The following is a 71,643-nucleotide window of genomic DNA, read 5'->3' as shown; positions in this document are numbered from 1 at the left end:
GGAAGAAACAGACTTTTTCACAAAGCCAGATTCTCCCCTGCTACAGTTAAGTCCCCCTGATAAAGGCAATTAGTAATGGGATAGAACACCAAATGGTCATCTTACCAATAAGCAGACTGCCAGAGCCAGCATGTAACTATACCATGAGGTGCCGTCAGTAAGAATGGCCTGTGAAGAGCTGGTGTTTCTGGACACCGGAAGCCTGCTGCTCTTGCAGTCATATTATCACCCAGCTTGAGGATTTTAAAACCTTTCTGTCTGTTTTGTTTATTTTGTGTGATTTTGTTTTGTTTTCAGATCCTTACCACTGTACCTCCAAATATTCCTGTTATTCTATGATACCCCATTCTTCTTGGCAGACATCCTTGGGGATTTCCTAAAGGAGTCAATTACATCTATTCTCCCCAGTAAAAGCGGTAACATAACTAATGATGGGGATTTTTACTAACACCTGCACCTACTTTATCAGAGCATGGTACATTAAGATTATTCTGCAGAAAGAAAGAAGTATTGACAGGTTTTTCAAAATCCAAAGCTCATTAATGTCCACTAAATTACATTTCATTGTGATACTGAGTTATTTGCTCTAATTGTAAAATAATGTTTTGGAAGAACTTCTGTTTCTCTAGAGTGAAATCAGTGAAAACTAAGAAAATCTGCTGAAAGTAATGTTTTCCTTTGTGGTAAGCAGCTTTTGAGTAATACTGAGCTGATTACACATTATGAGTACTAACAATTATCTTCCTGAATCTCTCAACATTTCTCTTTCTTCCTTTTGACTGTAGAAATCAGTAACATTGCGGTGCTTGCAAGGTCTACCTACTGGCTGAGAGGGTTTATTAATTTGGCATTTTGTCAATGACCATATCCATGTTTAATATGCCTGCAGCACACATTTTTTAATACAATTACAAAAGGCATGATGCTGCCCTAAATTATTAAGTTTATGATTGTACAACTCACCCTTCCATGATTAACTTTGAAACTGGAAGAAGTCACTTTCAGCCACCATCACTGGACAGTGAAAATGTCCTTCCGCCAGAAACTGCATATGCAGGGCAAAAGGAAAACACTGCCTGAGATTTCAGCTCTAAAACAAGCAGTTTTCAACTAAAAACCTTATTTTCTCCAATGGGTGCATTTTCAGTTCATGGACAGGAGAAAAAACAATGAATTTGCAAAACCAGCCTTTTTGAGGACAGCCTTCTTTTCTCTTCTTTATCTCCTCACAATGTGGGGTTTATGAGCTGCAGGAAGGACTCCTTGCCTTGTCAGTCATGTGTTTGACAGTGTTACATCTTGAGGTTTGTAAGAAATGCCAGCCTCTTCTGAAAGCAATGTGAAGGAATATTTTGGTGTTTGGTTATCTTTTTTACCTCACAGCCCAGTAGTAATAAGTAATAAGAGAATTAAACAAGTTAGTAGAAAGTGTGTTTTCCTTTAGACATGATTTTCATGTTTTTTGTGTGTTAAAATAACACACCCTCCTTAGACTTTCACACAATTCCAGTAGACATGAACTGTTTGTTTGTTTGTTTTTACTTTATGGATGTATCATTAGCACCAAAGCCCTGTCAGAATTCTTTTTCTACCACTAATGTATGGCTGTCCTGTAGTTGATAATAAGGCTCAACCTAGTATCTATACTGAACTGATTCTGCAATATCATTATTTACTCCAACTGCTGTCAAAATTATCTTGCAGTCCTTTTAAGGCTTAAGTATAGCATCCATTGCTTGGGTATTTCTGCTGTATAATGCACATACCAGCATATATAGATTTAACTCTTCCTTTTGTTTATTTTTTAATTATAGAGGTCTGAAGTATCTTTATTTTCTCATTTTTATAGCACTCAGTTCTTGAATAACAAATGTATTAATAAAGAGAAAACAAATAAAATAAAATAAAAAATCCCAGAACTCTAGGAAATTACCTCACTGTATATAAATGCTCAATTATTTAACCATAATAATGGTTAAATCAAGGAGCTCTTCGCCATGACTGAAAGTGCACTCGTGTCTATTTATCTGAGCATAGAAATAGTAGCCAGTGTGAGTGAAAAAGAATAATTTGGCAGTAGGGTGGCTGATTCAATTACAGGAATATGCCATGTGTTGCAAATAAAACCACAAGCTTAACCTTTTCATAGACAACCTTCCCTGGCCAAGCCAGTTGGCCTTCTTCTGTTTGCTGCTGGTGGAAATTGCCTGCACTGTTTGGTACTGAAAACAGAGAGCTTTCTTGGTAGTATGGCTGAGTCGTTCTGAAGTGTTAGACCAATAAAGTAATTTCATTGTTTTGATAATATGTGCTAATTGTTTCAGATGAGATGCGGGTAAACAAGTGGGCAGCATGATTGTCAAAGAATTGGAAAGTAGACAATGGCAATATGGCGTGGAATTATGGTTACAAACTTCCCAAGAGACTGATCTTAGAGATCGCGTGTATCTGGCCAAGGTACTTACGCTACGATGAGGAAATAGGTCGCTTTTGTGATACTTCACAGTGGAAGACTCAAGGGCACTTGCAAAGCTCAGTGAGAAACATGGTGAAACGCATCTGAATGAAGTGAGGAGCTCTTACTTCCCCTGAGTCTTTGCACAAGACCGTGCACACTAGCACCTGGGGAAGTTTTTGTACCTCCCATCGCAACAGAAGCAGTCAGTTTATTGATAGTAAACAGTGAGATTCGCAAAGAAATGGGTATTTTTTGGTCAGCCCGAGGCAGGCTGTGCTGCTCGGGAGCTGTCCGTGGTGCTGCCACCGCCCCCCGCACACCGCCTAGCCCCGCCCCGCCGCATTCTGACCCTCCTCGCTCCATCCTGCTTCGCCGCTCGCCGCCGCATCCCGCTGCTTCTAGCCCCGCCGAAGAAGCGTTTACCCGTCCCCTGTGGCGTTTGTTTGGAGGCAGGGTTCAAAGTCTCGACCTGTTGTATTTCATTGTAATAATTATAATAGTAATAGTAATAATAATAGTAATAATACTAATAATAATCGTCATAAAATTTAAACAGCTGGAGGATGGAGACGTCGCAGTTGTGGCTTGTATCCCCTTGCTGACTCTCTGCGCTGCTGCCCGTTACTAGTATCTGTACCAACTAAGAATCCCCAGAAGAGTCCGTAGGTCACCCTCGGAGACGGGGGAAGGAGGGTCACGGCCGCCCCTTGCCCTTCGGTACTGGCAGGTGTCCGGAGAGGGCGGGAGGGGGAAACAGCCCCAGGGCGAGCGCTCCCGCGTGCCGCTCCCGGCCTTAAACTCCACTCTCCTTAAGTAAAGCTTTTTGCTTCCTTGCTTCTTTTTCTCCTACCCTTTCCCCCGGCCTCTTTCCCTCTAGGGGCAGCCTGGCACGGAATCAGACGCTGCTGCCCTCAAGAGAAGGACGGGGGAAATTAAAAATAAATAAACAAAAAACTAAAAAAATAAAGAGAACAAAGAAAATGGAGAGGCCGCCGCGCCACCGGAGCCCGGCCCTCAGAGGGCAGCGCGGGGTGCTCCGCCCCGCAGGGGCGAGGCTGTGGCCAGCGACTGCGTTGCTCTCCGCCGTGGCGACGGTGACATCGGCGCTCGGGAGAGGAGGGCCGGACCGGGGAGGAGCGGAGCGGAGCGGCACCAGCTGCGCGCAGAAAACAAGCTGCGGGGGGCTTCGCCGAGTCCTCGCAGGTGGAGGCTACTCCGGCGGCGGCACTGAGTAGACATCTCCGGGCAGGGGCCTGGCCGTGCTACCCGGGCTGCCGCGGGCCGCCGGAGGGGCGGAGCGGGGGGGTGGGTCCGGGCCTTCTCATGGGCAGGGCGCCCTCCGCGGGCCGGGACCACCTTCGGACAGCAGGGAGCTGCCAGAGCTGAGCGGCCGGAGCATGGAGCGGCGAATGGACAGCACGACGGCGGACGAGGTGGCCAACGCTGCCGCCCGCGGAGACCTGCAGCGCCTACGGGAGCTGCTGGACGGCGCGGCAGACCCCAACGCCGTCAACTCCTACGGCCGGACCCCCATCCAGGTAGGGAGGCCGGAGGACACGGGGCTTGCGGGAGGCGGGCCGGGGACAGCGGTCCCTACGTGCCCGAGGAACGGCGGACCTGAGTAGCCTCCGGATTTGGCAGCCCCCCGACACCTGTGTTTGGCTGCTGTCGAAGCGTCGCAGCTGTTCCCCTCGCCTTTGTGGAAAGGCGAAAGTCTGTGACGGCCGCAACAGAGAGGTTTTAATCTTAGCAATCCTCGACTTTATTTTAACCAACTGAGATAGGATGACTCAAACCCGAGAACTTCAATGCTCATCTCGCAATACAAGTGCAATAAGAAGTAACTAGTCAGCTTTTCAGAAAGAGTTACCCTTTCGTCATACCTAGTCTTCTGCTTTAAACATCTATTAGTATTTTATTTCATCTCTCATGAATAGAAGGTATATTAACTAACTCTCACTAGATGTTCACTGACCCTTACAAGCAGAATTATCCGGGTGCGATAGTCTTGCCCCGCAGACACCACAGGTAAACAACCAGCACTCCCTCCTTGTAGGGGACTGCCCGCATTCTACAGTCAAGTCAACATGTAGATAGATGTAGTGCTCGGAGGCGAAGTACACACTAGATTCATGAAGCTGAGCTGATTTCCGAGCTAGTTCTTCTATCCAGCTTCTTCTTAAATTTTCAAAATATAACGAAACTGGTATAACCTGCGCAGCTATATTTAAGTTTTACTGCCAGGGCTTGCGAAACTCTCTGCTACAAAATGTCGGTGCAGCATATCACTCGAAACACGTTCCTGATGCCGTCCTCTGGCATGTTTTTTTTCTACGCCTTAGCGCAGCAGGGATTTAGCTCCTGCGCTGGACTCTCTGCCAAGTGCCCTGCGAGAGACTCAGTTTTAGAGAACGGCGAGCCCGGGGGACAGGGCTCCGGAACATTTTGATGCAGCACTGGGCAGGCGGCTCAGGCTAAGGGTACGGTCTGGGGCAGACCCTCAAAGGGGGCAGGTTCCCCCACACGCTTGTCCCCTGACGGAACACCTCCTGGAAGAGCTTCCAGGGCGAGGGTGGGACTGCGGCAACCCCTGGGAGCCGCTCCACCAGGACGGTTCCGCGGCTGCCCTTGCAGAGCAGCTCGGGACTCGCCTTCGGTTCCCGCAGTGGCCGCCGGCAGAAGGACTGTCCCTCTGCCCCGCGCCTGCCACTCCCCCCGCAGGCTCTTGTCGCAGAGCAGCCGGGGTACAGGTCCGCACGCCCCGGCCTCGATGGGGCTTCCGCGTAGCTATGCCTCACCTATCCCCCTGCTAGGGAAGGAGTGTTTCCCCCGACTCCGCAACGCTCCCTCCCGGTCCGTGCTCACCGACATTCACGTCTCCTCCGGAGCTGATCTGTAGGCCTCATCTGCGGGTTTCCCGCTCCTGTCCGTGGGCGATCCCGGCTCTTGGGAGGCTGAAGGAGAGAGAGTGAGCAGGGCTGACGGGGACGCTAACTCTGTCTCTCCCCGCAGGTGATGATGCTGGGCAGCCCGCGGGTGGCGGAGCTGCTGCTGCAGCGCGGCGCCGACCCCAACCGCCCGGACCCGCGCACCGGCTGCTTCCCGGCGCACGACGCGGCCCGCGCCGGCTTCCTGGAGACGCTGGCGGCGCTACACAGAGCCGGGGCGCGCCTCGACCTGCCCGATGGCAGCGGCCGCCTCCCCCTCGACGTGGCGGCGGGGGGACCGCACGGACCGGTGGCCAGGTTCCTCCGCCACCCGCCGCCGCACGCCTAACCGCCTCCTTTGCCGCCCCCTGCCCTAATTTATTGCTCGTGTCCGCCTCGGGAGATACAGAGTCTTGTAGCACCCACTTGCTGTAAATAACCCCCACATTGCACTTCCCCACGCATGAAGGACCGGCGGGACATGTCTTGTTTTGTACACTACATTTTGCACGTGTCTGTAATGTTATCCTGCACGAGAAATTCCACTGCCCTCCACGCCCTTCTTTCCTCACTCTGGAGTCCCAACACTGTGAAGAGAAGTAAATATGAAGGAACCCCACCGCACAAAGGTGTCACAATAAACCCTTCAACTCTTCCTGTTTTGACAGGGCCGCGTCTGGTCTTTCTGTTTACCCTCCTTCCCCGGGGTTTCCCGCTTCCACAGCCCAGCCCTCCTTTTGAAGGGGGCAGGAGAGGCTCCGGGCCCAAGCCAACAGCTCCCCGTTTGATTTCAGTCTTCAGTTATATCGGACTCAAGGGGCGCTGAAGCCAATCCCTGCCTCTCCCTAGCAAAACCGGCCGGGACAGTGGGGAATTAAAACTTCCTGGCGTGATTGAGGCTTTGGCAAATACCTTCTTAAAACCACGTAAGATGCTCTGCATGTCTGTACATGGGCCCGTGGTGCATCCATGGCTTTTCCCATGAAGGTTGTAAACATCTGACATGGAAGGAGAAAATAGAATTGTGTCGCTGCAAGCTCGATGACGCCCTCGCTCGAATAAATAGGTGTTTTACCAGCTTGCAGGTGATTTTCCCAGAGATACTATAAGTTTCACAGTATTTTGAAGAAATCATAAAGGTTGCAAAACGAATGCAGTGTGGAACAAAAACCTAAAACTCGTACGTCCAAGTTCCACCTCAGGGTTTCCCAAGTTTCTCGAAGGTGGCGCGTTTGGTAACGAAACAAAAACCCCGTTGTAACAACAAGTGGTCGCGCTGGAGGAAGAAGGGGTGCGGCGGTAAGAATTGACCCGTATGTTACAGACTGTCCCGGCAAGAGGAAGTTGGAATTGGGCACCCCACGGCACAGCAGCTGCGCAGCCCAGCCACGGCCATACGGACACCCGCTTCTCTGACGCAGGTCCCACCCCCGCTGCTGTGCTGCAGTAAGAACCCCGGCAGCAGCGAGCACGGTTGGGAGACCCTGCCAGCCTGACCGGGCGTTCCCGGGGCTGCGCTTACCTGTCCTGCGCCTCAGGGGCTGAGTGCCGGAGGAAGCAATGCGGGGCAGCGGGACAGCTCCGGTCTCGTTCTCCAGAGCAAATCCCGGGCACTTTGCAGAGCTATCTGCAGAAAGTTGACTGGAGTTAAACGTAATATATACACTTTTTATAATGTATTAGAACGTGTTATTTATTACAGCAATTTCACACTTGTTTTATGTTTAGTTTATATAGTGCTTTAGAATTGTTTTATAATTACTTCGTAGAAATTAACGCACTATTTATACCTATGCCATTTATCTATGTAATACGTCTATGTAATACCTATATAAAAATACACATAATATGCGCATATACAACACACTTTATTATTATGTATCGAGCCTAAGTATTTGCCTATAAATTTTTCTTCTATGTAATACTTTGATGTTTAATTATATGCATGTAAAATATCGAAAAATCACATTATGTTTAGTCCCTATTAATTTCTTTTTATTGTAAGTATGCTTAGGATATGTATTTCATAAATATATTTAAATAGAATATATATAAAATTACACTCTGAGACGATAACACCTTATTAAATTGTACCGTATTCTTAGTACATGGCATAGCTATAATTGAGACAAGGACAACACTAGGAATGCAGCAGTCAAGCTCCTTCATTCCATGCCTGAGGGAACCGCGATGGAGCTGGGACCAGACATGGAGATGGGGCAAAGCTAGCATCTGATCACCTTTTTTACAGAACAGGTAAGGGTCTAATGAACTGTGTTTCCATCTTCAATTAGACCAGTATTCTTGTTTTAAAGGCTCGCTTTCTCGAAGAACCAGAATTTATTTAGAATTTTTACTATTTCCATTACAATTATGAAACAATAGTCATACTAAGAATGCATAATATTTTTAAGGGAAATAACAGACTTCCCTAGGATAACTGTACCAAATGAGCAAAATATGCCCTCAAAACCCAGCAGGAGTAAATGACTAATTGCTATAAATCCGGTTCACGCCATAGTACCAGAGGCCCTGCCAGGGCCAGGACCTCACTGGGGGCTACTCACCCCATGGGAGGACAGGGGTCCCCGACGCTGTCCTGTTTCTATGAGCAGCTTTTCTGCTGGCAGCAGCATCTGCTTCAGGGCTTGGAGTCCTCCCTGAAAAGTGCAACAGTAATTGTTAGTAATTGTTAAACAGCAGCAACATACATTTCAGAAAAGCCCTAAAAGAGCTACTTTTAAAGTGGCAGATAACTGACGCTTTTGATTTTAAATCGCAAGTGTAATTGAGCATATATATGCGCGCAAACACGCAACACACAACCCTCTGCAGCAGCGTGTCGACCTATGATCGACGAGATGTTCCTCGGGCCCGGCTCGGCCATGCATTCAGCTTTGGTGGGTATTTTGGCTTCTATTACCAAATCTGTCAGTTCTTCCTCCCACAGCCACTCCAGCACCTGCATCATGCGGCCAAGCAGGTATTAATTCATCTCCATTTGCCTCCCTCTGTCGGGGAGGAGTCGCTACGGGAAGGGAAAAGGGGAAAAAAAAACAAACTTCTCGTAGATCAGCTTTAATTTCGAAACGCCTGTTTAGACTGACACATCTCCGAGGCTGGAAACAGGACTACTCGGTCCAGGAGCAACTATTACAGGCTCTTCTTTTATTAGCATTGTTGTTAGGGTTACTGCGCGCCCAGGCCAGAAGAAGGCAATTTCTGTTGACATCTGTGCTGTTGCCGTTTGTCCAGCCAGGAGTAGGTGCTTGCTGGGCCGGGGGGGGGGGGGGGGGGCGGGGGGACGGAGGCTGTGCTGCATATCCCTATACCCTCCAGCCCTCCCGGGGACCGCCGCCGTGCCTGCCCTCACGGCAGCCTTCCCCGCCGGTCCCTCGCAGTCCCTCCGCACCCCCGGCTTCGAGCCAAGACGCATCCAGTTGTGCCAGGCCATGCCGGGCCGCACAAGGCCCTTCCTCACTCGCGGAGAGGGAAGATGCCCCGCAGGACAGATCCCCGCCCGCCGATCACCCTTACCTTCTCCTCGCATGGAAGTATCCGCACCCTGGGAGGTGGATGCGCAGGCAGGCGGCTTCCCGGGAGGAGGGCGAGACTGGGGTAGCGGGCCTCGCTCAGCTCCTGGGCTGCGGCGAGGGTCAGCATCGGCTGCGGGGTGAGGAGGGCTCAGCACCCCTTCTGCGGCAGCGCCTGGAGCGGGCCAGGAAGGGAGCGCCTGCAGGTTGCTCGGATCTTTTGAGCTCTTCTCCTCTGCTTCCCCTGGCCCGCTCTAAACTCTCCAAATCGAAAACAAAGCGGTGCGGCAGCGCGGGTCAGGGCCGGGGAGAAGGTGAGGGGGGAGGAAACAGTTAATACCCGTTTCGGTTACCGGCCGGGGGGCAGACGAGATCCGCTTTTTTTTTTTCTTTTTTTGCTTTCCTTTTTTTTTTTTTTTTTTTTTTCTCTACGCAACGGCCCCGCGTAGCGTTCAAATGACCATGTGACAAGGAAATAGCTGCTCTCCCGGGCCAATACTGGCCTGCGCTTTTAAAGCGGCAGGAATCCGCTAGCCGCCCCTCCGGGTCTCTAGCGCTGCCCCCGGGGTGGAACGGGCGAGGGTCGGGGTGAGCGGGGCAGCCGCAGTGCCCGGCAGCGGAGTCCAAACACAACCAAACAACACGAAAAAAAACCCAAAATATTTCCTCCCCCTCTCCCCACCCCTTCCCTCAGCGGAGCGGGAGGCGGCCTGTTTGGAGGGGACTGACGGGGGGGGGGAGGGCAAGGACATGTAGTCAAGGCTTTATTTGAAAGCGGGGGAGCGCCCTGCGATTGGCCGTCCCCCACGAGTGTTCGGTGCTGATGCTCCTCGGGGAGGGAAGAGGAGCCAGCAGCCTCCCCCCTCCCCATCCCCTGCCGCCGGTCCTCCTTCGCCCGCTTTCGAGGGAGCCATCATCGTGGAAGGCGTTGAAGCTCATAGGAGGAGGAGCTGGGGGGGGGGGGGGGGAAGGGGGAGGTAAGGCGATATTGCTAGTCGGAATTAGTCAAACAGAAAAGAGGGGGGGAAAGAAAAAAAAAAGAAAAGAAAGAAAATCTTCTCCAATGAATCTCCGATTCACCGGCGGGGCCCCGCCGCCGAGGTATTTAGAGCGCAGCCCGCCGGGGGCTCCCCGGCTACCATGACCCGCCGGATAAGGTGCACTGTCCGCTTTCGGCTCGCCCGCAGCCCCTGCCGGGCCCAGGCTCTGTGCTGCCGCATCCTCCGTGGTGGCGGAGGGGCTGCGGCGCGGCGCTGGCTGGCCCGGCGGCTGGCCCGGTTGCTGGCCCGGTTGCTGGCCCGGTTGCTGGCCCAGTGGAGACGGTGCCGCGGGAGCCTCAGACAAGGTAGGGCCCCGACGAGCGGAGCTAAGCAGAGAGCGGGGGGGGGGGGGGGGGGCCCCGATAGTCGCGGGCGGCTCGAAGGGGCGGCGGGAGCTGGAGGCCGTGGAGGCCGCCCCGGGCTGATCGGTGCCTGCCCGGAGTCCCCTGCGCCCCACATGCCCACGCTGCGCAGGGAACAATTGAGGTGCTCCATAGGCATGGGGATTATTCTTTCTTTTCCTCCTTTATTTTTCCTGTCTCTATTTTTTTTTTTTTAACGCAATAGAAACCGGAAGGTTCTTGAAAAGTTTCTGCAACTTATTTCTGCCCCTACCCCCCCCCCCCGAGAAGTTCTTTTTTTTTCTTTTTGTTTTCTCTGTGGCTAACTCAGAAAAAATAAACCCACCACCCCTTACCAACATTTGCAAGAGGTTCCTTCTGACCAAGGAACATAATTATTTCTTTGAAGACAGAAAATGGCCACGGTGTTCTGAGTACATAACCCTATACACTGTTGTAAATAACAGTGAAATACAGTGGCCTCTTTGCCGTCGCCTGCTGTTACATAAATATGCACAGTAAGGTCAGAGTCAGAAAAAGTAATTTAAATACCCACGTATAAAGGACAGTCATAAGCACCCGTTTTTAAAACGCCTCCGAATTTTTTTAGAGACTTTTTTCCTAACTGCAGAATGCAAAATGGGGTGGTTGAGGATCTGCACGGTGCAGTTTAGGCCTCATTCATTACACATAATTTGATGCATAATGAAAATATAAATATAATATTAATTTTTATGAGTATTTGAGGATTGTTCTGCAAAATCCTCTGAGGGGGTCTTTAGAGGAGCCCTCTCGTAATCCAGAGCACAGACTGGAGAGGAACACACAAAGAAGAGAAGGAATGTAGAAATATTTGCCTAAAAATAACTACAAAACTAGAATATATGATTTTGTATCTGTAAAACTGAAACCTTTCAAGCCATAGGACTTGGGGTCTGGAGATTAAGCAATTCACAGTTTGCCTGCTTCAGTTTCTGGTTAGATCACTTTCAGCACTTCTTGAATATCAAGTGTGGGGAGATATACTTGCACACACACATGTCTGTGTCTGTCTATGTATATATAAAAACAGAAATAATATCGAGTTTTCCTTGTTGCCTTCAATCCCTCGTTTCTTGCACTTTTTTTTTTTAGTAGGCCTAATTTCTTCATGTTACACTAAATGGGGGGAAAAGAAACCATAAGCTCCGCCTGACCTGAAATGCGTGAATCTCGAAAATGAAACATAAATATGAAGGTGCTGAGTATTTCCAAGTAAATTCGCTGTAGCAAGGAGAAAACCCTCTCATGGATCAGGCATTTTGGCAATTTTTTTCTGCTCTCTGTTTCCACACTTGCCACTTGCTGTAAATACTGCCTTTTTTTTTTCCTTTTTCTTTTTCCACACTTTTGTTTTTCCTTTTTTCCCCAAACTTTTCATCGGGTGTACCTATTTCTTCTAAATGCCAATTAGGTCTAAAATAGTCACTGAAATGTGCTGAAAATCTGACTCTGAAGAGGCTGGGGGGGGGGGAGGGGGGGGGTGTAAAACAAAAGTGTGTGTTTAATCTAAACAAATATGAGGTTTTTCCCTTTTGCTTAACTACTCCTTCCTACTAGTAGACTGTAACAGCAATTAGGGTCACAAAAGTGATTCATAAATGTTTTCGCAGCTCGGAGACTGTGAACCCCGAATTTACAGTATTTAGGGCCACAGTTTACAGGAAGAGGAAGGCTTCTTATTCGGATTAGGTGTAAATCTATTCCGAGGGGAGAAAAATACTTTTGAAAATAAAGAGAAAACTGGTCTTTTTTTCCTTATTGTCTGTTGAGGGAGACGGGTCCTATTCTCAAGCTTTCTCTGAAATTAAATTCTTTAATTAAATAGATGGAACAAATAACATTTTAACACTCCTCAAGCTGTGTGTGAGAGAAAAATTCTTTAATTCAGGGTCCACGAAGCTGCTTCTGAACCACGAGCGGGTCCGAGGCAGGCACCGACAGTCAAAAACTGGTTTATAGAGGCAATCCTACAACCGCTCACCCTGGCAGAGCACTGGCCACGTCGTGACATTGTTTTCTTGCTCTTGCAACCTCTAAAACTGTTTAGTTCTTAGGGTGATGTGAGAACGCTTATTTGTTTTGCCTTTTGTGTGTTTATTACTTGTCTTCGCTTTGCTATTTGGTTTAGGTTTGTTGTTTGTTCTGCTGTTTTTCTTTTTCAAGAAGGGAATATTTTGCCTGGCGAATGCCTACCTTTTGCAAACTTTTATGTGATTATCCAGAGCTATTATGTCGTTTTACTTCCCGATAACTCCACAGTTCAAAACGAGGGACCGGAATAATACACATCTGAAATTTTCTAGAGGGTTTGTACCAAAAATAGAAAAATATCGAGGGCTATATTCACAGATGTTTTTAGGGCAGCATATTACATTCAGGAAAGCACTCTGCTAAAGTTTGTATCACACGACTCGGGAAACAGAAACCGATGTAATTTTTCTTCACTGTTGTAAGTCGTTGATTATTTTTTTTCGATGGGGGTGTGTTTATTTTTTCTTTTACTTTCTTGTCTTTTTCTTTTTTGTATATATATTTTTTTCCTTTTCTCTCTCTCCCCTCCCTTCTCCCTCCATTTTTATGTTCAAAAGAAACATTTATGACACAATTTTCAAAGGTCTAAAATTAGGGTGCTAGATTTTTCTGTGCTTACCCAATATGTGGAAGCAGGATAATTATTTTTGCAACACATACTGATATTTTAAACTGAAGAGTAGAAGGATACCGTTGAACTAGTTCTACTAATCTTTTTTACTTCATTTTTAGAGTAACTCCTATCAACTGTCCCTCTCCTTAACTGTAAATCAGGTTACTTGCATCGAACCTCTCCATCGCACCCCCCACCCATGCCACTCGTGAGCCTTTTTTGTTTATTTACAGGCGAGAGAATGCCAATCTTATGTTCTCTATAGTTTGTCTCTTTGTAGTACTTAATGAACCCCTAAACTTCTTACCAAAATACTTGTTAGGTGATAAAATAACTCAGATAAATGTATATTTTTAAAACACCTTTTTCTGTTTTGTTTTGTCGTCGTCCCGTCCCGCCCCCCCCCCCCCCCCCCCCCCATTTTAAGGCTGGTACTTGCTAAATCTTAAACAGGACATAAAATGGACGCTTCTGGTAGCTGAAAATTACCTTTCCCGTCCTGTATACTATTATCAAAGCATCTCAGAACATTTGCAAGATTAAAATGTATCTGTCAAAGTGACTTTAAAAGTAAGTAAGAGAAGAAATTTGGGATAGGGACTGCTTAACTAGGGTCGAGATTTTTTATTTTCTTTTTTCTTTTTTTTTTTTTTTTGGTTGTTTTGGTGGGGTGGGGAGGGGGAGAAATATTTGTTGTGGAGAGAAGGTGGGTTTTATTCCTTACCCCTAAGATATAAGTGTAATACAAGGGTCATTTTCAGAATGCATTTGCACAGGCTGTGTTATTATTTACCTAACTTCAGATATGACCGTGTGTTTTTTGTGTTTCGATTAATTTGAGGACATTTGTTGGTACTAGAATTCTGCAAAACAGGACTTGCTTTCCTTTTTTTTTGGGGGGCGGGAGGGAGGAAAATTGGTATGGCTTCAATAATATAAGTTAAAATCGTGTCTTTTTAATGGCTCAGGAGCTTGACGAGTGATTTGGGGAGTCAGTAAACGTTAGCACAGGACTGTATTTGGTTTTAAATGCCATTCTACAATTTCGTAGCTTTTAATAGACTTTAGCAGGGCCGGAGATATAGACAGGCCTTCTGGCACCTCGTTAGAAACATCTTCACTTACAAATATATTGACCTATGAGTGTATACTTTTTTTTATATCAATATACTCACAGAAAAATACAAATGCATATCTTTATACACACACGCACAGAAGAATAAAATACACTATCAATACCATTTAACAGAAAGCAGGATCAGCCAGCAATAATATGCAACCCTGCTGCACCACACTATCGATCTGAAATTTTAAGACACCTGACAGACATAACCGAGGAGGCTTTCTCCTTGGTTTTATCTCCACATGGCTATCATTAATAGCAGAGAGCATATGACAAACAGAAGGACATTTCGCCTCCTGAAGGGAGGATCCTCTCAGTTTCTCAGACTTTATGGGCTTTTTCAAAATCCACTTTTAAACATTATTTATGGAATTATATATATATATATATAAAATCGTATATACATATATATAGTGTGTATATATACTATAAATATATACAAATAGCCCACCAGCACTGGGGTGAGCACTGCACCAAGTGCTGCATCAGAACCACTACCCACTGGAGTCCACCGCAGGTCCCTGCAGAGGCCCCAGCCCCTTTCAAGTGTCTCGCTCTGCTCTTGCAACGCTCCTCTGCCCAGAAACTTCGCAAAGGAGGCTGAGAAAACCCCAAAACAAGGAAGTTTCAGTGGAGCTCTGACTTGCCTGCACGGGGATAAATCTGCTCCTCATGCCTCTGCCTCTTGACCGCTGCTACATATAGATGCTACATATAGGTACAAAATAGACGGTTTACCTTTTTTCTGTAGGCAGGGGTGTTCTTGAGCCCGAGGCTAACCCCGAAGGGAACAAATTTGCGTTTGACCGGCAGGTACTGCATCTGTGGCAATGACACCGGTTCCTGCAATTAAAAAGGGAGATTAGGGAAGTGACATTGGGAAGAAAAAAAAAAGGGGGGGGGGGGGGGGAACAGGAAAAAAAAGAAAAGAGAGAGAAAACAAATCCGAAACCTGAAAAACTTCCTTCATGTATTTTCTGCATTTGCCCACCCCACCGCTCCGAGGCGGTGGGGAGGGAGGATGTCCCCGCTACCTTCGACGGGGTGGGAAGGCTGTGGAGGGGGCGGAGGGGCGTCCCTGGGGCTCGCAGAGCAGAGCCTCTTTGTCCAGCAGGTATGAGTGGAAGGGCGGAAAGCAGGGGGAGGAGTAAGGTGCTTTTTCTCGGCGGGGGGACGGGGACCTTTCCAGCGGCAAGGGGAGGCTCTGCCCAGCCTCTGGCTGCCGGGCTGGAGCTGTACCTTACCCCTGCTGGGTCTCGCAGCGGTTTTCTGCCCGCGAGAGGGTCCCGCAGGGCCGGGACGAGGCTATCCTCTTCTGCCGGGTGCCGTTAGGTGGATAGCAGACTTCCTGCGGGCACGGCTCTCTTCCTTATCCGGGCCGCCGGCTCCCGGCCGGCGGTGGAACCGAGGGACGGACCTCAAGCCCACCGCTCGGAGGGGCTCGGGGCAGGTCAGGGGGAGGAAGAAGCCATAACGCAAGTGTGGCTCTTTGCCCCAAAGAAAGCTCTGATCCCGTGTCACCCCCTCTCGTCCGTCCTACGCAAGACAACCGAGAGGCGAGTCCCACCTGGCCGGGCCGGGGCAGCTGCGGCCAGCCCGGAGAAGCAGTTTGCCGGTGGGGCTGCGCCCCCCGCCCCTGCCCTCACCGGATCCCCCAAAGAGGGGGAGGTTGGCGCGCAGCCCCCATCCCCCGCCTCCTTCCCCACTGAAGGCAGCTCCTGGGGCGGGCAGCCCCCGAGAGAACCGCTGCACGCTGTCGGGTGGGGGGGGAGGGGGGTGACACCGCAGTTCCCCGAAGAGGTCCCGAGCTGCTGTCGGCTCGCAGCTTACGGAGCAGGCGTCGTGGGGGCCGAGGGGCCTCCTCTGGGGGCGGCTGCTGGGGAGGAGCATCTTGCCGGGAGGGCGAGGACCCGGCCGGAGGAGACGGGCAGGCAGAAGCGGCTGTGCGAGTCGGGCCGACGGGTAGATGGAGGCGTCCCGCCGGGGCGACTGCTCCGGCGACCGGCTGTGCACTGCCGCCGCCCGCGGGGACAGCGAGGAGGTGCGGAAGCTCCTGGACGCGGGCGCGGATCCCAACGCTACCAACTCTTTTGGAAGGACCCCGCTCCAGGTACGGAGCACCCCTGGCTGGGGGCTGTTCTCTGCCGCGTTGGGGGAGGGGAGATGGTACTGTTTGTGTGTGTCAGTTTCGGGTTTTGGATAAATTCTTATTGTTATTATCGAATCGGACTCAGCGGCAGCTGACTGAATAATGGGGACGCTTGCCTGAATCCTCGCCCTCCTGCAAGTACCGGATAGAGCTCAGAGTGGCCCCTCTGTCAGCAAACGAATTATGCTAGTGGGTACTCAAAATGATTAGCGGGGCTGCAAAATCTGTTTCCAGATGGGTTCGGGGATCTGACTGTGCTTCTATCGACTTTGTTTGTTGTAAATATGGCCTTAATAGATCTTTCCCTCCCGAGAAAATCGAAGTGGTTCTCTTTACTAGTATATTCATGTGAAAGAATGGCACAGAAGATGGCATAGAAATTGTCACTTAGTAATTTGAAAATAAAAAAGGTATATATTACTAGTCACTATTATTAGTAGTATTTTTTATATTCACTATTCATCAGTAGTGGTTGTATTCACTGATAGATAGATATTCTAAGTACCAGTGTGTAGAGGAGTTGCTTTCCAGGCATTTTGAGAGCTAGAAGTGTGTTGTATTAATCGACATGTTTAAGATTAAACTTTTCAAATGCTAATTGAACGATTAGTGTACTTTAATTTAAACTGAAGTTGTGCATTTCATTAAAAGGCTTTCTCGAGTTGTCATTTGAAGTGATGTATTTAATGATTCACCAGCTACACTAACAGCCATTTTGTTCCTTGCACTTTACATGGGAAATGAACTGTTTTTCTAAAGTGAGTTACTGAGAAAGGTACTGAGAAAGCTACTCGTTTTGTTTCTATTGTTCCAGATGAAAAGGAATTGTTATTTCCAAACTCTTCTTTTTGCAGATTTTTAATTTCCTCCCCTCATTTCAGAATGAGATTAAGTTCTGTTTTTCTTAGCAACACGTCACAAAATGGCTGCCACTATGACTTGTGGGCTCTTTTTTTCTGAAAAAAAAACAACCTTAACTTCCACAGGAATTTATAAATTATGAAATTTATAAGCATTTTTGTTATTCTATTATATTAAAAAAAAAGGAACAAATATTTGTAGTCCATAATCAAATTCTCTCGACGAAAAAAAAAGAGAAAACCTATTATCTCAAGATAATTTCTACACTATTAAGATCCAATTTATGGGGGTTAAAATTCCGTTAAAAATGAATAGGAGAATGCGGGAAGTAAAACTCCAACTGTCTTTGTTGGTGATGGTGTTGTTGTCGTTGCTGTTATTTGCTTGCTTGCCCTTTTTGCCTATGTTCAATTTTGCATGATCAGACCTTGCTTTTGGTTCAGCTGCAGAGTCGCATCAGGGTTCAGCAGGAAAGTTCTGTGTTACTCATGGCCTCTCAAAAGCTTTCCTCCCTCCTCCGAGCCACAACAAAGTTTAGCCAGAGCTGAGCGAAGGACAAACGGCTCAAGCCAGAACTCAGGAGGCAGCAAATCTACACCGAGCACTGAAAAGAGCCAAGGGCCAGTACAGCCAGTGCTTTGCCCGGCCAGTCTGGCTGAGCAGTTCAGTGGTAAAATCAGGGACACATCCCAAGTAGCAGGAGGTTTAACACAAGGCGTCTCAGGACTGCCACAGGATACATAGTGTGCATACATATATATGTATAGTGTGTGTACACATATATAAAAACATGTACACACTCACTATTTATGGTATAATAAACAGTACTTTGTATAAATGGCGTATATATTGTGTAAATATATATGTATACACACAATATACCTATTGTGTACTAGTATGTACACAACTATTCCTGTGTGTATATGTGCGTACATACATATATGTGTGTACATATACATACACGCCACAAACACCATGCCATAATAAACGTATAAGAGCATATACCATGGCATAATAAATGGTCTAAAGCGTGGCACAGAACATACACATATGCAGTACCTAGTCTGGAAACCACAGCCATTGCAGCTAATTTTAATCATCAGTAACACAATAACACAGTATCTCACGTTATTGTTATCAATAACACAGTATCTCACGTTGAAAGGAGCCCACAGGGATCACCGAGTACAGCCGTGTGAATTTATGCAGGTCGCAGCTACCGGTAGCACACACAGGAGTTTCTCGCACAGAAGCCCCCTCCCGCAGCCGCCCCGCTCTCTGCGGCTCTCCGCGGGGCTGAGGGGGACGCTAACTCTGTCTCTCCCCGCAGGTGATGATGCTGGGCAGCCCGCGGGTGGCGGAGCTGCTGCTGCAGCGCGGCGCCGACCCCAACCGCCCGGACCCGCGCACCGGCTGCTTCCCGGCGCACGACGCGGCCCGCGCCGGCTTCCTGGAGACGCTGGCGGCGCTACACAGAGCCGGGGCGCGCCTCGACCTGCCCGATGGCAGCGGCCGCCTCCCCCTCGACGTGGCGGCGGGGGGACCGCACGGACCGGTGGCCAGGTTCCTCCGCCACCCGCCACCCCTTCCCGCAGCCGCCCAGGTAGCCGAGCTGGCCGCGGAAGGGGCTAAGGGCTGACCCGAGCCCCGCGTCCCACCCCGCAGCGGCTGGCAGCGTTCCCTGCCTCTCTCCCTTCGATCGCCGAGACCCTCTCCGCTTCCCAGTCTCCGCGGCAGGTCCCTTCGTCCCGCCGTCCTGGCCCGCAGCGAGCGCCCACGGCTGGCGGTGCTCCCTGGACCCCGGCCACTGGGGAAGGTGTTTCACTGTCCCTCTGCCCCAGAGCTCTCCCCGCTGATCCCCGGGCACTCCGTGTCCCTTTTCTGCGAGCTACGCATACTGATGCATTTTCTAAGAAAAAGCTTAAAGAATCAAAGCTCTTCTGCGGGGAGCGCGCGTTGTCTTCTCCGTCCCCTCCTGCTCTCTGGCGGGAGGAGGACAGATAGAGAGCTGTTCCCCCGTGCTCCAAGGGTAAAAAAGTTACGTCCCCTCCTTCCTCATTTAATGATTGCTCATAATGATGATTCCTCAAAACTGATGCGGTTTAGAGAAGTGAGAACGCTCCATTTTCCTCAGCGACTCGCTAAGCGCCCTTCAAGCCCCTGGTTTGATTTCCGTTAGATGCTTGTCTTATTCATGTCGGTACTGACCTTATTCAGTGCCTCACGATCCTTCCTCATGAGGATTTTTCCCCATAGCGTTCCGAAAAAGTGAACACCGTAGCCATCCCGTTTATAAACGTAATTAATGTTCGAATCTTCTCCCCCCGTCACCCCGCTTAACTTAAAAGTCTTAAAACATCTAACAATGACCGAAATTACAATTTGGGAACTACTACAAATATTTGTTATAGATGTATTCAGGGAAGGCTACCCATGTAAGAAAACCAATTGTTTATCCTTCAGCTACTGTGTAGTTCTAACATTTGGAGATACCCCATTGATTCAGAAGATATGCGCAACGAGCTCGGTATTTTTAAGGAGGCTTTCCGGGTCTCTAAACCAGATATTTGGAAACAAATGGCCGAGCTTAGTTATAAGTTTGACTCTCTTCACACCCATTGCTTCTGTTTTTCCTAAGCGATTTCAATCGTCTACTCAATGTTTGTACCACTTCTGGCGTGATAAAACGCCTGTTACTCTTCAACAGAAAATAGGAAAGGGCTTGCTTTAAAAATCCCGAATCTTTGCGTTTAACTATTAAACGGTTCTGTACGCAGCGCTACTCAGTGTGGGACGGTGTTACTTATTTCGACTTTGTACGTCTCCAGAATTCTTTGTGTCTGTGCATAAGCACATACACATACAACAGCTTTGCGGAGGACGAATACACAGGGCTTGTAAGCAGGTGTGTACTATTTACACACATACACAATCAAGTTAAAACCATCTATGAAACTCGTCAATTTCCTTATTTAAAACAGCTCTATGGATCAGCAGGAAAGCTCAACCGCACTTGGCGCCTTTGCATGACTTTACCGTATGTTTTAAAAGCGAAATGTATTTTTCCCGCTTATAAAAACGATGGCAAACCCACGTTGTAGAACGAGGCATGACGGGTGCATATTGGGCCTCCCCTGCGGGTATTTTTTTCCCCCTATTCCAGCAGATACACTGGTATTTTTGTTGTGCGTTCTCAGGAGCCTGCGCTTTGCTCAGGGCACACATTCGAAAAACGGAAGAAGCGATGAGCCGTCGTTTCGCCTCTAGTTTACCAAGGATCGGCTTTATGCTACTCTTTTACTTAAAGGGGGGGGGGAATATCACTCTCTTCCCCCCCCCCAAAAAAAAAAAAAATGGTTATTTCCTAGCTCTCTGGGGGCAAAGTCGAGAACGATCCTGCACCAGACGGCGGGAAAGGGGTCAGCAAATCGGTTTGGGGAGGGGGGCAAAGGTGATTCTTCCCCTCTCCTCCCTCGGCCGAGGAGCCCCGCTTAGCCTGGCAATACTTGAGCCCGAGGGCAGGGGTGGACGGTCCCATTAGCCCAAGCTGCCGGCACGGCTCCCTGCTCCTCCCGCCCCGCCGGCTGCCCGCCGAAGGAGCTCGTTCCTAGAGGAGTCCCTTCGTGCCCTTCGTGGCTCAAAGGAGGTGGAGGGTAGGGGAGCCCGCGGGGTTTCCACGCAGCCTCCCTGCCTCTCACGGTGAAGCCCTGCCGGAAAGTTGTGACCTTCCCTGGAGCTTTTGCCTCGGAGCTGCCGAAGCCCCGAATTTCCTTGAGAGGTCATCTGAAGAGAAGACAATGAAGAGGTTTTGGGAGGGAGTTACGGATGGTGACTTTGGGGTTGGTGTAAGTGCAGTAAGACCCTGAACGGACAAGGCACTCATCGGGCTGGCAGCTCTCCTTTAACCGCTGCTGCCGCGCGCAGGGAAGGAAACGAAAAATTCACGCTCCTTTAGGAAAGTACAGAAAAAGGTTTTCCCTCCAAGCGTCCAACCTAATCTCTGGGAAAAGATACCCATGATTTTTGTTTTTGTCTCTAAAAAAATGTCTGTTAAAAGGTGCGTTCGTCACACTGACGTAGCGGCTTTATGCGGCTTTCTGTTCTGACATAAATGTTCGCTCTTTGGACAAGGAGCCAGGAGCACTAAGTGTTACAAAGCACACTTGCGCGTGAACGCCAGCATCTAAATAATTTGGCTAGGAATTTTCCATTGCGGTGTCCTCTGACACGTTTTTATATCTAAGGAAAACACCTTCAGGTGTAATGACACTTAGAAAAATAACGTGTTTTCTACGACAGGAAAATAAAATTTTTTCTACGACACATTCTGGAAATATACTCTTTGAGAACATGACTCTTAAGTTTTACAACAGGCATAATCCCCTTTAAATTCCCCTAAATTTATTGTGTTTAAGGGTCTATAAGCTTTAGACAGTGTGTTCACAGTCTGAAGGCTTCACAGAAGTGAAAAGCAGAAAGCATTTTAAAAAAGAAAGTCATCACCCGATCTTGCCTTACCCAAAGGTGTAGAAATACATAAACCTCACTGCTTCACTACCACATAAAATAAACCTCAAGCAACTGTGAGCCTCAGGAGGAAAATGGAAGTGCTGAGAGCCCTCGTAGAAGAAAGTGAGGAATTTGAAGATGGAACAGGTAAACCAGAGGACCTGCTGCTGGACACAGGACCTCTGAAGGCATTCATACCTTACAAGAGATCTGGTGGGGCAACCACTCCCAGCAGGAGAGATGAGGGATCTTATAGCTAGCGGCTCTAGGTCATTATTATTTTAATGTTTTTTTTTTAATCAGGTGTCAATCAATCCCAATCTGACACTCAGTGAAATAATTCGCCATTTCTTCCCCCCCCCCCCCCCCCCCCCTTTTTCTGTTTCTCTCATTCAAAAGCTACTTCCCATAAAGCACTAATTCATAAACCACAGATTCTAAGGTCAAATTAAGAGATTTCCATGAGATCAAAGGTCTTCCTTGTGTTAGGAAAACCATACTGTAGGAAAACAAACACTTGGACAGACTTCATGAGTCCTGTAAGACACATTTCACTTATAACAGGCTTTATTCTTGATTCCATATGTTGCTAAATCTGGGGCTCTAACATCATACACAAACATCTTTTTTTTTTCTCCCCCCCCCCCCCCGCCTTTTCAAGGGGTACATAGAAACCACTGTTTTAACTCATATTATTCCCTGAAGCAATGCTCTTCAACACTGTGGACATCAAGATACTCTACAAATTTGTATCATCCATATATTTTCTACAGCTGTATAAAAACACAAAAGCTTTTACGATTTACGAATGCACTTCATTTGCATAAGTGCTCCTTCTTTGGTTGTTTTCAGGGAATGTTTAAGCAGTTCTGTTCGCTGGTAGTAAGGCAAACTGCTTCACCACACGTCAAGATAAATAATTTCATGCTTAATAACGTGCAGAAAAAAACCACACCTGATTCCAAGAAGAATGCCTGCCTTAAGGCAGGACATTTGAAAGTACCTAGTGGCGTATGCATCCAAAAAAAAAAAATAACGTCCTGCAAGCAGACTAGTTCAGCGAGCTGGTTCACAAAAATCAGATGCAAAACTTTCATGCCACATTTTCACATTTCACATTTCATGTCAGCCAACGACAGTTTCTAGAAAATCACAGTCTACATAGCCATGGGAAAAACAGATTATGTCAATTAAAAAAAAAAAAAGATATTTCTGGATCCCACTCAGATTTATTCCACTTGAATTTGAAACATTCTGTGTCCTGGTATTGCTACTGAGACCATAAGGCATTTATCTCGCTCTCTCCTGAGTAGAAGACTGAGTCAGGAGATTCACAGTGTCATTCACACCTGCCTAAGTTTTCTGGAATCATGTTACATATTTAGTGGTAGTAACAAAGCAATTATGCTATTTCTTACTGCTTAGTTTGATGAAAATAGAATTGAAAGGCATGAGAAAATTCAGATAGAGAGTTAAATGTGGACCTTTTTGTCTACACAGAATCTTTTTACTCTCTTTCAATAAAACCACCAAGTTAGTGTTATTTTCTCCCATACAGTTTAAAAAGACCAAGAGATACAGACAGCCAGTTGTACGCCAGGAATTAGGGATGAAAAAATACTTCATTTTTTAGCATCAAGGTTTTGTGATAGAAATAGGGTATATTCCATAATCAGATCAAGACTGAAGAAAACTAAATTGCTTTTCTTTTGGAATCAATTCAGGGCAGCTGGCAGACTTTGTTTTTCACAGAAATTCCTGTAGTCTCCTAAATTCTGCAGCTGGGCCTCCTCTATTACGTTCTGGTATTCAAATAGAAAATGCATTTCCAAGTATGCTTAGTGACTCATGGTTTTGCGCCACAAATTGTCTGAGGCAATTTAATGAAAAAGGGGTGAGAACTTGACAATTATCTAAATAAACAATTGCAAAGTTTCCCAAAAGAGTGATTACTGCTAATTTCAATGTTTTTGCCCCGTCAGTCAGTATTGCAGCGGCAGTGTGGAGAGGAAGTAGTCATTAGAGCAGTTAAGCCAGAGTTTCCATTTTAGAGAGCTGGTCCTGCCCAGAGCTGAGCACCTCCTGAAGTAATTTCTCCCGTTGCTGATACTCAGCTAGTTTCAATAAATAAAATACTCTTACTGGTTACAGTTCTGGGGACCCCAACTGCTCTCAGGTCTGTTTTGAATGCTGATGTAAAGAGTAAGTTCTGATGTCACATGCCACCTGTGCTGATGCTGAGAGATGCGTTAGGTGTTGTTAGTACGCGTGAAGTGTTAACTATGTGAAAATGAGATACGAGTGGTCAATTTCAGGTTAGCAAGATAGATGAGAACTTTCATGTCACGGTGTTAGGCTGCACAGAGTCATTTAGAGGAAACAGAAAAGGGAGAAAAAAGGTAAACCTAGTGGCTTGCCTCATGGTCTAACTTGTGCCGTATCTGAACCTGCAATATCGCATTGGCATTAGTACATTATGCTGTTAACATGCACACCGGAGGATGCTCTGAGCAAAACAGAAATCTCCAAGAGAAAATGACTTTTAAAGCCTTGGACAGCTGGGGTAAGCAAAATACAACACCCAAACAGTCAGTGAGAAGCAGGGTAGGACACTGCAACTCCAGAGACAGAGAAATCACACACTTATGGTACAAGCATGGGGTGCCAGCTTGGAATACAGACAAGGGCTATTTGGGTCTAAATTGCTAGAGTCCAGATCCCGAAGTCTCTATAGTCAGCACAGAAGGAGATCTGTTGCCTGTGACTCATCCACCAAGATGAAGCAGAACTCCTAATGAATGCCACCGGAGGTACAACTGGACAAAAGCTCCTGCAAGTGGGTGTATGTCTTCCTCTTGCTTTCATTATTTGTGTATTGAGCGTACCCTGTAGTGGCACTTCTGCTTGTGGTCTGTGTGGATTTCGTGTAGTTCCAAGCTCTGGCATTTTCTTTGGAGCCCAGTTGAAAATTTTACAAGGAATCAGTTGGCTACCAATTCTGTATTTCCCAGTCCTTGCTAATACTGTCATGCCTCCTGTTTTGTGAACCTGTGCTATTTACAATCACTCACTTCCATTTAGTCTCCCCTCTGTATACACAGGGAAGAAAATTAGGCTTTCAGCATTTATTTCCAAAAAAACTCACTGTTTCCCAGCTACATTTTTCTATTCCCCCAAGGCAAATCCTGCATAGAAGCATGTTAGACTGACCTGCTTTTCAGCAGCTCCTGCTGTCTCTAAGGGTGATTGCTTTCCCTCAAGCACCTTGAAAGCATTTAAGTCATAAAAAAAATCAATGAGTTAGTTTAGAACAATTCCACTGGAAAATGAAAATTAGGCTTGAAGAATGTAAGGTTAATACTATGCCAGGCTTCCCATATTTCTAATCCATCCTGCATGAGGCATGCAAAATACAGAGAAGCTGCTTAATTTTCTCCAGAGGTCACTGTTTAGCTACTTGTATTGAAGTAGTCAGTGTTCAAATGAGGCTTTAAAACATAAAGGTTTGGGAAACACACATACAAACCAGTCAGGTTCTGAAAGGTCCTACTGAAAGATTTGTTAATTTTGGTGAGAGACAATATTTGATATAAAAGATATCAGTGTAAAACTGTAGCAGTAAGTGTGCAACAGATTATGTTTAAACCAGAAGACCCAAACTTTCTCTAAGAGGAGCAATAACATCAGTCAACTTCGAGAGGCATTTGTTTTGGAGCCTGAGGTATTTGAAAACTAAACAACAGCAACAATATAGCACCCTGTATGCCCTTAAGCTGTATATTAGGCCAAGATGTGATTTTCCAAGAACCTCCAGCTAGTATGTGTTAGCACTGATTCTGATGTTAAAATACAGGAGCAGTGTCAATACTCTGCACTAGAAGGTGGCACTCCAAATCCACCACAGAGAATGGACTGAGTAATGGTTGTAAAAAAATAGAATTGTCACAGAGGGACAGTCAAACAGAAGAGAAGTAATTTCCATCAATGAAGTCCTCTGTGTGTTATTGTCTCACTCTTGTCAATTGAGACATTTTGAGTCCAAGAACAACTACTGTTCTCTGCTAGAATGTTTACTTGGTTGTAGTGGTGCAGTACATCTGCATCTTGTTCTCTAGCATACCTGCAGCAGTTCCTACAATAAATTCAGTATTTTTCTTAGGACTGTTTAGAAAGACAAGTAAAACCTGCTATTTGGCCTATCTTTATATAATTACATGTTACCTATGCTTTTCTTGCCAGTTACCAACTTTATTATATAGTATTGATAAGTATCTCCCAATACATTTCTAAGAGAATAAAATTTATGCTAAACTTTGAACAAGCACACTACCACTGTGTATTAATTCTGCATGAGACACCTTCAGATACCATGCTTATGTTGACAGAGCAAATAGGTATTACAGACACATAAAATGGTTTGGGTTGGAAGTGACCTTCAAAGACCATCTAGCCCAATGCTCCCCACCATGGGCAGGGACATCTTTCCCTAGATCAAGATGATCAAAGTTCTCTCCAATTCGATTTTGAACACTTCCAATGATGAGGCATTCACAAGCTCTCTGGGCAGCCTCATTCAATGTTTCACTATCCTTATCATAAAAAATTCCTTATATATAGTCCGAATGTACCCTTTTATAGTTAAAATCCATTCCCCCTTGTCCTTTTTGCAACAGGCCGTGCTAAAAAATGTTACTATCTTTCCTATAAACCCCATTTGAAAGGCCACAATATGGTCTCTTGCAGCCTTCACTTCTGCAAGTTGACACCCCCCACCCCCCTGCCCCAGCTTCTCCTCATTGAAGGAGCGCTCCATCCCTCTGATCATCTCTGTGGCCTTCCTCTGGACCTGTTCCAACAGGTCCATGTCTTTCCTGTGCAGGGGACCCGAGCTGAATGCAGTACTGTAGGTGCAGCCTCACATACGCAGACGAGCTGGGGAGAAGCATTTCCCTCAACATTCAGGTCACCTCTCTTCCGCTGCAGCCCAGAATACAACTGGTTTTCTGGGCTGTAAGAGCACATTGCTATCTCACATCCAGTTTTTCATGCACCCGTATCCACAAGCCCTTCTCCACAGGGCTGCCCTCTCAATTTCTTCATCCTTCAGCCTGTAATGATGCCATAGGTTGACCTGACCCAGGTGTAGGAGCTTGCACTTGGCCTTGTTGAACTTCATGAGATTCCCATAAGCTCACTCCTTAAGCCTGTCAAGGTTCCTCTGGATGGCAACCCTTCAGCAAATCAGCTAGCTTGACTCAGCTTGATGTCATGCACAAACTCAATCCCACAATCTTACGTCATTGATGAAGATACTATATGGTGTTGGTCCCAGCACAGACCCTTGAGGGACACCACTTCTTAATGGTTTCTACTTGGACACTGGGCTATTGACAGTAACTTTAGATGTGGTCATCTACCTAATTCCTTATTCTTATCTAGCCTTGTTTAGAAAGATAAAGAATTTGTAACAGAAATGTGTAACAAAACTACCAATGGATCTGCTCTGTGACATGCTGTCCCATGACACTGTAAGTACTCAGTATCTAAAGCAAGAAAATTAACACAAGTTATCTTCTTGTGTCACTGCAGAATGTAAAAACAGAACAAGGGGGACTGAAAACAGACACCCAGAAACAGCTTTCTCTTAGAACATCCAACCCCAAGTTTTATGGTTCCAATCCAATTCACTAAAATTGTCCAGGGGCAAACATAAAACAACAATGAAAAACATTGTCTAAGGGCAGCTATCTGATTTGGGCAGCTATCTGTCCTGGTTTCAGCAGTAGCAGCGATTTTTCTCCTTCTTAGCTGCTGCAGCGCTGTTTTTTTTGACTGTAGTCTGAGAACAGTGCGGATAACACACCCATGTTTTACTTCTTGCTACTGATGCTTACTCTGGTCAAGGACTTTTCAATCTCATGCTCTGTCAGTGAGGAGGGGCACGGGAAGCTGGGAGGAAGCAGAGACAGAACACCTGACCCAAAGGGGTATTCCAAACCACAGCACATCATGCCCAGTATATAAACTGGGGGGAGTTACCTGGAAGGTCAGATCGCTGCGTTGGTTCATCTGAATATTGGTTAGTGGGTGGTGAGCAATCATATGGTGCTTCACTTGCATTTATCGTCTGCTTTTCCTTTTCCCCTTTTAGTTTTGTATTCTCTCCCCCTGTTATTTACTTTATCATTATTGTTATTGGTGGTAGCAGCAGTGGTTTGTGCTATACCTTAGTTACTGGACTGTTCTTACCTCAACCCATAGGAGTTACATTCTTTCGATTCTCCTCCCCATCCCTCTGGGGGCTGGGGGGCAGGAAAAGGGAGAGTGAGCTAGTAGCTGCGTGGTTCTGAGCTACCGTCTGGGCTTAAACCACTACAGTAACAAAAGTAGAAAAAGCTATGTTAGATTGGTAGCCTTCTTCCTGTCAAGCTTCAAGGTGTGCCTCCTGCAATTTAAGTTTCTTTAAAAAACCATCAGGAAATACAGAAAGTTGGTTAAACTATTTTCCCAGTACCTGAAAAGCATCTGCACTGTTTCTGCTTGGGAAAATGTGTCCAAATCTAAAGGCTTCACAGAAGGAGACTGGACTAGTAAGCTAAAAATCTTTATGTACCTACTTTTTTTGTTTACCTTTGGATTTTATTTTTTTTTTCTGTAACAATCCATACATTTCATGTTTCTGATCTTTCCCTTGCTTGGTTTGGACTGGATTCTCACCCACTTCTGTCTCAACAATCTCTACTATTTCAGGGACTCAGAACAGCAGCACAGTACTTCCTGAAAGTGGTCTTTCTACAAGTGGCGCTCACAAGGTATGACCACTAACCTGCCCATGAATGGGAAAAGTTACTGTCAGACAAACAAAATTCACTCACTAATGACTAGAAGTAAATAATATTAATTAAAAAAGTTCCACACAGCTTGGAGAAGCATAGGTTTCATTTGTTTTATTTACTAGGCAAGAAGCGCATTATTTTACTGAAGTCAAATTGTGTAAAAAAAGAAATGCACACATTCAAAGCACATGCATCACTTAAACCAGAAACTAATCTTGGAGTTGTTCAGATCAATGAAGCAGCAAAAGGCCAGCACAGTGTTCGGGACACTGGCAGCAGTACAGTTCTGCAAGCGACATAAGTACATTTCCAGGCACAAATTTGACTTAGGCATTACCTAATTTTTTAAAGCGGTAACATTCATTTCACAACTGCTGCTGTGAAAAAAACACCACAATTATTAATATGTGTCTTTTATAACACAAACAAAAACCATTGCTTTAAAAAAATTCACTGAAGTAAAAAAAAAACTGATAACGTACAAAAATAGTATAATTCTGTTTTGAAATGGATTGTTCAGTTTTTCTGGTGTGTTTCTGAAGTGAACTGTAAGTATTTGCCTTGCTGAAGGAAAAGATGCAGGCAGAAACAGCAAAGCAAATAGCATACCTGTGAATCTGCTTTCTTAGTTCTTATTTTATGAAACTGTAAGAGTATTACCTAGCCTGTCCTTTCTTCCAGAAAGGTGTCACTGAACAGAGCATGACAACATCTTATACATTATCAAGCACGACAAGTTATAAAAGTTGTCTTACACATTATCATTGGTAAATGTTTACTGTAATCTTTTATGTTCGCAATAGTTTTTGAAGATATTATAACCTCTGGAGTTCATGACTGATCCACTCTTCCTTGTGAGCACCTGAACTCCAAGATCCATCCAGGCTGTTACTGTTTTGGCAGAATGACCGAACACTGCACTGTTGTCTGAAATACAAAGACAAAGTAGATGAATGCTTCCTCTGCCAACGCACAGCAGAACTACTTTTCAACATAAAAGTCAGACTACATAGCTTCTATTTGGATTACAAACAGGCATAACTCTTTTCATGTGTACAGTATTTCCAACTTCCTCTGACACCACAAAAATTACAGGGACAGGATACCTGCCAACAGTTCAAGGACTTGACATTACAACTCCATAAACCTAAGTAACAGGCTTATTGGTACTGAGAACAACAATCATATTGAAGAAACACTAAATTAAAGATGTTAGGCTCACAGGCTACAAATGAAACACTGTGCAGCTTGCTTTTCATTTTTAAGGCTAGCGTACTGGCTACATCACATTCCAGAAAGCTCTTTACAAATATAATCAGAATGCTTTGAAAATGAAGTTCCTTAAAAGAAAGTGATTTCTACAAGTTTCTTCCATCAATATTGAAGTACAGCTCTCAAGAACAGAAACCTTTCTCTAAAGGTGCATATGGGAAGAGACAGCAGCCAGGCAGAGACAAACTTCGAAGAACTCCTGCCTGGTGAAGTTCCTCCAGTCACAACAGCCAGATTACAAAACTCAGAGGAAAAATTGTGTCTATATAGAGATGGTTTCACAGGCTTTCCCAAACACTAGAAGCAGACACTGGTAAATGCCCATATGAGATGCCCAGATGTGTCCTGGATACAGGCTGGCATGGCTTTACATCATCAATAATAGCAGAGTACCAGCTGCAGTTTTGCTCAGCTGCCTCCTTGTCTGCATTCCTTACCACGTTACTGCAGGGCATGCAAGAGGCACTGCCTTCAAGCTCTAGGAAAAGGTGCCTCCATCATCTGGCCTTTAAAATTCCCAGAGTAAAACACACAGAAGAACATATCTACAAAGAGAATAGTTTTTTAAAACTCCTTATGGTTCAACTACACACTCATACACATATATGCACCTCTCTGCTGTATTGCAAAACTGTCTCTCTCCTTATTCAGTAACACAGAAGCCTAGGACCAATCTCTCATCTATACTAGCAATACTTACTGCCTCAAACAAAGATTTTTAGCCTTTCCTGCCCTTACTAAGTAAAATCAGAGGTAACCTCCAAAGCCTTGGGCTTTCTTGTCACTTTTCCAGAGTACTTGTTTAAATTGAAACCAATCAATGACTCCTGGTCTTCTGACATAAGATCTCAATCCTCACTGCCCATACATAGTTCCTATTTTCAGTTCTAATGCCTTCAGATCAACATTCTTGCTCAGTATATTATCACTCAAACCAAGTTACTATCAGCAAATAGCCTACACACAAAAGAATTGCCAAGTCCAAGAAAAATTATCTCAATACTCATCACTGATCAGGCAGTAGCAGATGCCTAAGTGGGTAAGAAGCTATATGAGAATGGAATGACCCTTCCTCTGATGCGTATTTTCTTTGCAGCAAATAGTTCAGGGGCTGAGCTGGATGAAGCACTTGAACTGGTATTAACAGCTGCAATGAACTGAAAGAAGGGTTAGCATTTGTTAAAGAGGAACCTTGCAAACTCAGTGCCAGGTCCTTCCAGTCACCTGCTCTTTTACTCCTGATGAAGAATCATGACAATCATACAAATGAAAGAAACAGAACGATGCCTACTGCAGTACACCTGCCAAAATTGGAGACAGATTCCTCAGTACTTAGGCGGCATTATATGCTTGGAAAATTTCCTTGCACGACAGCACGGCCAAAGTAGCTGAGGAATATCTAGCACCTCTTTTTAGATTATTTGTTCAAACGCTTGAGATTTTTTTTTGTATACAAGGCATATAAATGCCTAGTAAACAAAAACAAGAAGTGTAACCCTTGTCCTCTGAAAATATCTTCTGTGGAGTAGAGGTGAGAAGGAATACTGATTCTGTTGTCTCCCTTACCCATCCATGACATAACTTCCTAAAGACTGCAAAGGGGAAAGGGAAAAAAGTCAGTTAACTCATAAATGTACAGAAGAAACATTAAAATTTCAGATAACTGGGCGACGAAGAGTCACAAACATAACCGAAGACCTTCTAATAAAAAGTAGGTTCTCAGAAAAAAGAAAGAAAGAACCCAAGAGAGGAGTTACCAGAGAACAGCAGCTCTCAAAATCTCAAAAAAAGTTGTATAGACATCCAAACTATTTTAAAATTTTTCTTTCCCTCTATGATATAATCACAAATGAATGTCAAACATGCCATTACTGGAGGTGATCTAAAACATTTAAGTAAACTCTTGTCTAAGAAAAAATCTGCCCCCAAATTTCCCATCAATGTATTTTTAAATGTTTTTATCTTGTATTTTTTTAATGCTTTGTGGATCTGAAACCTGTGGGAGAACACAGTTCCAACAATTTCAGTCTATTATCTATATATATGTAACAGACTCCTCTCTTTCTACATATTAAGACAGCACCATGTTTTTAATTTGGTTCAGTTTTCTCTGCTTGGATTTTCATAGTTCTGAAGAGCTAAGCTAAAACTGAGTATAGGTACGCATTTTTCATTTGGATACTCACACGGACTTGTATCTTACCTATGCTATGAAGGATAACACTTCATGAACAATATACAGATGTTCTTAATTTTTTTTACCTTTTGTAACTCTGTTTTAAAACTGAAGCTAGATCTTTGCAATAAAGCTTGTGAGAATCTTGTATGGATTTGTTTACTCATCTTAAATGGATTCAGCTTGTTGAAGCACCTACTCTAAGAAGCTGTGATTTAAGCAGAAACATCTTGGAATGTATACCTATATTACATGTATAAATGCATACATTGTTCCTACTACTCATCAGCATCGTGTATACTTACTTTCAGGCTGTGCAGGGTGTCAGTCCATTCCATGGAACCTATCTGAGGTATAGCGGTAAGGAGTATGCTAGTAGCCTTATTTGCATTCCCTTTCAGCGTCTTTAAAACTTTATCCACTGAAACCTAGAAATACAATAAAACTGAGTGGTGTATCTTATTTCTGATGGCACACAATTTAAATACCCAAATAAATTAACTCATACATCCCTAACTGGAAAGGTGAAGCCTTAAAATGTCGCAATCTTTTTAGCCAGTAAAAACTTCTTTCCTCTGTGGGTGCACGTCTGATTGTATTTTACACAAATAAGAGAACTAAAGCAGATACATCATTTTGCACTGAGCTGCAAAAGACAAGAAAACCAACCCCAAAACGCTAGACAAATTATGGGAAGACAAATCATAGACAGAGCTCATGAGCTTCATATACAGATGCCCTGATTCAGGCAAGAATAGACAATTTTGCTAGTAGTGAGGCCAGTTTATGAAAATGAATGAGGTAGCAACAACTGATTCTGTTCTTACTTTCACAATTGTTCACCCAGAATAACTCAGAGATACTGATGTAAAAACAGATGTATTTCAGTACGTGATCTCTTACAAAACCTACAGGTTCTCATCCAGATCCCTCAGGACAGGACCCAGAGAAAAAAAAAGTTTTACTCACTGCTTCTTCATGTTCCTTCCAGCAGTCATAATCTGTTGCCATGGCAATACTAGCATAACTCATTCCAGCTTCTTTTGCAAGAATCACTTCAGGCACTGTGGTCATATTGATAACATCAGCTCCCCAGCTGCGAAACATAAGGCTTTCTGCTCGAGAACTGAAACGTGGGCCTTCAATTGTGATCACTGTCCCCTTAGAATGACACTGGAGCCCCAGCTTCTTGGCGGTCTCAATGAGAACCTGAAAAACATGCCAATATCAGGAAAAGGAAATAAATAATTCCCCTTGATGCACTACTTTTGCAACCCATCAAAAAACTTGCATACAAATAAAATTAGCTTTATACAAAAATGTCAAGCTTCATATAGCTAGAGACATCCAAAACCAAGGATCAGTTTCACTTTCCTCATGCAGGAAGAAATGTTAATAGTCCTACTATAGGGATGCTAGGGATGGCCTATGCATTAGGGATTGTAGTGCTAGGACAAGGAGTAATGGGTTCAAACTTAAATAGGGGAAGTTCAGATTGGATATAAGAAATTCTTTCCTGTTAGGGTGGTGAGGCACTGGAATGGGTTGCCCAGGGAAGCTGTGAATGCTCCATCCCTGGCGGTGTTGGAAAGAGCCTTGGATGGCATGGTTTAGCGGGAAGTGTCCCTGCCCATGGCAGGGGGGTTGGAACTAGATGATCTTAAGGTCCTTTCCAACCCTAACTATTCTATGATTCCATGAATTCCTCTGATTTTGTTAAGTATCAGTTGGATTACTGTTTGGAAATGCAGAGAAGACTGGAAAACAGAAAATTTTTGCATGACACTTAGGCTGGGTTTATACTGAGAACAGATTGGTTAAAATGCTCCACTGAGCACTACATTACCACATGGTGGAGTTGAGCTGGTGAGAACAGTAATAGGAAATTTACTTTTCCAAAAGTAAGACTTTGTATTACTATATGCTTGTAAAACTCAAGCTATGAAGCACATATTTCAAAGAGTACCCTGGGAATCTGTAGAGAAATTATTACTTCATTTTTCCATGCCAGTAACTGAACTGTACACTTTACATATACCACGTACTTCACATTAGCCTTTACAGTTCCAACCAGGACCTTGTATATGACAAAATCACAATGACCTTCTCTCTTGGTAAATGGCCCGGCTAACGCCAGTTGATACAGTAGGAATAAGAGGGTACCAGCAAGTATAAATGAGACTGACACACCTGTAACTGCCCTGAGTAGCAAGGGGAAAGTAACTGCAATGATATCTGTTTAAAATTACTATCAACAGAAAATAAAAGCTTGAAAAGAAGGATAAAAGCAGTATGAAAAATTGTGACAGGAGAGACCTCTGTAACACAGCAGCAGTGAAAACCTAGTCTGACACCACCAGAAGCTGACTTGTCAGCATCATTACTCTCCCACAGTCCAGGTGGAGCAGCCTCCCTGGAAAAAGCCTTTTAGAAGCCTGCACTCGACATACACAGGTGCAACAAGCCACGATACTTTGAGTGTGCTATAAGACCTTCTGAGGTGTCTACTTACTGACATGAGTGGATTGTGTGGTGCAGAGCAAGAACACATAAAGCTGGAGTACCCACATCTCCCACTACAGGTGAACCTGCACCCGCAGAAGAGGATGGGTGCATGTAACCCACATGTGCTGCGAAAGGGTATTTGTTCATACAACTGTGTGAAAATGAGCATAGGGGTAAAGCACAGCTTCTGGGGATTAGCCACAGTATGACATTTTAAAACTTGTAGGTATTTATTCACATGCTGTAAGTTAATCTAATATTAATCATACTTAATGTTGTGATTTATTGCTGATATTCATTCTGAATATATTATTCAATTATTGCCAGTTAATTATATGTTATTAATAAATCAATAGAGAACTTCAATTGTGATTTGACTTAAACCACACTTGAACAGTATTTCCCTGAAACTCTTTATAAAGTTCCAACTTTACTCTCTATAAGTTGTTGCAGCTAGTTTCTGTTTCTGAAAGCAGTAATAACCAAGGCACCCTACATTATTAAAAATTTTACAGTCAGAGAAAAGGTAAATTCCTTTCAGATTATCATTTAATTTACAGAGCATAAACCAAATAAAACACTGCTTTCATGTATTTACACAAATGCAATTTAATATAAAGTTTTCAGATGTTTTAATGCAAAATTCCTTACATAGTCTATTACATTAACAGTTTTGACTTCATTATTATTACATTTATCTAAGAAATTCTCCTGAACTAAGATAAGTTAGTGAGCTGAAATTATCCCAAGAATGTTCAGGGATAGTTCCAGGAAAAAAGTTAAAGTCTCTTTTATCTGGCATTTTCAAATGAAGTGAAAGTATCCATTTTCAGCCTCACTGAGAGCTCAAAACCACATGTTCTCATGTTCTTTAAAACATCTGTTAGGCTGATTAGAACACATAGGCTAATGCGATAATGATCACATGTGAGACTGGGAAGTACCTAAATGTTTTTTCTCTGTTTAAAAAGAAGCGTTTCTCTGTTATTTTTCAAAAAATGAACATCTTTTCTAGCTGCTCAAGAATCAAATGAAAACTAGCCTTGTCATGTATTTCCTGCAACCTCAGGAAACGGTTTATGCATATCTACTTACCTTGTTAAAAAAGTGAGAAAGGCACACAGTATGAAATACTGCCTATCACTTCAGTAATAACACTGGTTTTAATCAGTTTCAGAAAGTGTACAGTTAGCTCTCAATAAACTTCTTGCATCTCTTGTGACATGACTTCATGCCCAAAGTTAGTAAGCAACTATGTAACAACTAACCTCTGGTAAGAGCATGTGTCTAGGCTCTTGTTGCATGAAAATGCAAAGTATTTTGTATAATTTGCTGCTCAATGGAGGAAAGGCAAAAGCATGTACATGTATAATATGTAGTGGTTTGTTTCTTCATGAGATGTAAAATGTTTTTACTTCATTGCAAAACACCTTGATTCCAACTGGACTGAAGCATTTCTCTAACAATGCTGTAGACCAATAGGTCCTCAAATCTAAGAATATACTAAGCTGGCATATTTAACCACAGATGCACTCCTCCCAGAAGCTTCTAAGGGTGTTGAAAAAGGGAGCACAGTTTCACACTGCTTAGTCTTAAGTGCTTTTGAAGCCTGAAAATCTTGAAATGGTGAAACTAAGAGCAACAGTTAAGAATAAAAGACTACTGTAATTTGGCTTGTTTCTATGTTTAACATCCTTTAAACGAAGCTTTGCCTCTCCACAGTCAGCCATTGCTACAATGTAAAAAAGCACAAATGCAATATTGTAAATTTCTGTGAATGCCAAAGTACTATTTATTTAATTCTTTGTATTAAGTGTGCAGAGAGCATCTACCACAGGTGAAGTTTTACTCAGAACAAAAATGAACTAATTCCCTATTTTAATTTCATGCTTTGTCCAGTCTGTTGCTTTCTTCTCTGGTTACATGAAATTAAGATCTTTTGTTCTGTTATTAAGATCCTGGAAAAATTTCCGTTGCCAACTGATGTCTTCTGCATATCTCCCTCAGGAAGACAGCTCCTACAGAAACAAGATTTGTTATTTTCCATGCTTTCCAAATGTCACATTTTTCCTTCACACCATGACATATTTGAGAAACAGGAATAAAGAGATGCACATTGCCTCTGTATTCTAAGAATGCATAATTAGGCTACTGTATCACAAGAAAGTGCCACAAAGGTAACATTTCAAAATATCACTACAAAATTCACTAACCTCTCTGGTTTTGGTGCAAAATGGCTCTGCCATTGGAACATGACATACTCCTGAAAGACTGGAATGCTGCCCATCATAGAAAGTACAATGTCTTTTAGTTGTCCTGGAAAAGCAGAAAACATGCTCAATGAGAAGAACAGGGAGAAAACAGAAGACAAAGCAAGATATTTACACAAACCTGAAAACAGCATTCCTGGGATGGAACAAAAGTATCAGTATGATATTAATGACTACCTGTACAAACCTTTCAGAATTGAGCTCAGGAGTATTAACTGTTACTCCAGTTGCACACTGTCAATTAATTAGAGAAAATCTGTTGTTAACATACTGAAAAGCCAATTTATTCCTAAATTACACAAACTGCCACAATATGCTGCCATTCTACCCAGAAGAAATCAGCTAAATTCAATAGTCAGGCAAGTAATCTCTGAAAATAAAAGCATGGTAAGCTTCCAGGAAGTAAAAGAATCAAGTCTGAATCAAGCTAGTCAAAATAGAGCTTGATCATATTATTTCACTCCCAAATTTAAGAGATGAGAATTTATAGGAACAGCTTCCTGAACAAGAGAGGTGTGAATTTAATCAGAAAAACCCTGGAACAGGATGTCTTCATTCTCTCAGAAAAATCACATACATGTATTGGTAGCCTGCAAGCAGAAGAATGTTTCTTCTTCCTTTTTTCAATTGAGAAACTGTTTCCTTGCACAGAAATGGTCAAATGCTACAGAAATTGCCATTCAGCATGCCATTCTGACAACTACTAGGACTGTTGCCCACCATCACTTTACCTTCAAATGTACTGCCTCAAGCTAATTCAGCTAATTGTATGGCAAACCCCATTTGGAACAAAATTATTTGAGACATTCTTTTCTTCCCCTCAGTGTGTCAAATACTGTACTCTACAGGAGAAAAGTAAGGCAACAGTCAAATTCAACCCACAGCTAAACCACAAAATTTCTACTGTTACTATTGCTCAAAACAGTTCCCCGTCCAAGTCACCAGCAAATATTTAAATAAAATACAAGTTATATGTCAGAGTAGATTTGGGAAAAAATAAAAAGAAACAATGGTGTAGTCTTAAGGATGAGATAATAAAATAGGAAAAGAGATCAGCAAATTAAAAACATATGCAATTGGAATTGGAGCAAATGGGAAAAGTCATAATCCATTTTGTGCACTATAATACTTCAGATGTTGTTGGACAGGCCAACAAGAGCTTAGAAAAGCTCTGAGGATATTCATCTCTGACCTTCAGATACCCCGTGTTTTTTGGAGAGAATGGCCACATTATGACATGGTCTAATAAAGAAATCCCACTATTTTAGCACTACATATACAAACTTAAGAAAAACTCTTAGGAATGATACAGCCTTGTGGAAGGCAAAAATGCAGACCCTCTCTCCAAAGAGCCAGCAGTGTGACGCTCACTGGCAGAGGTCCTCAGGCAAAAAGACTAATCAGAGAAATGAAACTGTCAAAAGAAACAGACTATTAAAACTTGTCTTTAATTCAGTTTTCTGAATTAAAGGGCAGGCTAATAATGATCTTTAAATTCCTATTACATATTGTTTTCCATACTGAAACATTCTCAACTACTTTTCTGAGTAGCTTCTTGGTTTCTGGAAGCATGAAACAAGTCTCCAAAAGTTCCCACTCTTCTACACTGAAATGAAAACTTACTTGCCTGAACAAAACACTGCTCATATATGGGCTATGCGCTACTACTGGCGATCATCTGAATAAACTCTAAATGAAGACCACAGACCACAGAGCTACAGAGTGGCTAGAAAAAACCTCTGGAGTAATCTGGTCCAACCCCCTGCTCAGGCTAGTCCACCTAGAACCGGTTGCCCAGGACCACGTTCAGGTGACTTTTGAGTATCTCCAAAGACAGGGACTCCAGTACCTCTCTGGGCCCCCAGCACAGGAGAAAACAAATGTAGGTATACATCTTCAGTTGGCAACAAAGTATTACCAGCAGCCTCACAAAAGCATAAAGAAGCTGCACAAACCATTCCAAACACTTAAAATTGGGTGGAATACCCAAATAAGACTTCCAGATATAGAACACCTGTAAGCACAAATAACAAATTTACCTCTTAAAAAGTGCAACTACATTTTTGAAGTATTTGATGTAGTTGGTGGTCTTTAAATATGTTTGTTTTTTTTTTTCCCTGTGCTTGAATTTTTCTAAAGGTCAAATAATCAAAGAGGAGAGGACTGACTGGAGAACACAGACTTTGGAAAAAATTTACTTCCTTTTGATTCTTTGCAAATAAAAAATGCTAGCATCTATCCTGTTTTTAAAACAACTTCCTATCTTTATGCATTGTGTTTCTGCTCTCTTCTGCAGAGCTTCATTATTACAGTACATATTTTCCTACCTGGCTCCTACTATGTTTTCTTGCACCTTTCCATCTCCTTTCAGATTCTTAAAATTTATAACAGCCTATGCTCTTATTCATGTTCCTCTCCCACATCTGAGAGCAGAAGATATATTCTCTTCAGAAAGCTCTTCCAAAAGAGATATATGTTAGTTTGCTTGAGGCTATTCTTCAAAGCCTGATTTTTCTTTTGTGTCTTGAGAGCTGAACTTCTTGTAATCTCACTCCTGTTTCCTATCATGTCTTCTTGTACGATGTTACTTTTTGCCATAAGAACTGAAGCTACCACCTCATTCCACAAAAAAAAAAAATAAAAAAATTTACATGTTATTAAACAGTTTAACCTCACTTGTCCAATTTTTCTCCCCCAAAACTGAGAACACAATTAAGCCCAAATGTTACTCACCTGTCAATGAACTGGTCAATTATGACAAGATCACCAGGTTGTATTTCCTCTTGTAATGAACCACAGGCAGTAGTCACTAATACATGGGAACAATTTTCTTCTTTCAATGCCCAGATATTGGCACGGTAATTGACATTTGATGGCATAACTGTATGATGCCTTCCATGTCTGCAAAGATACACATTGCAAGAGAGTAAAATAAATTAGACTGAAATTGCCTTCTTTCTCCCATTTAAAGAGAATTCCAGAAAATGTAATTTCTCTAACAACACTGGAGGTAGAATCATTTCAGCTACTTTCAGTGTAGCTTGTTTTCCTAAGTGTATTAATGTTCTCTCAGTATTTGATTTAAAGAAGTACTGGTATAGTCTTCTTTTTAAATGAAATATTTTTAAGTTCAAGACTGAAAGGGAAAGAAACCTGAAAATATGATCCAAATATACTTTAGCAGCTTCAAAAGTACAAAAAGCATTTTTCTCTGAATTTTTTCAGTTCCATAGATTCTGAAAATCCAATGTAACAAATTTAATCTTCTACATACTACAACAAATTTTAAGATTTATATATGCCTACAAATTTTCTGCTCAGAAGTTCAGTTTGTTTTCTTCTACCCAGAAAAGAACAGCATATCACAGGAAATTAAGACCAGAAAGAACAGAAAGTCACCTTCCCAAAGAACACTGTAGAATCATCACATTTTTCTCTTTGCTCTTAAAATGATCTGACATCTTTCATAAACTAGAAGAATCACTTCACACTGTTGCAGTGTATTTTTTAACCAAGACAGGAAATACTTAGTCTTGTAAGCACAAGCTTTCGTGTTACCTCTGTCATGTCTACAGAGGTGTATCACAGTTACCAAACAAATTTGAAAGTTATTTTCAACCATACAAGAGGAAAGGAGGAACTCAATTTCCCAACTGATTTTTTTTCAGAGACCAGAAGGTCTTAAGAACTTAATCAGTTGGGAACTGGACATTGCACACAACATGACCAAGCAGTCAGAGAAGATTCTCATGTTGTCATTAGCATTTCTAGTAAGCTGCTAGGCATGTAGGTTTATTTTTTAGTGTCTTTTTTTTGTTGTTGTCATAATCCTCTTTAAGAATATGTATGCCTTAAAAAAAAAATCTGACATTCTCAAGCAATTGTGTTATTTTTCCCAAAACACAAAGTGAAGTTGCAAGTTTCTCAGCCCCAGAAGTAAACTTATGAAGGTTGTATATGAATGGTTCTAAGTTCCAATGAGGATGTAAACCACAGCTTGTAAGTTCAGCCACCTGTAACCCAAGTTTTACTTTAATATAGTACAGCTATGAGATCTTGGCTTAGCATTTCATTTGAGAAAATCAGAAAAATGTTGTCCAGGTGAATAAAATGCATGAGCAAAGTCGGCGCAAGATAAGAAAGATAAGTAAAACCACACACAAAAGAGGAGTTGCAGAAACACTTAACACTGAGTAGATTAATGGAAAAATACTGTAAGAATTGAGGCCCTAAGGGCACCACTGAGTCGTAGTTGCCCTGGCCTGCCTCACCCTTCACCCAAACACCCATGAACCTAGGTCCTCCTGCCTCCAAGGTCAGGCCTCAGCCTCCATTCCTGGCCTCAGCTATGTCACAGGTGTGCCTGTCCCCAGCCCTGCCTCCAGGATGGCCTTTAGACCTATGCTGTAGTTTGCCTTGAGATATGTTTTCTGGATGGACTTTGGACACATGCTGCAGCCTTGTCTCCAGCCTGTCTTTGGCCCTACTACTCCTGCATTTTCTGCTGCTTCTGACAGGACTCTCTGGGTGGATCCTGGACTCAATTCACCACCTGTGAACTGCTGACAGACACTATCAGCACTTGGCTCTGGTCATGCTGTGAGATGTTTTACTATTCTTATATTTAATTTAGCAGCACACTCGTCCTAGGTATCCATGTTTACACTACTGTGGTATTTCCATACACTCAAGTGCAGTCCCTGCTTCCTGAGTCTCTTTAAGAGATGTCTGAATAAAAATGACTCAAGGAAGGATAACTAGAGGGCATGCAGCCTCCTAAGCAATAAAGGTAACAGCCAGAGGACTCAATAATAAAAGGGAATGGTTTGGAAGAGTCTATAGGGATACCAGAGATATAATTCATCTGGAAACAGGCAACTTCTAAGTTTCACAATAGAAAATTGCAAATACAGAGAGGAGATGGATTACTGGGCTTATCAGGCACTACCTACCTATTACAAAAGCAGGCAGCACCCCCACTGGATTTCTCTTTCCTAACCTAGACGATACTTTTTATGCTTTTACTCCCTGCAGCACCAAATTTGTTCAGGAAAAAAAAAAAGTCCACAAAGAACAAGGCGAAGTCAGAGTAAAAATTCAGCTCACCTAATGTAAAAAGAAACTTCTGAGAAAACTTTAGAACACATAATATAAACTCTCTCAAAATGTTCATTTACCTTGCCAACAGAACACAGTCCACATTTTTTATCTTTCCCAATATCAAAGCATCCGATGGCTGCAAAACAAGCAAATAACAATGAGTTACAGCCTCACAATCACATTAGAAACCTTAACTACTACTTAAGCAGGACAGCTATGAAAGGAAATACTGGTTACCACTATAGACTCACATTTTCTTCAGCTCTGCTCTGTAATTTGATATGATGGGTTAGTAATGGTATGGCGGGTTAGAACAGGCAGATTTAACACGAAATCACAATTTTAATGTGCTCCTGCCAAGATTAATATTGCAACTCTGTGCTTTAGGGTTTGAAACAGTAATACTTTCAAATACTTTGAAACAGTATTTCAAACAATGCTACACAAACTTGAAAATAAGCAGCATGTACATGTTGCTTAGTTGATGTAGAATATTTTACTTTTTTATAGTAACTAGTTCATAGAATAGAATCATAGGACGGTTTGGGTTGGAAGGGACCTTAAAACTCATCTAGTTCCGACCCCCTGCCACAGGCAGGGACACCTTGCACTAGACCAGGTTGCTCCAACAGCCATCCAACCTGGCCTTGAACACAGCCAGGGGTGGGGCAGCCACAGCTTCCCTGGGCAACCTGTGCCAGCACCTCACCACCCTCATGGTAAAGAATGTCTTCCTTATATCTAAAGATCTTTAGGTCTTTATATCTACATCTACCCTCTTTCAACTTAAAGCCATTCCTCCTTGTCCTATGCCTACATGCCCTCGTAAGAAGTTCCTCCCCAGCTTTCTTGTAGGACCCCTTTAGGTACTGGAAGGCTGCTCTAAGGTCTCCCTGGAGCCTTCTCTTTTCGAGGCTGAACAAGCCCAACTCTCCCAGTCTGTCTCCATAGCAGAGGTGCTTCAGCCCTCTGAGTATTTTCATGGCTTCCTCTGGACTTGCTTGGGCAGGTCCATGTTCCTCCTGCACTGGGGGTTCTTAAAGGTGAACACAGTACTGCAGGTGGAATCTCATGAGAGTGGAGTAGAGGGGCAGGATCACTTCCTTCAACCTGCTGGTCATGCTCCTGTTGAGGTAGCTCAGGATACAGCTGGGTTTCTGGGCTGTGAGCAGACAATGCTGGCTCATGTTGATCTTGTCAACCAATACCTCCAGTCTTTCTCCTCTGGGCTGCTCTCAGTTCATCCTCTGCCCAGTCTGAGTTGATGCTGGGGACTGCCCCACCCCAGCTAGAGGACCTTGCACTTGGCCTTATTAAACCTTATGAGATAATGAAAATTAAAAGATCAGTAAGTTGAAGACTGGACCCTTTTCTTTGCAAGTGACAGATTCAAATTTTATTGCAAGTGATAGGTTCAAGTTTATATTAATGTCCAAATTGGGGTAGAAAGGTGTAGTTTAACTTCTATTTGATGTTCATCCCCACCACACAGCTCCACTGAATTCTGGCTTACAGCTGATGCAGCTAAAATGAAACACCTTTGAAATCCAACAGGCTTCAGAATCTAGCTGCAGCAGCCAGGGTTTCTTTCCGTATCTACATTCACCCTAGTAATTTCAAAAGGCTTCAGGGTGATCTAGTTGTCATCTTCACACATATTTCCATAGAACACTTTGAGGGCATCTTCCAGGTGACTGCCTGCATACCCTTCTTGCACATGATTACTAGAAACATGGCGGCAAAAAAGAAATATTTTGAGCAAAGAATGTGCTTGAAAATGATGAACTGACAGTTTAATTAAGTGAATAACGTGCAGATACTGTATTGTGGGTCATTAAAAGAGAGGAAATAAGGACAAATCAGCGTGTGTAAAAGTTATAACGAAGTGAAAGATACAGAAACTTCAAAGTATGTGTTAACCATGTAAGAGTTAGTGCATGCTTCTGTTCTGCTCTCTTTCTCCCACAAGTTCTGTACCTCTCTACTATTATCTCAGTTGTAGTCAGAAGCTTTGAAGTGCTGATAAAGTAACAAAACTTACAAGGGAGCAATCTGAATTTAAAGCTCAGTATTTTAAAAACAAGATTTAATAAAAGGCCCAATAAAATGTTCTCAAACATTAATAATTCATATATGTATTTAACTACTTCCCCTTTCCAGAAAGTCGAAGTCAGATATATATTACTCAGTGTTGCAAAACAGAAAAGAAAGCAAAGAAGCACAGGCAATTAATCCTAAATGACAACAGTAACAAACAACTGAAATAAATCTCCTTTGTATGCAACATGAACATACATATTGTTCATATGATGTTTACAGAACTTTTTTTTTCCTTTGTCTTACCTCAGAAGCAAGCTGGAACCGAATAAAAGAATGTACAAGCGAAATAAATAAGGAAAACTTGAGATGGAGAAGTATCTCACAGGTTCCTCAAGCCATTTAATCTGTGATCTAGTTTAGGAACCAAGCAATGTACATTGTTTGGGAGAGGCAGATGAAAAGCTTCAGTGTTATGTCACATGGTCTGATTTTCATTCACAAGGTGAACCCCCCTGCCCGCGGTTTGTTTGCCAGGTATGCTTATGATCAAAAAAAGAGAGGGGGCACCTAAAATAGTTTTCTAGAACAGGAAGATATTTTGCTGACTTGGGGAAAGATAATTCAGAACCAAGTTCTGTTGTCCAGGAAGTAAAACAATGTGATTGAAAGTATATCTGGATCAAAATTTAATGATGAATATAAATGCTGTTGCAACAATCTTCTTATTCTAGAAAAGAACAGTATTTTCCTTATCTGGAAATGGAATGCTAAAAGGTTTTAGGGTATTTTCCACAGAATATCAAATTTTGGATGCAATGAAAATGGTGGAAGTGGACAAGAAATGACAGCTGGAATATTAACAAGTGTAAGCTTATTTATTTAATAAAAAACAAATGTACCACATTTTCACTAGTATTACTAATGTAACTTGAAAGACCATGAGAGGACCAATGCCAATATAGAGAATTGCAAAAATTCTCATACTAGTTTCCTTTAAACTTTTCCATATTTCACCTGAAAAAAAATCCCCAAGTTCCTTACTGATGTAAATTCTGTTATGAAATGATTCATATAATTTCAGAAAGCCAAAGCAGAAGACAATTCAAGGACTCTCTATGAACAAAATGTAAGCTAGTATTCTGATTCTGAAAGTAAAGAAACAGTTTTCTTCACATCTATGCTAAATGTATAATGCACAAGCTCAGACACAGTCCGTTGATCAAAGTTTCTCACAAACCACAACAGCCAACCAAGATTTATTTTCCCCTATTCTGTTGCATTCTGTGTAGAACATGGAAGAAAGACTGAGCTAAGATGCTTCCAAAATAAAAAGTCTTCCATACTAACCTACTAACACTAAAAGTGCTGGATCATGGAAGCTTTTTCCACTCCCTTGTGCATGAGCCATCCTGCAGGTACTCCTACTTCTCTCAGTAATACTAAACCCTGCTGTAGGCAATGTACCACACTGCATAATTTGGGCTACCCAAATCCGGTTCTATCCCATTGCTGTGACTGAACAGCCCTCCCAGTGTTGTGCTGCCACTGTGCCCCTAACCCTGATCTGAAGAGACCCCTATGAGAGGTTTTACCCTTCCTGGATATGAAGACTTCAGTTAATATCTGTTACAAGCATAGTGGTATTTTTAATTTCTGAGCAGTTTTCAGACACAGCCATGCTGCGATCATTATGACTGTCAAAAAATAGGGAAGGCACTGGTAACTTGTTTTGTTTAGCTAGTGGATTCCACTTCAAACCAATGTTAGGTACCATCTGAAGAGCAGGATACAGAAAATGGAGGAGGCAAGATCCTTTCACTCTCTTGCAGTTTGTTAACAGGTTTTGAAGGTTGCTAGAAAAGTCAAATGCATTTTTCTGATCATGTTTCCTCCTCCCTTAATATTTTTCTCCTCCCCCTTCTTAAATGGTACACACACAAACTCTGCTTGCTCTTTACACTCTTATTTTCCCCATAAACCATTTTGAATGGAGGCATGGATTCAGATTTTCAATCATATATCATAGTGCTGAGCTTTCTGGCAAGCTTCTACCCATAAAATGTCTCTTGTTACCACATGCCAGATGTTTTATTAGATGTATATACTGGTAGATTTCATAGGATGTAATTCAGATTCAGATAAAGCACCCAGATTCCCTCTACCTTATGACATTACAAAGTAACTAAGATCCAGTTCTTTGAACTTCCTGTGTCAACTAGAAACTTTCTCTCCCCATTGGTTTCCTGCCTATGTAACTCTCAGTCTTTGTCTTGCCTGTTCCTACTCCAAATGCTTTGGGGCAGCAATTGTTCTTCACACTCAGCATTGTGTATATAGCAACATGCCTAGCCTTCACTCTTTTGCTGAGGAAATGGGCTGAAGAGACGTGAAGGACAGCTGGTCAAGAACACTTGTGCCCCAAAACCAGTTTCGTTTTTAAATCAGTTTCAACTGATGTGGTTATAAGCATGACTGTAAGGAGAGCGTTGGTATTTAAAGAATAACTCAGTGTTAGAGGGAAAATGGTGGCCCATATACCTCAAAGGACAGTTTTCTGCAATTCAGAAAGGTTCCTGAAGCAATCTGACATATACTATATGTCACACAACAGCACGGATTTGAAAGTGAGGGTTTATCCCTCTTGACTGTGAATCCAGGACAAAGTCTGCGAATTCATTCAATCTACAAATGAGAACAGTTACAGTCTCCTCTGTACATTAGCTCTGTAACACCTTGGTTTTACAAGCCAAGAATCACACAATATACAGCAAACAAAGTCTTGTGCCAATACTTGCTTTATGCATTCATTTAACAGTCTGAAAATTCTTAAAGCACACAAACATCTTTTAAAACAGAAAGAGTTTCAGCAATGTACTACTACTAATAATAATAATAACAGGTTATACAGACCTTGCCATAAGGAGTGTCAACATATTTTTCTGTTCTGCCTTCTAAGATATCTGGATCATCCAGGCCAGTTCCACCAATAATTCCAATCTTACACAGAAAAATACATATTAGTTTTCTCGAGATTACACTCAATTTAACAGCATGTCTGAAAAACTAACTAAGCAGCTACAAATGTCACACACATGACGGTGTGAGACTACTAATCAACAAAACATAGTATGCCAAGCACAGTTTCACACAAAGAAAATTTCAAATGACTGGCTTTAAAACTGTATTTAAATGGTATTTAAAACGGTATTTAAACTTAAAAATTTAACTGTATTAAAAAAAATGTATTTAAATTTAAATATTTTTAAGCTGTACTTAAATTGCCAATTTCTTAAATTACAATTCTTTTCTTTAAAATTAAACAAACAAAATAACAAACTACAGAAAATGCACAAAGATGTATCCATTCATTTATTCTCAATATAAAAATGAAAGATGTTATTTGGGAATGCCTCTAATGAGTGGTAAATACCTGTATAAAGCACATTATAACAAAAGGGGTTTTGTTTGCATGGGGAAAAGAGCCCTATACATGTGTCATGGTTTAAGCCCAGCTGGTAATTCAGCACCATGCAGCCACTCACTCACCTCCTCCTCCCCCCTCTCTCCTGGTAGGATGGGGAGGAGAATCAAAAGAATGTAAAAACCTCAGGTTGAGATACGAACAGTTTAGTAACTAAAGTACAATATAATACTAATAGTAATAATAATGATAAAGGAAGTAACAAGGGGAGAGAATATAAAACTAAAAAGGAAACAGGGAAAAAAAGAACCCAGAAGAAACCAGTGTGACACACAACAGAATTGCTCACCACCCACCGACTGATGCCCAGCCTGACCCAAGCAGCTGGGCCTTTCACGTCACCACCCCTAGTTTATATACTGGACATGATGTGCTGTGGTATGGAATATCCCTTTGGCTAGTTTGGGCCAGGTGTCCTGTCCTTGCTCCCTCCCGGCTTCTTGTGCCCCTCCTCACTGGCAGAGCATGAGAGACTGAAAAGTCCTTGATCAGGGTTAAGTGCTGATACTCAGCAACAAGCAGAACAGCAGTGTGTTATAACATTATTCCCAGACTAAAGCGAAAAGACAGCACTGTAAAAGCTACTAGGAAGAAAATTAACTCTATCCCAGCTGAAACCAGGACACCCCCATAGGGAACACCAGGCATTAATATATAGCATTATACATACAAAATAATAAAAACCTTTTATTTTAAAAATCAGGTTTTTGTGTTGTCTTGCCAAGATCTAAGAACTTCCCTGCTTCTGCAAATAGTCTCTGTACAGCTTCTTAAAAAGGGGACAGCTCAGTATCATCTTGACAAGTGAAACAAAAATAAGCTACTAACAATTTCACCTGCTGTGAGCACTGCTGGGTTTCTCACATATTTGCAATTAGGCTATCTTGTACCTAAGATGGTGTAAACACTTATTCAAATTTTGCCTACAGCTGAGTCACTAATTATCTCCTGTGTAAATAAAATACACTGATGTCAGGTTTTATTCAACCCACCACCTTTCTCTAAGTAGAAACCTTAACAGACTCTTGCTCCTACACTTTTTATGAAGTCTTTTCAAATACTTCTTCCCCAATTTTTTATGAAATTGACTAATAGTTTCAAACATAGTGGAAATGGAAGAGAGGGCAAAGCAGAAGGCCACATTTTATTTCCTTAGGAAATAGGCTAAAAGTCCTGTTGTGTTTTACCACTTGTACTGAAGAAGCATGAAGTGACTCAATTACCACTTATCTGTCATGATTTAGTAACCACCAATTTCTTGTTTTTGATCATCTATTATAGTTCTTTTGTACAAAAGGGGAAAGAAATAAAAGGTAATTTGAAACATACATTTTTTATGAAGATTAAACTGACCTGTGATTTCATTCTCCACCTTAAGAAAAATTCCTCTGAATTTTCCTGTTTCTAGTTCACTATCGAAAACTATCTTGTTCTTGTCTTTCTAGTGGGAATTCCATTTTCAGTAAGACAAGTTTTCTCTTGACTTTGTATTCTTGACTCTTGACTCTTTGTACAGAATGGCTACTGTCAGGCACTTCACAAGCTAAAGCCTAAATGTCATTTAAAGAAATCATATTTAAAAATAATGTCACTATTTAACACATATAGAGAAAATGCTACTACACTTTTTTTTTTTTTCCTGCTCCAATGCAACCAGTTGTTTCAAAGTTTGTCTCACTTTTAAGATGAAGAATTCATATCATGGCTGAGCTGCTTATCATGAAAAAAAGAAACTGAAGCCACCATGGCATGACTTATTTCTACATAGTTCCACCATTTACTATTATTTTTAAAGACAGAAAAACTCTCAAGTAAAACCTCCACACTTCAACACACAACACCACCCTTCCACAGCACACACCCAACTGTCTTTTCCTCTAGCTTTTTCTTAACTTCCACATTCATAGAGACCTCATTTGTTCAACCACTATGTAACTTGCCTCATCAAACACTTCAACAAGCAAAGGCTCTGTGTGTCTTCATTACTCATCAAAAACTTCTCTGAGAAAGCTTTCCACAACAGATGACGTAAACACTGTAATAATTTTATCCAGATCTCTTATTTCCTTTTGCTACCCCCCCGTGGAAAACGAGGAGTAGTGCAAACGAAAATACCATTAAAAATCCAAACTCCAACCCCGAATACACTCAAGCACTAGGGAAGACCGGGTCTGTTCCCACATTACTCATGTTGCTTATTTATGTTCAGATTTTTAGATTGCTCATGAAAATTATATAAATTTTAGGACAAATGATTTTTTTGCCTTAAAAATCATGTAATAAGTGTGCAACGGTAGCAATCATAAAACTCACAATCAACAGTCAGAGATACCAGGCAATAGGACAAGATGCAACAGGCATAAACTAAAGCACAGGAAGTTCCACATGAACTTGTACATGAATTTCACCTGTAAAAGAATTTCATTACTGTGAGGGTGACATTAGAATAGCCTGCCCAAAGAGGCTGTGAAGTCTCCTTTCCTGGAGATATTCAAGAGCTGTCTAGACATCCTGACTAGATGACTGCTGGTGATCTGTTCCAACCTCAACTCTTGTGTGATTCTGTGAAAATACTACCTGTAATACTGTCCATGCATGCATTTAGTAAACGTGGAAGATTACTGTTCAATAGGAGCCAGGATAAAATGGTGCCTTTTTTTTTTTTTTTTTTTCCTCCAGATCTAGAAGAAAAATGGTTCCTTGAGTAACTTAATTTGGTGCAGTTTGGTATAATGTTTGTTTTATTAGCGCCCTGTGACTCAAGATTGACAACATTAAAAAGGGAATGCTTATCTGTCTGTATTTTTACATCTGCTGAAGTGGAAAAAAGTGCAATGTTGAGGAAGAGTGCACTGTTGGAGATACTAGCTATAGCTACATGATGTAAAGTTATTTTGGAGCTGCAATGCTCTAAGGTTCCTATGAACACAAAGATCCAGCACTGTAACAGACTGTTGCTGTACCAGAAAGCAGCAACCCTGATCTGGGCAGCACAGAGCTTAGTCTGTTCACAGCAGCATAGCCCTGGTGAGGTTGCTTTCAGATTTGTTCTTGGACCGCAGCGGGGTCAACAGGTGCTTTTGCTGCACATTTCAGTACCAGAGTAGGTTTTTACCATGCTGTCAGAAACAGCAGCAGTGCAATGAGGTAGCAAAATATTCACAGCTCCCAGAGTGGAGAACCCACAGCACAGAAGTGCTAGACTGCCTTGAACTGCTTTTGCCTTCTTCCTACCTGCAAAACACTTCAGCAGCAGTCAAGCTTCACACCACGTGAGGCAACACTGGCTAGAGGAATACTGGGCTCACTGTAATTCACAGGAGAGCAGCTACAGTAGAAGAAAAGTTAGGCCAGCAGAGATTTGTTGAGGCAGCTGTTTCTCAAGTCATGTAACGGGAAGCTGGCAGCTCCAACTCTAAAATTAATTTTTACTTCTTTGCAAGAGAATTATTTTTCCTCCAGTTTACATTATTTCTCCCCAGGAATATCAGTTGCTTCTGGGACTAGAGACCAAAAAAACTGACTCTATATTAAATTCTGCTTTACAGACCTTCTAGTGAATTATCAAAAGGAATGTGGCTGCTCTAGGCTCAGTGATGAGATACCCTGCCAAGGGAGCTCAGGTCTACTTCCACCTAGCAGCTTTGGCACTGAAGGCAAGGAATGGCAGAGAGGAGCCGACTCAGGTAGAAAAGTCTCACCTTTCCTCAAAAGGCAGGGACAGTCACACCTAGGAGTGATCTCAGGAATGGAAAGAGGTAGTAAGACTGTTTGCTCCATTCCAGAGCTTGCATTCTATGAAAGGACATGAAGGACATAAGCTGCAAAAAATGAGAGCTGTAGCTAAGGTTATCTAGAATTAAATCTAAAGTGAAGGGAACTGAGGTGGAATGAAGTATGAAATATTTTACTATGGTATAGTCCATCTCTAACATTGAGAAGAAGAGCAACAAAAGTGAAATCTAACAAAAAAAATACTAGTAACTAGAAAATCAGAAGCATTTCTCTGTGGGAGTCCGAGTAATGACCACACTTAAGAGTATGCTTTTCTTCACTTGTTGTTGATGAAATTCCTCATATAGGTTAAAGCACAAGACAATGAAGTGCCAGAGAGGAGTCTACACTTGTCCATCTGAGGATCTTTAACAGCAGTACATACTAAGCATTCTCATGAACAGCTATGAGCCTTTGTGATAACCAGTGAATACATCTGTATTCCTCTCCTGTTTTGGGGATAATGAGAATTTTATTTAAAAGACTTTACAGAGATAAACAGCAAGCTGCATGCAGTGAATAAATAAACCTTCTGTCTCTGTAAAATAAAGACTGTTTATAACCGATTTCTACACACCGGAACAACCGGAAGAGTTACTTCACCTCAGGACACTGATTCATACTTTGTCAAAACAAAACCCAGAGTTTCCGCCTAACTGGCCTGACGCACAGACCGTCACCTTTTGGAGCCATCTTTTAAAGAGTCTCCCGTCAAACTTCAGCCGCAGCTCCAGAATCCGTGCGCACCCTGCGCTGGTCACAAACCCGGCCTGGCCTCTCTCACTGATCAAGGCGACACACCGGGGCCGGGCCGGACTCCCACATAAGCCGGGACGAGTAACTATAGAAGCGCCACGGCGCAGCCTGAGGCGCGGGGAGCAGCGCAGAGGCCCCTCTACCCGGAACACGCGACCCGCCATGGCGGCCATTGTCCCGCCCGGCGTCCAAGAGTGCTCCCAAGCCCGCTCCCTTTGGCGGACGGGGAGAAGAGAGGAAGGAAGGGAGCGGATAAGAACATAGGAGCGAGAGGCAGCGCCTCCATCCACAGGCAGGGGCAGCTCCCAGAGCGCAGCCCCAAACGGTATGGCCGGTGCCTTCCCGCTCGCTCGCTTCCTCTCTCCCTCCTTCCTTCCAGCCTGCAACCGGCCCGGGAGTGGTGAGGAGGGGACGGTGACAGGCGGGGAGGGGTTGAGGGCGGCAGCGGGCGCCGCGCTGGGGTCAGCCGCGGGGACCTCTGCCGCCGCTCCCGGCGCCCGGAGCCGCAAGGCAGGACCGACGGCACGGAGACCCTGGTGCGAGCGGGAGGGGGCTCCCGAGGAAGCTGCTCCCCAGCCTGAGGGCTGGTCTCCGGGTGTGCGCGCGATACCGCTGGAGCTGTTCGGGAAACAATTAGGAATGTGGGATGCAGAGCCCTAGTTGGGATAACAGCACATGGTATAAGTGCTTTTTCTTCCTCCCTGTTTTTCTCCCAGGATACTTCCTCTCCAGAAGTGGATATTGCCATCCCTATTTCTATAATTATGCTGATCTTACACCAGTGGCCTCATTAGCGTATCTCTGGTGTGCTTGTGAAACATCACTATCATCTGGTCTGTAAGCCCTGAAATGTTCCTGCATCCTTGAAATGTATCCTCAGTGAAAGTTTTTACACTTTTTAAAAAGCTTTCATCTTGGAAGTTCTTTTATGAAGGCAGTGGGAATGCTGCTATGTTTAAATACTTCTTGACATCGCAGCCAGGGTACCCATCCTGCCTTCTGTTAAATACTTTTGATCTGCATGTTTACATGCGACTCTCCGGGAGTCTTCCCTGGCTGCATGTAAGCGAAGCAGTGATGCAGCTGGTGGTACATAAGTGCTTTTTTAACTTACACTGCAGTGATGTCATGGTATAATAAAAATGATTTATCAGCTATATGTGAGCATGTGCTACGATTTCTGAGCATCATCTCAGTCTCTCTGAAGCTCAGTTTCAGATGGTCCCTCTCTCAGCCATTCCACTTCCATATTCCTGGAGACACTGTGGTTTATTTGACTTCCCCCCCAAAACTTCTTAATTTGTCAACAGAGGGTAGGACTAAACAGCACTACAAAATGCCTGGAGCACCCTATAAAACGCTGACATGAAGTGAAAAGTACTTATTAGACCTGGATTGCCAGAAATGGCAAAATGAGACCAAAATTCCAGCTCTGACCTATGTGAAAATTTCTGATTTATAGTATTTGTAACTAAGTGGAAGAGATTTGTTTTCAATTAAACAAACAAACAAAAAAGTTTAGTGTGGTTTTAATTAAGGGCAGTCTTTTCAGTATCCAAAAGTGATTCTAAGAACAAACAAGAGCCTGTTTTGGAAAAAAAAAAATAAAAAGCAGTTTTCTTTTCTTTCTGAAGTACATATATACAGAAAGTACACATATGTAGCTTTCCAATCTAAATATAGCTTCAAGTGGCAGGAAAAGGCAAACTCTGTGTATATATATATGCTAAAAATTTTAGTATTCCTATTTGTGGTCTCTTTCTTGTTGCCCAAAGTACATGCATTTAAGCAGAACATTTGTTTTACCGTCACATGATCTTACATTTTGAGAGACATCAATAGTTTATGTATTCTGTTACTATGACTAGGTAAAAATATAAAATTTAGAGCTTTCAAAAATAACCAATATCTTGTTAATTTTTAGAAGTATTTGTCATAGATTTTCTTTAAAGCAACTTCGTCTACCAGAGAGACCTCAGCCATCCAGACATGCCGTTCAGTGCCCTCTGTTAAAAATGTCACATATCTGCTAGTAAATGCAGACTCAGATTCATCACTGAACCTAAGTCCTACATTTTATCACAGCTGAGAAATCTGCTGAGATCTGTGAGGCAGTTTGCTGTATTCCAGTAAAAGGATATTCCTAATAACTACTGAAGGCAGCAGCAGCTAGTGCTGAACTTGTGTTTCAGCTGGAATTTGCACTCTGTGCAGCTTTAAACACTTCAGTCCTCTGAAGCGTATGTTAAAGACCTTCATACACAGACTGAAGTTTACTTTATTTTTCTCATTCTAAGTTGGCTTTTCTATTGGAGGTTCTACTTCCAGTGCACAGAATCTTTTAGTGAATAATTATTGGCAATTCTGTCTAATTCTATTACATTTTACCTCCATTGAATTGCTTATAAAAAGCTGTCAGTTGTGTTGCAGTATTAAAGTTTTATCACAAATATGTGCTATTTCTTTGCTTTTCCAGTTCTATTTTTTGCTTCTTTTTGAATATGAGAGCTCATTTGTTCAAATAGTTCGAAAATATTCACTGCATGAATTCTCAGGGACCGTAAGTTAAAAGATTTATTTCTTACTCTCATTTAAAACTTGTGCTAGCTGTTCTTGCACAGGCTGTTCCAATGGGAGTTTGATCCTGTACCTGTCTAGAGAGGTACCAGCTTTCCAACTTCATGCTTATGGACTCTTTGTACTATATTTTGTAGGACCATTACTCTATATAAGGATATATATATGTCTTCATGTAGATAAACGGTAAATCTGAATACAGAACAGCAAGCAGAAAAGCCTGCTCATGGTAAATTGTTGATGACATAGATACTTCAAGAGACGTTGAGCTGGAAGCTCAAAGAAGCTTCGTTATATGAGGTGTCCAAAGATGTCTAGTCTGAGCCACCATTTGGGCATATTCCAAACAGTAGATGGACAGCTTATACTCAGAGAAAGAATCTGTAAACTGTATTCTTGCAGACTAAGTACGTTTTAAAATTTCATACAATCCTAATTTAAATTTAACAGTTAACTAGTAGGCAAAATCTGTATCAGTATGAAATTTTGCACTTCTTCAAGTGAGCTCACCATATATCAATATCTAGTGAATCCCCATTACTTACAGCAGCATACACCCTAGGTGAAGGCATACATGCATTTAGGGCTTCAAAATGATTTAAGTGTTCAGTGACAGGTAAGAAACAGTGTTTTGTGAAATAAACATTTTTTAATACTTTCATTCTTGTAGATGTTATGCTTTTGGTATGTCAGTTTTGAATAGCTTAAAATCCTTTTACAGAACTGAGAGGTGGAATCCAGTTCTGTGATCGTTCATCAGTTAACTGTAATCTAAAAGTTCTTAATGGAGCATTCATCATTGTGAGTAATCAGCTTTCTACAGCTGCCATTTTAAGTTGGCAGCAGGTAATCAAACACCATCGCACCAAAGACACGGCCATAATATTCAAGAAAACATTGTGAACATGTATGTTCAGGATTAACATACACTATTAAAAAGACACCAGCTACAGGATTACTAGAGAGGTTGCAATTTCTGTTCACAATTCCATTTATGACATTACAGTGTCATGGTGTGTAAGCCCAGCTGGTAACTCAAAACCACACAGAAAACCTTGAAATAAAATGATAGCTTTGTATTCTCCCAGAGGGTGCAATTTGTACTTCATGTTCTGAATGTAAATTCATTTATCTGAATAAAAATGAGTAGTTTAGTGGAGTTTCACTTTTTAAAAAATAAATGCAGAATGACTTAAAGTCTCTCTGCTTTGATTTCTTAGTGTTTCAGTGGTTGTGTCTCATGGGCAGTGTTTCCTTGGCTTAAATTAAAATAATGTATAAGAACTAAGTCTCACCTTACACCACTCAAAAGATACAAAAAAACCTTTAGATGAAAATAAGTAATTTATAAGCCTAATTAAAGGCCCTTCAAACTTAAATATGAAGCTTCATCTGTTGTGCCTTTAGAGAATTATGGTGAAAGTCCCACCTCTAATACCTGAAGACCCTGTCCTTAGAAATATGGATGGGAAAGTGACGATTTAAGGTCACTGCAACTATCTGGCAGTTTTGGCCTTATGTCTGACAGGGTTGTGAAATCTTACCCCAGTGAACTGAAACCCTCTTGTTTGCTTAAGAAGCACTTCAATTACACAAATAGCATATTATTTAGTTAAATATAGAGGACGGTGTATGTATAATAAGATAATTCTTCCCAGTGCAAACCAAGGTTGGGAGAAGAAGGTCTAATGCTGTGGGCAGATAACTGGGACATAGTGATCCTTGCTTTTTAATTCCTCTTCCAGCATTAAATACTTTGTGCATTTAAGTAATTTAAACTCTGTCCCTCCTGTAAAGTCATAATCATGAGGATAATCAACCTTAACTATGTTTAAAGGGGTGTTCAAATTAGCTAGAGTGTATTTGTGAAAATGCTTTGAACATGAAAAGCACTGTATCCAGGTAAAAAGGTTTTATATTTTTCGTTACAACAAAAGTTGCTGTAAAGAAGTAACGGTGCTGTGTACACATAGCTGAGCTTTGAATTGCTTTTACTAATGCTACTTCAAAGAAACAATATTCACATTGAAGAGAGGGGAGAATAAAGACTCAGTCAAGTTTACTTTCTGCATTCATTCATGCAGACCTCAATGTCAAGAGTTCCCATTGTGCTGTACTGCTTGTAGACTTTGTTGTTTCTGTCCTGCAAAATCACAAAATTTATTTCAATAAATAGTGATGGAATATTGCACGTTAAAAGAAAAACATCTTCTGTGTACTTCTAATCAGCCAAGACTTGACTCAAGGAGGAAGCCCATATTTACAATATGCTCTTACTATGAAACTACCTTTCTCTTGTGTTCCTTGGAAATTTCATGTTTTCTCCTGTATACTGGAAAAAATTCGTTGGACCTTGTCCGCAGAGTAATAGTTTCAGGTTTCAACTGACTGCAAAGAAAAATTAATGTCTATGTATTCTATTAGGACTAATAATTTTTAAGCATAAAGAAACATCAAGGCTACTGTATGGAAGCCTCCAAACATCAGATTCAGGAATATTTGAATGCCTAAGTTTCCAGCTGGTTATTAGAATCCATAACCATAGGGTTTGCTGTTTCTACAGCTTTTGTGGAGCAGAAACATCTGAGAACTCCCTTCCTAAAGCAAAAGGCTGGCCAAGGAAGTTCAAGTGACCTTTATCAGTAGCTGAAGATGCTGTCTCTAGATTGACTGTGCTATGCGACTAACATTTGGTCAATCCATTTTCAAAATGGACAGTTAACTTTTCCCTAATTTACAACAAGTGGAAGTATGTGAAAGGGACAATTTTACCAACACAGAAGCACCAGAAAATCCCTTCAGTAGCATGATTTTTTCCTGTGGAGGAACTATCAAGAAGCTGACCTCATCAGCTTCAAAGCTGTGAAGTGCTCCTTTGAGTGATAAATAACCTTTATGAGGTGAAGATTTCATAGTCCACAGCAGACCAACCGTTCCAATTGCAGGTTAAAGGAGGAGAAATTTTCAGCTTGCAGGTAGTTTACTGATGTAGTATTTTGGATAGCTTCCATGAAAAGAAATGCACACTGTATGAGGTCAGGTGTATAAAATCTGCTGTGAGATAAAATAGTCAGGTCTAGAACCAGAAAATAAAATCCATACTGCAATTAACCAGTCATACTCATCTTCCCAATTGTGGTGTACAGCCTCTAGGTCCTCATTATCTTCAACAATGCCAAAGAGAAAAGGGAACTCCAGATCATGTAGGAAATTATTACAGGAGACGAGCAGTATTTCAGTTAATAGCTGCACTGGTCTGCTAGAATTAGAGGCGTATGCTCCTACCTAACACTGCCTCATACCAGTTAGTTAGGTTTTGTTTTTTTTTTTTTTGTTTTCTTTTGTTTTGTTCTGTATGAAATACATCTGTATCACCCCTATATAGAAGTGTGTATAAAATTAATCTCGGTAGGTATAGTATAAGCTGCCTCTGCATGTGGGTCGGCTGGAGCTCTCTCATCAGGAAACATGCTTCTACTTCCAGCATGTTTTTTTAACGCACACTTCAACTTAGCTCTGCGTGCATCTGACAGGTATTAAAAGGGGAAGCATGAAAATGTGTGGCATAGATTTTCTGTTGGTTTATGCTGAGGTATAGTTATTCAAACCCTGGCTGGATCTTGTTACCTGTAACTCCACTTTGACTGCGTCTTTACTTCAGGTGCCTTCGTTGGCTCTGCTCAAGCATTGCTTCTGTGTGATTTTGATGACTAAATGCTTGGTCCTAGTGATTGTAAGCTGCACCCCAGGGTATTGGCCCAGGAGGCATGGTGACTCAGTCCTCTGACGCAGGCTGCCTCCACGCTTCCTCCTGGCCGCAGGCATGCAAGTGTTCACTGCTGGTCTAATGCTTCCTTCAGTTACTACGTGCCCATCCCACACAGCCTTCCTGTGGATGGTGAGTGGCATGAGTGGGGCCAGATCTTCACCTTGTTCATGCCCCTGCCTGCTCCCATTAAGTGGGGCTGTACCGTTTCTCTACAATTAGACCCCTGGTCTGGCATGTCCTCTGTGGAGGTGAATAGATACGTGGGCATTTAGCACTTTGTTCTGAGGTTTGCTGGTGCTTCTAGCCAACACCTGGCTATGCTGTGCCAAATAAAACCCACATCACTTTTTCACGTGAATCCATTGTAGGTTCAGCAATGCAATTTAACTCTAGAAGTGGAATAGCACCTTTTCCTTGTGTGAGCAGCTTCTTTGCTAATGTGGCCTGTGTGACAACCCTGGTTAAGCCTTGATATATATGTCATTTTCTAGCTCATTACCCCGCTTTAAATAGCAATTAAAAAATAATTCCATGCATGTTACTTGAAAAAGAGGAGTTTTCTGTATTTTATTTTTTTTTATATTGCCATTTTCCAAAATAATAAAAGAAGCTTGAACTACAAGGTGACAGCTTAAAAAAGAGTCTAATTCAGTAACTATTTCAAAATATTTGGAGTGAAACTAAAGATTTATTTAAATGTTTATAATACCCAAATTATAAATAAATACCTAATATTTCAGCATGTCTCATTATAGGGTGACTGACACAATGTAGTAAAAGTAGGAAAATATATCCTCTAAATAAAAGGACATACTACTTTCCAGCTTTGTAACTTGACAATGGTTTGAACACTGTCTGCTGCTATCCATTATGTGTATGGCATTCATCTTATTATAGTTGAGAGACATGCAATATTGTAAAAGTATTTCTCCTGACAACATCCAAATGAGACGGGAAAGTACTTACAGATGATAGGATAAAGGCTTGGTAAAAGAAGAACTCAGGGTCTTAAAATACTGAAAACTTCAGCTGGTGCTCAGGTTAATGGGGAGAGTTACACATCTTGTAATGAGATCAAAGTATCCCAGATGCAGGGAGAGATATCACTGAGAGCATGCAGCGTAACCTCTGTCTTGTCCATGGTACAGGTAGAGTCTTTTGGCAAACCTGAGCAGGAGGGTAGCACAACCACAGCAAGTAGCTCTGCCATGGTCACATGTGCACAGAGAAGAGAAAGAATTTCCCAGAACTCCTTTTCCAAGGGAATTCTCTAGGTCTCAAGTGAACACAGAAGTGCATCCTGAGACATCACTGCATAGGCATTTGAGTCTCACTTAGACTCAGATAGAAGGAAAACAAGTCCTTGATTGTGATCGGGAATTACCATCAGATGCTCACACGGCAGAAAGAGCTTTCAGAAGCTGAAATTTTGTTTATGAAGAAAAGTGTATCTGATTTCCACTATTAGATTTTGAGCAAGATTTAAGAGATAGCTATAAGGTAAAAATCACAGTTCTTGCAATCAACATCCTTTGTTCCTGTTTTTAGCTCCTGTAACAAGTAGAACATGGTTAGCATGAGTGCAATTTTGCAGGGTGCCCCTCTTCTGAAACTATGTCTTGCTGTATCCTCCAGCGTATATACTTGCAAAAAAATAAATCTTTAGTATAGATAAGAAAAAGTGTTATTAATTGTGAGGGCAGTGCTTTGCAACTGCGCTGTGTGTACTGAGATGGTCTCTGCTTCAAAGAGCTTACAGTTTACACAGATCCAAACCGGCAGAGAGAACAGGAGACAGAAACATAAGCAACTGAAGTTAACTGAGCAATAAAGAAAATAAAGAAATAGAATCCAGGTCTCTTGACTCCCAGTCCCGTACTTCCACTGAGCCAGAACAAGTTACAGCCACCAAGCTTCCTCCATAAATTACAAGTTTTAGTGGCTTAAATACTAGTTTTGAGCTCATTTACAGTAAGAATTCAACTTGATACTGCTGTGCACTCATTGTCCCTCCACCCTCCTAATAGCTCAGCCATCTGCACACCTCCCTGCTTAAGAAAAGGACTTTGTCAAAGCTTCCCTAACTTACCTCAGAACAATGCATAGTAAGATTTCATTTTTAATGACTTCAGAGAATCCTCAAACAGCTGTGGAAAGCAGGAGGAAAGAAAGAAACCATTGATTGTTTCTAGAGTTAGTCATCTTGAATTAAATGAAGGTGGAATACTTTAGGAGCATAAAAAACATGTAGAACAGAACGAACTGTTTTACAGGTTTATGAACACTTTGGAATAACTTCTAAAAATGTCTTTTCCCTCTGTTTTCTAACTGAATAAGAGTAGATTTATTTGACAAGTTCATCTTCCTTTTTTAAGCAATTAATATAAATCTTCAGATGAAGAAAGGGAAGGTTATGCTGTGGTAATTGATTTGTCATGTTACTATAATGCATTATCAAAATTATTTCAGTTTAACAAGTTTGAGCAAAGCGTTAAAAGCTGTTAGCAGCGTAAAACCCTGCAGCTGTAAAGAAGCTTCCTGTGTTGGTAGTACTTCCAGGAAGAAGAACCAGAATGCTGGAGGAAACAAAGCATAGACATACTGTGGGTCCCTGTAAGGATGTTTATAGCAGGCTTGTGATTAGGATTTATACAAAATAAAGGGCTTGTGGTGCATTGACCTTGACTGGACATTGGGTGCCCACCAAGCTGCTCTATCCACAGCGGGTCAGGGTGTGCTGGGGGGAGAAAATGAGGTGGAAAAATCTCATGGGTCAAGATAGACTGTTTAATAAACATAAAGGCTGCATGTGGAAGCAAAAGAAAGCAAAAGATTTATTCTCTGCTTCCCATAGGCAGGACATGTCCAGCTACCTCCTGGGAAGCAGGACTTCAGTATGCATAGCAGTTGCTCTGGAAGACAAATGTAAAAAAACCCCTTGCCCCTCCTTTCTCTTAGGTTTCATTACTGAGCAGACACCATATGGTCTGGAATATCCCTTTTGTCAATTTGGGTCAGCTGTGCTGACTATATCACCTCCTAAGATCTTTCCCACCTTCCAGCCTACTAGCGAGGGGGAATGTTGGAGAGACAGCCTTGATGCTGTGCAAGCACTGCTCAGCAGTAGTCAAAACACTGATGAGTTAGCAACACCCTTCTAGCTATAAATACAAAGTACAGTGCTATAAGGGCTGCTGTGGGGAAAACTATTTCCACCTCACCCAGACCCCATACAGGACTGTACATTCGGAGACCACATGTTTGAAAAGCATGTCTTGGCATTCCTGGAACAGGATGTACCACATCTTATGGATTTAGGTAGGAATTAAAATACAAAAGTATTGCTGGAGAATGAATTATGGAGTGAGGTACTTCAGCTGTTAAATGAAGAGGCATCTAAAGAAGTAGTTCTCAATGCCATATTTAGAAAGTACTTAGAGTCACTGCCTTTGGTGGGGCTCTAAGGAAACCATTTTCAACAAGTATGTAGGAAAACTGCTTATGCTACAACAGATTGCATGATCCCATGACTCATTTGAGTTGTGGAAAAGAAGGTTGACTGGGAGAATAAAGAAAGATTGGCAGAATAGCAAAATAAATATAAATTGATGTGCAAGCAGGCAGGACACAGTGCTCTCCTGTGTGGGTGTACATACTGATGGTCTGAATGTGCTGCTTACCATTGTTGTGAAAAAGGTGCTAGTTCAAAAAATGGCAGGAAAGAAGAGGGGGATTTCAAAAGCTTTTGGCAAAGAGCTTCTGACTCAGTGGGAACAGAATAATTTCAAATCCATCTGAAAGTCAGCAGAAAGTGCTCCTTTATCTTTGGTATTATTAACAGCTATGTCATAGACATAGAGTCATTCACATAGAGTGAAGTTAGTCTCCTGATAACAGCTGTCTTTATGAGAAAATAAAGGATAGGGAAGTTAAAAAACCCCAAGCAATAAAATAGAATACACAACTAATATGCCTACTTACTTTGGCCTGATTATCTAATATTTTTTTTCAGTTGATACTCTTCATAGGGGAAATTTCTATTTAGTTATCTCTCTGAGTTAATAAGGAAGTGAAAAGAATGCAAACAAAGTATTCTTGTCATGCATTATATATGCTCAGATGTCCTGGATCACAGTAAGAGATGACAAGGATGATGAAAACTGGTTTCCTATGAAAGGATCTTTGCACCATGCATAGAGGGCAAAAAGGAAGAAAGAAAGAAGCTTATGATCTTTATAGATAAATATAGCCCTTTTATAGCTTTTGGCCTTTACATTTCTCTACAAAGAAGAGCAAAGAGGAAGGTGAGGACAGAAAAAAATCATGTAGTGCTTCACATAGTTATTTTATAGGATTTTTCCAGGGAGACTTTGACATACTCAACCATTTTGCCTCTGTGAATGTGCACCCTCTTTTCTCACCTCCTTCCATTAACTTTTGACATTACTGTTCGTGTCAATCCAACTCAGGAGGGAGAGGAGTCTCAGCCATATTGGTTCCTTTAGGATATGTGAAAACGTGTTGGCTGGGAAAAAGAGGGAGAGCCAGTAAATAAAATCAGTGTCTGGACTCAGTCTGTGTTTCTGCATAGTAATGCCAATGTGACTGTATTCCTTATGCTAGAATAATAGTTTATTGAACAGACACAAACCCCAAATCCTCCCAGTAAATATAAATAGTTTCTCATCTATTCAAACAAATACAAGACTATAACTGCCATTTGTTTATGACAAATGATTAGACTCCTAACATCTGCAGCTCAATTCACATATGCGAAGAATGAAATAATGCATTAAGGGAAATAGATAGTGTAAAGAAGTCAAAGCATGTTTCTGTCCACATAAACACTGAATAAATGCTACAGTAGGGACTTGCAGTGAAGAGGCTTCATGCTATTGTTTTAGTACATGATTTGGTCTCATGCATGTATAGTGGAAATAGACCATTCTTAATAATAAACTAGCTTTGTGTGGGCAAAGAACAGCAATATTATGTGAAGCTTTTTGAACAAATCTGTCAACTGCTTGTAGAGGGGAAAGCAGGTGTAAAGAAAACCACACTCTTTCACCTATGAACTGAAGTTACCTAACATTCAAGAAAAATTTATTATGAAAGGAGTGATTAGCAAAATCACTCAGGATCTGCTTCTGCAAACCATAATGATTTCTCTAAGTTGGAAGTACTTTGGTCCAAAGAATCTGCCATGTTCAAAATAGCAAGCAAAGACAGATTTGGCTTAAGTTTTACTACACACATACAACCAAAAAAGAAAAAAAAACAACAATATTTCACCTTCCTAATCTTTTGGCACTGGGCTCAAACCACCACATCTTCTAGGCATCTCCTAGTAGTACTGATTTTGTAATGCCATAATACTGAAAGCAATCAGCACTATTTCTGGGTTCCTTTAATCTGATATCACAAGAGGTGTATGAGGATGTTATTACTTCAAAATAGAAGCTGAATAATTTCTTCACTGACCTCTTGTGCAGCTTAAATTGCACACATATGCCTTACATTACTTTTCTTCAAGTAGAAGAAAAGTAATGTACTCACTGTAAAAATAATTTGTTTCATGAAATTTCAGAAATCACGAACACCTACAAGATTCAGATTAGATGTGCTAGGGATTTTCCAAAATATTTGGCACTTGACAAGGATTGTGGAATAAGCTACTGCTGAACCCAGGACAATTGGTAACAAGCATGGGAATCAAATTATTTTTGTTCCTTGTCCAGATGATTGTTTTATATGACTGAGTGAGCACAAGTATTAAACCCATGTTGAATTAGTCCTGTTAGCTTCGGTAGTGGAAGTTTGTGCTGAATCAAACAGCCCGCATTCAAGCAGTATATATTCATGCAAAATTGGAGAAAAAAAACCCTATATAACCACTCTCCCCCCCCAACAATATAAACTTCTTGAACTTAAAAGAAGCCCTGGTATCTTTGATGACTATCATTCACAGCTACTTGAGAATCAAACATCCAGTGTGCAGTAGATTAAGTATTTGGTGTCCACACTGACCTGTGGTAGTCAGAAGAGAAAATGAATGGGGAAAGAAGGTGCCACGGGTGGCCACCAAAGGCCAAACTTTAACTGCGTCTGCCCCTCCATAGAAAATGGGAAGGTTCCTACTTCATTTAGCTGCTTTGCCACAAAGTCAGTTGCTTTTTATATTGGGCTGATCCCCATGGCAGCAGAAGTGGGACAAGGCTGAAAGCGTTTGAAAAATCCTCTCTTACTTCACAAAAGTGGAGACTGGCAGCAAACTTTCACCTGTTTATGTTGGTGGTTTGAGCCCCACTGGGTTAGTGGAAAATACAGTGTTACACATGTGAAATGATTTGTTTCATTACCAAGCAGACAGGGACCCCATTACAAAGTCACCTTGACCTTGTCAACTGCTACTTCTAGTAATGAGACCAATAATTTCTCATCCCAGTATAAGCTTTTCTGAAACAGGGTCATGACGTATTGTGATAGCAGTAGGCTGCTGACTCTATTAGGCTAGGCATGTGTATTAGGACTTTGAAAGTCTTAGGCTCATTGATACGCTGCCATTCACAGGGAAAAAGAAAAGAAAGCCTTTTATATGAGTCAGTTATAACTGTTCTTGTGCTTTGAAATGCTGAAATTTACTTCCTATATAGCTTAAAACCACTGTTCTGAAGAAAGAGTGGTGGAGTTTGGTAGTTATTGGCTATTAAACATTTTTTTTTTATTACTCTGAGCATTTACTTTGATTACTAAAGCACACATTGGAAAACACCAACTGCTCAGGCCCAACAGTATGAGCTAGTTTTCTCTCTTTTCAGGCTGATTAAAAAAAATTACTGTTAATTGCACAGGTTCTTTCTTTGGATTTTACTGGGAAACTCCTGATGAAATGGGTTTGGTTGATACGAGGAGGAAGTTATGCAAGTATGGCACATGTAGCTAGTACCTTGACTGGTGGGGAATTGGTAACTGGCAGCGTGCTTTACAATTGAAAAATACGTCTTCGAGGATCTAGGACAGTGCCAGTGGTATTGTATGGCCTCATTTGCTACACTACCCTGACTTTTCCTTAAAGTACCGTGACCCATACCTTTTTGACTTTTTACAGAATATGCGTACAGTCTTTTAACAGCCCTAAAGAAGTGGTATTGAACTGTATAATAGCAAAAAAAGCAGCAGTATGTTACACAGGATCACCCATGGAAATCCTGTTTACATGAAAGAAGAACATAATTGTTTTACAGACATAAAGAGCATATCTATGAATTGTTACCTGTGGATAAACTATCCACCGTGAGAAAGAACCATTATTTAATCCTTCATATGAGTTAATTTATGATCCTGTATATATGAAAAATATTACTTAAACCATTCACCTAATAATTGTCAATTGGTACTTTGATTGCTTTTGTGTTCAGATCTGGAAGGGCTTTTCCAGGCGGTAGGTGTTTCATTGCATCATTGGAACTTCAGATCTGTGAAGGAAAAATAAGAATACCATCATAACTGAATTGCAAAACTAATGCAGGCAAAATGTGCAATTTAGAAATGTTACCTCTGTATTAATGCACAACGCTCAAGAAAACGTGGAGGAATTGAAAGTCTTCATACAGGACACAGCTATAAGGTTGTTACTACTGAGATTCGTTAGCAGGACTTACACGGTTGAAGTGTTAAAATTATTGATGGAGACCTATTTACAAATATGTAAAAGGGCGACAGTGGCAGCATATTATTGATTTTATCCAATTTATTGATAGCTTGGAAGTCAGGTTATCGAATCTGGTAAATGACTGGTTAAAGCACTGGTAGAAAACCTTTAATAAAACCCCCAGTCAATTCAGATTTAAGAACTAGTGCAATAATGTTGCAGAGCACAAGTCCTATGAGGAGTGGCTGAGGGAACTAGGGTAGATTAGCCTGTAGAAAAAGAAGCCCAGGGGAGACCTTATCACTCTCTGCAACTCTCTACAGCCTGAAAGGAGGTTGTAGCAAGGTGAGTGCTGGTCTCTTCTCCTAATAACAAGCAAAAGGACAAGAGAAAATAGCCTCTAGTTGCATCAGGGGTGGCTTAGATCTGATATTAGGGAAAATTTCTTCATTGAAAGGGTTGTCAAGCACTGGAACAGGTTGCTCAGGGAAGTTGTTGAGTCACATCTCTGGAGGTATTTAAGGTATGTGTAGACTTCATTTAGGGACATGGTTTAGTGATTGACATGGCAGTGCCAGGTTAAAGGTTGGACTTGATGATTGTAAATGCTTATTCTATGATTTCTATTAAAGTGCTTATATCTTCTCTGAGGCACCAAAAGGAAAAGGTAGAAGTGTAGGAGAAGTGTAGTTATGAAGATGCACACTGGGGAATCTGAGCTGCCACTACCACTAATATGGCTTTGGATTCTTTTCTGTATTTCCCAGAAGTTCTACTTCCTCTACCACCAAAGTAATGCAAAAAAGTGACCAATGTTGTGACAGCTCATTCTAGCAATGTTACCATGAATTAAATCATTAAATTAGCAGTAAATGCCTGTAAATGATTAATGATTTGCTAAAGTCTTCTGTGCAAATTGGACACATGCCTATCTGTTAATTTATGTATTTAAAACTAAGGAATTGCCAGTGTTCCCAAGAAGCTAATTATTATTGTGGGAGATATTTCTACAAAACTGTAAATAAAACATAGTTATGTTACAATACTCTATATAGAAAAAAGAGAAAAAAAAAGATCAAATTCCTTATTTTTTGGAAAAAAAGAAAAAGTCTACTTCCATCAAATGAACTTGATTAAAACAACAAATGCTTGATTCAAAAATCTAATTCAAATTCCATTTTTCAATTCAAAATCTAATCAAGTAAATATTTCAGGATAAGCTTAATTTTCTACTCTCTTGTGCAGGTTACCTTCTGATGGAGTACCTTTTTCTATTGATTTTATTTTTTTATTTGATGATTCTTTTTAACCAAATTTTTTTAAAGTCAACTTCCCAGGGATAGGAGGCTGGGAAATAATTGTGATAAGGGATAAGAGAGGTAATCTTACTCAAAAACCATCTAGGCAACAGAGGCAGGCAGTCACACAAGTTATGGTGCACCTCTGGGATCAGAGCTCAGAGGTGATGTAAGATATAGGGCAGATAAATTACAGCTTCTGCATGGACCAGTTTCTAGTTTCTGGAGAAACAGGGGAAGGCAGGAAAAGCAGTTAGTGTAGCAGAACACTTACAGTTCTTTATCTTACAGTTTCATTAGAAATACTAATGAGAAACAAACCACATCCAAACATCTTTACACACATATATCTAGGAAAGTATGTATTAGATATATGCCATGTATTTTAATATGTACAAGATACGCAGGTAGTCTCCTAGAAATTGTATTTAGCTTCACACAGAGATCATTAATAACTGCTTGCAAAAGTATTAATTTCCAGAGCTTTGGAAGAACAAGAAAAATAATATGGAAATGTTGGAAGTTTGTGTTGAAGATAAGTGTTCAAGGCCAGGTTGGATGTGGCTTTGAGCAACATTCTATAGTGGAAGGTGTTCCTGCCTGTGGCAGGGTGGCTGGAGCTGGATGATCTTTAAAGCTGCTTTCAACCCAAACCGTGCTTTGTACAGGAAGCTAGTTGCTTAAATGTCGTCTCCCAGTAACACCATATGGGAGGCATTTCTATTCAGATTAGGGGTTTGTTGTTGTTAGAGAGCATCATAGGGAACATAGAAAACACCATGTCAAAGCAGGTGAAATCAGGCTTGAAGTCACATGGGTCTTGCTGGGTTCAGGTAGGGTGAGGGGGAAGATGAACACCAGTGAATTCAATCAGCTGTGTCCTGAGGGGGTGACAGGGATGAGTGTCTTGCATCCTGAGGCCTCCTTCCCACAACCTTCAATAACAACCATCTCCTGTCATAACAAAACCAAGCTGATGAGTCATGACTCTTGTAGACATTTTGCCCTCCTTAGCTGCAACTCAGCAAATCCCAGCTGATGGAGATTTATAGCAAATATGCTTTTAGCCAACATAAGAACAACAGGAACAAATGAGTGGCTTGGATATGTGCCCAGCTTTGTACAGTGCATGCATTAGGGCAGAGGCAGCCTACTTAGTCATGTGTTCATGTTTCCAGCCTTGGGTGGTGAATTTGCATCTGCAAATGGCTGATTTGAAAACCTCCTGTAGCTTTGAGTGTCTTACAAATCAGATCACTGGGATAACAGTCTGTAAAAAAATTAATTCAAAGTATAATTTCCTGAAAAGTCACAAGACAAACCCTCTTCTTCCTTCATACCTCAAAAATAATTATCAGCAGTTGATGGGAGATGCAGTGGGGCAAAATTACATCATGATGAAGGAACTAGTACAGACTACAGAATTCTGTGGCTACCACTTAAGGAGGATCAGATCTCTGCCTGATCATTCTCATACTCAAGAAAGAAGAAACTCAGCCCACTTGTAATGGTCCATGCAATGTCACTTAGCACGTAAGGTGACAGACACTTTGTAAATTGCAAATGGTACAGATGAAGAACCAAAGCAAAGGAACAATCCTTGTATAAATTTGTAAGAGGAAACCCAATGGCTGCAGGGGCCTTAGTCCAAAGCATACGAAAGGGGAGCACTGTGCCTCGATAAAGCCTTAATATAACTTTGCTTGTATTACATAATAAACATAACAAATAGGTCTAGCATTGTCTGTGGTGAAAGCCCAGCCTAACCATAATGCCTAATATATTTGTAAGTCCACAATGAAATTGCTGACACGCATTGTCATAAGGAGATTTAGTGTCCTGCTCATTTGTAGAACCTAGAACACAAAGTGTAATAGTGGCAGGGTTATGATATCTAGAGCAATGTTGAAAACAGTGGTCACCTCTGAGATGGTTTCAGGGAATAGGCTTCACTGTGGAAGAGCTGCAGGATGAAGACATGGTAACAGGAGGATGCTGTGACTGATCAATTTGGGTTGGCTCAGCAGGTGACTCAGTGATGATGAATCAATCCAGAAAATGGAGGAAATGAAGCCCAGAGGGACATAGGTCATGATGTCCTAAGCAGCTAAACAGACAACTCAAGAATTACAAGGATGACGTCTGTAGAAGAGGGCTGGCATTGATGACACCAGTCCATGAGCATCAGCTGCTATGATGGCTGTCCTCTTTTTCAGATCACTCTGACTACATGTGACACCCTGAGGCCCCATGCCATCAGTGTGGATGCTCAAGGACAAAAATATGCTCTTGCAGAAATTGTAGCACCTGAAAAATCCAGGGATTTGGGAGAGCCATCATAACCATAGCAGTGTTCTGTTAAATCTTCCATGACTATATGATGCTAAGCTTGTTGGAGCTATGCACTGCCATCATCATAGTTATCTTACAGTTGAATACTGCTAAACCACAAGCTGTAACCACTATTGTCATGCTTGCATTAGTAATTTACATATTTACATATTACAGTTGTATAAACTATGACACTGCATATGCTATTAGACATCATTATATATACCTGACATAGTCACAGACTCTTTTCTTGCTGCGTAAAAACTTCCGCATATTCCTGCTTTACTGCCACAAGTGCTCCTCTTGCTACCCCTACAACATAATTAATTTCCAGAACAAGATGTTTTAAATTTCTGCTTCTGCCTCTTCCACCCACCCCTAAAGGCACCTGTAAATTATATCAGATTATATCCTCTTTACTGTGTCAGTGACATTTCAACATGCCAGAGTGGGCAGATGGGTCTGCCTTTCCAGAATGACCCAGGTGGTCTATAAAGAGAGGTGTAAACTCGTCAAACTGAAAAGAAACAAACCAAAGCAAAAAGACTAATGGAAGAAGGTGGGCTGTGAATACGAGGGGTGGGCCTAATGTTTTGTTTCATGGCATATCAAATTTACCAATTAATTCTAAGTAACTAGAGACCTGTTTTGTTGGAGGAGTTGAAAATACTGATAGGAACACCAGGCACAGCTACAGGTTGGGCAGAGAAGAGATTCAGAGCAGCCCTGTGGAGAAGGACTTGGGGGTGTTGGTCGATGAGAAACTTCACATGAGCTGACTTCAGTGTGCGCTCGCAGCCCACAAAGCCAGCCGTATCCTGGGCTGCATCAAAAGGAGCGTGACCAGCAGGTCGAAGGAGGTGATCCTGCCCCTTTACTCTGCTCTCATGAGACCTCACCTGGAGTATTGTGTGCAGTGCTGGTGTCCTCAACATAAAAAGGACATGGAACTGTTGGAAGAAGTCCAGAGGAGGGACAGGAGGATGATCAGGGGACTGGAGCACCTCCTGTATGAAGACAGGCTGAGAAAGTTGGGGCTGTTCAGCCTGGAGAAGAGAAGGCTGCGTGGAGACCTCCTAGCAGCCTTCCAGTATCTGAAGGGGCTTACAAGGGTGCTGGACAATGGAGTCTTCATTAGTGTCCTGGGTTCCGCAGTAGCAGTCATGTTTTTCCTTTGTGTTAACTGGTGCAGTGCAGTGTTTTGACTTTCAGCTCGGGAACAGAGCTGATAACAAGGATATTTTGGTTTGGCCAAGGACTTTGTGAGGCTCATGCTCTGCCAGGGAGGAGGGGAGGCTGTGAGGAAGCAGAGATGGGGCACCTGACCCGGGCTAGCCAGGGAGGTATTCCATACCACAGCACGTCATGCCCGGGGTGAGGGGTAACTGGGAGTTACCCGGAAGGACAGGGGCTTCCGGGTGGAACTCGCTTTCTTGGCCGGTGGTATCGTATTCTCTTCCCTTGTTATTTTCCCTTATCATTGTTGTAGCTGATAGTGGCGGTGGTGATTTGTTGCTGGACTGTTCTTGTCTCAACCCGTAGGAGTTGCACTCTCTCGATCCTCCTCCCCGTTCCTCCGGGAGCGGGGAAGGGGAGAGCCCCGGTGCGGGGAGGCGGGGGGGGGAGACGGACACGGACCTCGATTGTTGTCAGCTCGGCACCACTCACTGGGAGTGAGTGAACAAGCTACCTGACTGGGTTTAAACCACGACAATTAGGGACTGCAGTGACAGGACAAGGGATAACGGGTTTAAACTTAAACAGGGAAAGCTCAGGTTAGATATAGGGAACAGTTTGGAGACCTCATAGCAGCCTCCCAGTATCTTAAGGGGGCCTAAAAGGATGGTCTGAGGAGAGACTCTTAATTAGGAACTGAAGTGATAGGACAAGGGGTAACGGGTTAAAATTTAAGTTTAGATTGGATATAAGGAAGAAGTTCTTTACTGTAAGCGTGGTGAGGCACTGGAATGGGTTGCCCAGGGAAGTTGTGAACACTCCATCCCTGGCAATGTTCAAGGCCATGTTGGACAGAGCCTTGGGTGACATGGTTTAGTGTTAGGGCAGAACTTGATGATCTTAAGGTCCTTTCTAACCCTAAGTGTTCTATGATTGTATGATTCTATGAACACAACACTCAAATGCCTCTTTTCTGGACAGGGGTGTTACTTGCTCTAATATAT

At 42.2% G+C, this 71,643-nt stretch overlaps 3 protein-coding genes and 1 long non-coding RNA gene across 4 annotated transcripts; 3 read left to right on the top strand and 1 right to left on the bottom strand.

Moving 5' to 3' along the window:
* Positions 1-3,566: 3,566 nt before the first annotated feature.
* On the top strand, positions 3,567-6,046 carry LOC134156394 (cyclin-dependent kinase 4 inhibitor B-like). Its single transcript, XM_062604395.1, has 2 exons — positions 3,567-3,996; positions 5,471-6,046. Exons 1-2 carry the CDS (start codon positions 3,856-3,858, stop codon positions 5,732-5,734), a joined length of 405 nt encoding a protein of 134 aa, XP_062460379.1. The 5' UTR covers positions 3,567-3,855; the 3' UTR covers positions 5,735-6,046.
* Positions 6,047-9,937: 3,891 nt separating this feature from the next.
* Positions 9,938-12,807, top strand: LOC134156404 (uncharacterized). The gene is made up of 3 exons (XR_009961897.1): positions 9,938-10,263; positions 11,952-12,032; positions 12,112-12,807. It is a non-coding gene; the product is annotated as an uncharacterized LOC134156404 (long non-coding RNA).
* A 3,151-nt stretch (positions 12,808-15,958) lies between these two features.
* LOC134156403 (cyclin-dependent kinase 4 inhibitor B-like) lies at positions 15,959-19,149 on the top strand. Its single transcript, XM_062604404.1, has 2 exons — positions 15,959-16,218; positions 18,449-19,149. Exons 1-2 carry the CDS (start codon positions 16,075-16,077, stop codon positions 18,755-18,757), a joined length of 453 nt encoding a protein of 150 aa, XP_062460388.1. The 5' UTR covers positions 15,959-16,074; the 3' UTR covers positions 18,758-19,149.
* Positions 19,150-28,559: 9,410 nt separating this feature from the next.
* MTAP (methylthioadenosine phosphorylase) lies at positions 28,560-49,212 on the bottom strand. The gene is made up of 8 exons (XM_062604400.1): positions 49,169-49,212; positions 46,737-46,881; positions 41,864-41,922; positions 39,420-39,587; positions 36,630-36,732; positions 32,881-33,120; positions 32,217-32,339; positions 28,560-29,390 (listed from the first exon to the last, which is right to left on the bottom strand). The coding sequence occupies exons 1-8, from the start codon at positions 49,210-49,212 to the stop codon at positions 29,352-29,354; spliced, it is 921 nt and encodes a 306-aa protein (XP_062460384.1). The 3' UTR covers positions 28,560-29,351.
* Positions 49,213-71,643: the final 22,431 nt, after the last annotated feature.

This window comes from Pezoporus occidentalis, unplaced genomic scaffold, assembly GCF_034315485.1.
Source record: "Pezoporus occidentalis ecotype Australia unplaced genomic scaffold, CSIRO_AGI_Poc_V1 ctg86, whole genome shotgun sequence".
NCBI classification, from domain to species: domain Eukaryota; kingdom Metazoa; phylum Chordata; class Aves; order Psittaciformes; family Psittacidae; genus Pezoporus; species Pezoporus occidentalis.
Note: the sequence above shows the minus strand (reverse complement) of the source record. Positions and strands in the feature narration are given on the sequence as shown.

Coding starts and splice junctions, on each gene's coding strand:
- LOC134156394 (XM_062604395.1), top strand. CDS start 3,856: ATGGAGCGGCGAATGGACAGCACGACGGCGGACGAGGTGGCCAACGCT. Junction 3,997..5,470: donor ACGGCCGGACCCCCATCCAG/GTAGGGAGGCCG, acceptor CTCTCCCCGCAG/GTGATGATGCTGGGCAGCCC.
- LOC134156403 (XM_062604404.1), top strand. CDS start 16,075: ATGGAGGCGTCCCGCCGGGGCGACTGCTCCGGCGACCGGCTGTGCACT. Junction 16,219..18,448: donor TTGGAAGGACCCCGCTCCAG/GTACGGAGCACC, acceptor CTCTCCCCGCAG/GTGATGATGCTGGGCAGCCC.
- MTAP (XM_062604400.1), bottom strand. CDS start 49,212: ATGAATGTGGAAGTTAAGAAAAAGCTAGAGGAAAAGACAGTTGG. Junction 46,882..49,168: donor CTAGAGGAAAAGACAGTTGG/GTGTGTGCTGTG, acceptor TTAGTTTTTCAG/ACATGCTGTTAAATTGAGTG. Junction 36,733..39,419: donor ATTGACCAGTTCATTGACAG/GTGAGTAACATT, acceptor CTGCTTTTCCAG/GACAACTAAAAGACATTGTA.